This window comes from Typopeltis vanoorti, chromosome 21 (genome assembly GCF_054136105.1).
Source record: "Typopeltis vanoorti isolate ZY-2024b chromosome 21, IOZ_Tvanoo_1.0, whole genome shotgun sequence".
Classification (NCBI taxonomy): domain Eukaryota; kingdom Metazoa; phylum Arthropoda; class Arachnida; order Uropygi; family Thelyphonidae; genus Typopeltis; species Typopeltis vanoorti.
Genome location: NC_143569.1, coordinates 75,043,986 through 75,116,074, shown reverse-complemented (window position 1 = coordinate 75,116,074; position 72,089 = coordinate 75,043,986). Strand labels below are relative to the sequence as shown.

Below are 72,089 nucleotides of genomic sequence, written 5' to 3'. Positions count from 1 at the left end.
TGATAATCATCGCAATTATTTTTAAAGTATTAATAATCTTGTTGGACATTCTCTACACTAATATTTTGGCATATAATATAGTTACACTCGATGCAGTAAACTGAAAACTTATCCAATATTACACGTTTTTATATTATTGCATAAGCGTGTTTATTTTAGGATTAGAATTGCTTGATATTTATTGCCTCAGACATTCAGGTGCCAGTAACATAAATAGGTTTACATACGCAAATGTATGATGAAAACCACTCGAAAATTTGGGACATTTTTAAATAAAAAATTGCAGGGGCCACTAATTAAGTGACTGTAAATATCTAATTATCACTTTCACGACTGTCATGGCTATTTCTTCGTAAAAACTGCCTCGTCGTCATTCGGATATTATATAATAAACAGTTTCTATTTCCTTATACTCATTTATTTATTGTTATATTGTATTATATAATACAGAATTCCTAGCAAAATCCTTATGGTCATTTATTATTATACAATAAGATTTTCACTAATACTTCCTTGTAGTCTGCAATACGGGAGTTATATTACACCATACATTTTCATGAACCACTTCCTTATAAGCATTACATTAGGAGACGCAGAAAGGTATGGGCGTACGTTTTAACCTTGTAGAAAGTAGTTGTAACGTTTTAAACTTTTCAGAAATAGATAAAGAGGAGAACTGGGTTACAATCAATTAGGAAATTATTTGAGGAGAGACAGGAGATTTAAGTGATAGAACAACTAGGTTACAACCGACTAAAGTTCCCCTTCTAACACATCTCTCATCTTTCAGTTGCTGAGTTGTTTTCATTTTGGATAGTCAGTATATCAGAAAGTTGAAGAAGCTTGGCGTTACAGCCAATACAATCAAGAACAATAGAGTAATGAATGTTGAGCGCTGTAGGACTGGATTTTGTTCTTTTCAGTGTTTTTTATTTTTATTTTTATTTTTATTTTTTTTTAATATGTGTTCCACAAACGAAATGCCACAAGAGCTATAACGCATTAATGTTGCGTGTGGGCAAGAGGAATAGAAGAAAAATGGAAACCGTTTTTGCTTGTTTTTGTAATATAAATAAAGCAAATCCTTTAAAATCTTATATCCTCATTAAATATTAATCGATATAAGTCTTTTATATGACTATTAAAGGTATTGAATGAATTCTGAATTCTGATATTAGCATGAAAATGTAAATTACAAAATAAACTACAAAATAAATACAAACATAATAAAAATAATACAGTGAAAACAATAAATCACATCCTAAAAGTGAAGTTTACTATATGATATTGTAAATGAGAAGCGTGATTTATTGTATTCTTTATCAGTGTTTTAAATTGATAAACATTGCAAAATTTGTCGAAACACGAATACAAGAATACATAATATAATGTAGAAGTATAATAAATCATCTATTAATAATAATAAACAAAGAACTTGTAACAAATACCGTCATCATGTGACCACTACGAGTACAAAAGGGAAATAAAGAAAGTCGATAATATTTATTAAAGGGAAGTGATAATATCTTTCTACTTGAATTTATTTGAATTTTGTTTCACTTTCATGGAAAAAATCGGAATTCTAGTTATCTATTTAATTAAAAAAAAATAAAAGAAAAATTTTTAAAAATGCATATTTAACCCAATTATCTCTTTATCATCAAATGACGCGCTATGAAAAACTATAAATGTCATAGCAATTAGTGATTTTTAAATTTCTTTCACCTATTTTCATGCCTATTAAATTTTTTAATGTATATTCTTCGAGCCTATATTTCATTGGGCTAATTGGTAGCTTATTTATCTGTCTCTTTGCTTCTTAGACAACGTACATGTCCTTGCTTCTACTGCGATCGACAGATAAAAACCTTGCACGTAAAAGCAATAAACCTTGATTCATAAAAATGAAAAAAAAGTCAGGAAATTAAAAAAAAAAGAATGATAATACGATCTAACAGCATTTTATCTTGATTATAGCAAGGCAACGTACCGACTCAGATAACTCGGTATGCTAAACATCACTGAACAGCAAAAATTGCCGTATTATATCGATTTATTTGGGTTGTTTTCGCTCTAAGATTAAAGTAGGTTTATTACTTATTTTCTTCGAAGGAAAAGAAACCCTCTCAGACTCAAATTATCGCTGTCTGGAAAGTGAAATAAATACTTGAATTCACTCATTCATCGCCTAAGAAAAACGCACTTCGATTAACGAAGCTTTTATAATTTTTATAACAATTCCCCTTTAAATAACTTTGGCAATATGAAAGTGACTTGACTCAGAGATAAAAAAAATTAATTTCATTATAGTATTCGTCTGCTGTGACGTTGTTCATTATAACAACAATTAAACTCAGAATAAACTTTGGCTAATATATAAAATATAGCTTATGTTTATCGTTTATAGCAGAAAATGTTTTTTTCGATTCACTCTGAACAGTTTTGTTTAATTTCATCACTACAAGTTGTCTGAATAAAATAAAATTAAAAAATTAAAAAATCATTTAAATAAATTGCTTGATAAATTTAAGAAAATATACTTTTGAATAGAAAAATAAAATAAAAAAAAATAAAAAATAACACTCCGTCTCCAACACTGCACCAAACGTAACTACATGCATCATCTACACCAACGCCACCTACCACCGCCCACCACAACTAATATTTTCACGCTCACAAACATCCATGCCCCTGGCCGGATTTGAAACCGCAGCCAAAAGGCTGCGGGTTCGGATCCGGATACGCTAACCACTCGGCAAACCAGGCCAACCAGGCCCTTTTTTCAGACAGAAACAAAGAGAGAGAGAGAGAGAGAGAAAGATTTTCTTCATAAGAAAACGTATTTTTGACAGATCGATACAACCGAATTCAATATTTAGTAAAACCTTCGTTAAACAATTTAGAAGCAAGATACTAAAACCATAAAACGTTGTTATGTAAATAACTCTCCTACCTCCATAGATTTTTTTTTTTCATGCCCCAAATTGCGTTTCTGAATAGAGCTCTGTTTCATGTACATTAAGTAGGATATAAATATCATAATACAATTGAAATTAAATTAACATTTATTCAACGAATTTTGTTTATGAGCATTTCTTCATCATAGGGTAATAAGAAAAAAAAATATAGGTGTGAATGAATTTTAGAAAACTATTTCAGTATACTATCCAAGCAAAATCATTTTATTTTAATTAAATAAACTAGTGATAATATTTAATTAAAATATTTGAGTAAAATTTGAGTAAGACATATTTGCGCTCTACACTCGGACCCTTCATCATAAATTCTCCTTATCATACCAAGGAATGAATTAATTTAGAAATAAACTGAAAGAATAGTCGTTCACCTAAAAATTATTAAAGAGAAGGCTAATTTTGTACCATGGAATTAAATTAAACTTGCTTATATTATGAATCATCATAATTAACAATAATAGCTTTTTTTATTCCACTGCTAGACCTCTCTTCCATTTTGTCCGATCTTATGCAACTCTCCACCATAAATACCCGTAACATCTTATCTCATCATTACTGCTAGCCTACCTGATTTACGATAACCCATTCTTGGTGTTCCATTCTGTTGCTCATTTATCATATATTCTGTTGTTCATGAGGTATCGTAATTTGTTTGAGAATACTTAGAATTATTGAGCGAGATCACGAATAATTAACTGAAGGGTTCATTATTGGCTCTATATTTATACATAAATACGTTCCGTTATAATTGTTTCACAGACAGCTAATTTTAAAGTGAACAGTTATAATTTCTTTTACATAAGAACTCTGGTCGTTAGAATTTCTCTTACATGCATACTTCATATAATAGTTACTCGTCTAACAGGTAAAAATTATATATAGAAACATTTGAGAATGATTAAACTTATTTGTAAAATAAGACGTACGTTGTTATTTTATTTTATGAACCCTTATTTAAGAAAGAAGTAAACTAAACCTCAATAAATAATTTTATTACAATATTTCTAACGTGACTGTAATTCCTGTTTATTACCATTTTAGTTATCAGGAACATGTCTGCATAAAATGGCTTCTAGTGCTGCCCTCTTCTGTTTATATATGCGGATCAGATGATTCTTTTAGGTTTTTGATTTACTGCTAATCCTGCAATATTTTCAAGGTGTGCAAAGGGAACTTCTACTAGCATATAACAGATAAATGCGAAAAACATTGTGCTTGTGAAATGAATGAATAAAATTTCCTTCTTAACAACTATATAAATAATAATATTTCGCCTTTAAAATCTGTTATTGATTACCTAACATTTTAAAAGATACTCATTTATCCTATCTGGCAAATAAAATAACACGGTAACAATAATAATAATAATAATAATAATTAATAATAATAATAATAATAGGTCTGTCGGCAATTATAAACCTTTCTATTTCAATAAAGAAACATATGAATTGGACATTTGGCTATACTTAACATTTCTCCGACCGGACAGTTAAAATCATTGCTGAGATCGTATAGAAAATTTACTTCAATAAATAGACATTTAAGTTAACATTCCAGACTGTTCGTAAATTATTAATGACTATCTGCAAGCCCCTAGTTTCTTATTTCGACAAATGAACTGAGCATTTCAACCCAATTGGACAACAGATTAATGATTGTAATGGGACTAGATACTACCTGATACCTTCAAAGATGACAATGCCTAACTATATTTCTAATATTAGCTTGCGACATTGCTAAACTTTAGGTCCTATGATATATGTAGCGTAATTACACCAATACGAATATGGGGTGTAGATGGATTGCTTCCTCAAGAAAATCTGCAATTCATATTGTTTCTTATATTGTTTGGTATCCTCGTTTTGCACAAGTGGTTCGCGGTATATAAGTAGGATATCAAAGGAGGGGCGAATTATACCATAAATAGCAGTATGAATAATATTTATGAATCGATTTCAATTAGTTATTCCTCGAATTTTAAAACCACTTCAACTTAAATAAAATAAGCATCTCGTTAGAGTTTCTTAGCGGAAGTAGGCTGCAATTTGGAAGTGGTATGTGGAAATTATTGTTGCTTTAATTATCGAGGATCATACCCTTTGAAAAAGCTATGCCTCAACAAAATACTCTTATTGCCTATTAAAAATGATGTCAGTAAAGCAAATGCCGTTGAAATGCCGTTGACCCTCCATTTGATCAGGACTTTTTTATTTTTTATTTGAGATGCGTTTTGTGACATCAATATTTACTGATTTTATTATCGACCCATTCAATTTAATTTTTTTTTATTTGTTTGTGTGTGTATCCATAGTTATATTTTTTCATTCATACATCTGGAGTCAATTTGCTTCAGATATTTCATATTTACTATTCCGACGAATACTATCTTTCCTCAGTATAGCATAAAAGAAAATAATATTTTTTTTAATATTCGAACATCATTTATATTTCTATTGGATACGTTGTCATGGAGACCTAATTAGCGAGATGATTTCTTTAGTATATAGAAGAAATAAAAGAAGTTAAATGTGAGAAAATCTTGTAGACATAGTTGCCCCCTAGCGGAAGTTCTGAATGGTAGAAAGCAAGATGGGTACTACAAGTAAAATATTTATAATAGGTGCTGTTGTAAAATAAATTCAACTTGAAATAAATGTTATGCTGTTTCCGAAATTTGCTGCACCGATCTCAGAGATCACCAAAATCATCCAAAGCGTCTTTGTAACGTTTTAAAATACACTTCGACCGTTAACCTTTAGAGCTTTAGTTTACATCCATGCTATAGGTGGTAGGATCACATTCCAGTGAGTACTTGACGCTTGAAGAGACGAAGAAATAAAAACTAAGCCCGTATTTAGTAAGGTATAGTATAAGTTACCAATCGTTAGTGCTTATGAGTAGGAAATGATCATAAAAAAAGGAATCCTCCCTTGAGTATTAGGCTTATACTGTTAAGCCTAATTCTTTCGTGATTTTTCTAGACATCATTTAGGTGTGGAACCTTCTGCCTGTACGAAATATGAAATTGAAATTTTATCCATAAAATTAACCACGTTGCGCTTCTCGAACGATTGAAACCACTTTTTAACTGCATTATGTTTGTCAATTAACCAGTTTACTGATTTTTTGAAATGCATATTACCGTTTTCATATGGTGGACACAGTCGTCAGAATAAATATATTTCCTTAATACATAAAAACGGACAAATCTGACTACCAGTGGCTCAAAATCAGACTATAATGATGGTAAATTGTAAAATCTTTTTAATTAAACAGAAACAAATTTCTCAAGTTTTCCATCAGGTGGCGACACTGCCTTAAGTATGGCTTCATTTAAAATATCACCCTTAGAGTTGTGTAAATGTTTGTGCGAACTTGTAACAACTTGTAACGTAGACTGTCGTGTTAAATATACACAGAAATTTGAAGACCATAAGATTATTTTGTTTTATTTTTATGCCCCTATTGTGTTGATTCACTGCTTTCAAGGTTTCAGTGTTGTTCTTGGCTTATCCCATCTACAAGAATTGTTAAAATCGTCCTTCCAAGTAGAACTATTTGTGCAACCAATTTATCTTCTAGACATGACAATCTTGTCTACTCCGTACTACAGGGAAGATCAATTGATAAATGATATTGGGTATTTTTCTATTTACGGCTACAATGCCACCTTATGGAAGCCTGTAAATATTTTTGTTTTATTTTAAACAGTGCATAAATTTCGCTTTAAAATTCTTGCGTACATTTAATTTGACCTAATATCACACACACACGCGCGCGCGCGCACAGATTGGATAGAAATGAAAACTGGAGTTTCTTAGTTTCTTATTCTGCAAAACTAATGATCTGACCAAAAGATGAATGCACTCAGTTTACAAACAAACAATACGCTGTTTTCAGAAACTTACTTTTCATCTAATTCAAAACAGTCCAATTTGAATATATACAAATATAATGAAATAAAAATAAAAATAAATGAAAAGTTGTCTGAAAAACAATCTATAAACCAAGGAGTGAGACAAGGATGCCCTCTGTCTCCAACACTTTTCAATATTGACATTAATGAAATATTAATACGGTGGAACACCTTAAACAATCAAGGTATAGAAATTTCCTGGAATAACAAAATAAATACGCTATTATTTGCAGATGATCAGGTAATAATATCAGATAAGGAAGAAGACAATTTACAAAGAGCAATAAATAATTTAAACATTATAGTAGAACAGTTTGGAATGAAAATTTCCATAGATAAAACTAAAACATGGCATTTTGTGGACAAACTCCAGTTAGAAGCAAAATAATTATTAATAATAAAATAATAGAACAGATAAATACTTTCAGTTATCTTGGATGTGTAATATCATATGAAGGAAAAAAAGACATAAAATTAAAAACTTCAAAATATTTACAGATTATAAGCCTGATAAATAGAACATTCAACCCAAATATAGTACAAAAAGAAACACGCTTGAAAATATACAATTCTTTAGCAGTGCTCACATTATTATATCGCAGTGAAATTTGGGCAATAAATAAACAAGATAAACAAAGAATAAAAACAAGTGAAATGAGATTTATGAGAAGAACTGCAAAATACACATTATTAGACCAAAAAAGGAACGAAGACATTTTAAAGGAACTAAAAACAAAATCAATAGAAGAAAAACTAAACAATTATAAACAAAAATGGATTGAACATGTAAACCGAATGGCCAACACTCGACATCCTAAACAAATACTAAAATATAAGCCAATTGGAAAGAGAAGGCAGGGTAGAGCTCAAAAGAGGATATTGGATGGATAATGATACTGGAACAGACCAGCATGGTCTATACCCGTAATTAGTGTTTGATGATGAAATCCTACCCCCATGGGAACTAAGAGTATTTACGATTGTATTTATTTAATTTATTTATGTTTATGCAATATCCAAACTGTCCTTGCTGTTATCCTGCTGATTTGATAAATCTTTTCAGATTTATACCCATCGGCGTTTTGTTTACATGTGTGATTAAAGACAAAATAAACTGTAATCTGTCGTCAATATTCAACGGAGTTTGGGAAATACAGTTCGCATCATGTCATGTTTCTTCGTATGACCACGAGATGGAGCCACATGGAAATTCACATTAGCAGCAATGATCTGCTTATCTACTGTTATTGTAATTAAAGAATATAATTGTCATGATTATCTTACCTACATTCTTTTATTCACTAAGTAATCAAACCTCGAATATTACTATAGTTTATGTAAACTTTGATTTCTCACTGTAATAAATCAAACTTTGCCTTTTCCAATAATTCATCATCATCATCATCATGCGTATCAAGGATTTAGGCCTAGAATAGCCCTGTTCCGGCCTTGAAGTCATCGTTGAATCGTTTAAGAAGACGTCCTGGTTTTCTTTTTCCTAATGGCTTGTACTTTAAGGCTTGTTTTGGTAATCTTTCTGTTTTCATTCTTTGAACGTGCTCCATCCATTTATGTTTATATTTTTTATTTTTTTCTATTACTGGTTCTTGGTTTAATTCTTTCATAATTTCTTCATTTCTTTTGTGATCAAATAGGGTATACTTTGTAGTTTTTCTCATAAACTTCATTTCTGCTGTTGTAAATCTTTGTTTGTCTTTTTGTTTTATTGTCCAGATTTCCATACATTAAGACTGGTAGGGCTAATGTATTGTATACTTTTAGTCTGGTTTGTTTTTGAACTAGGTTTGGTTTAAATATAGAGTTAATTACACCTTTTATTTTTAAATATTTTGCAATTTTCACGTTTATATCTTTTTCATTTTCATATGTGATCGTACATCCTAAGTAGTTAAATGAATTCACCTGCTTTAAGATCTTGTTATCTATTACTATCTCAGTTCTTGCTGGATCTTGTCCTTTAAAGGCCATAGTTTTTGATTTTTCCGTTGATATTATCATACCATAATCTTTGGATATCTCATTTAGATCTAAAATAGCTTTCTGTAGTTTATCTTCAGAATTTGTAATTATTATTTGGTCGTCGGCAAAAAGAAGAGTGTTTAAGTTCACCGTAGGAGAAAGTTTAATACCTTGATGGAAATTTTTATTCCATTTTATTATTATTTCATTTAAGTAGATATTAAAACGAGTTGCTGAGAAGGGACATCCCTGTTTCCCTTGGTTTATCTCTCTCATATATGATAGCTCATAATTTAATCTTATTTGTATTTTATTATTTTCATATATACTAATGATAGCTTTTAGGATATTATTTAGTATCTGTTTTTCATTTAATATGTTAAATAAAATGCTTCTTTTAATTTTGTGAAATGCTTTTTCAAAGTCAATAAATGCAATATGCGTTTCTAAATTGTATTCTCTTCTTTACTCTATTATTAATTTTAGGCTAAAGGCTAAGGCTAAAGATGATCATCCTTTTCTAAACCCATTCTGTACTTCTAAAATAAAGTTTTCGGAATATTTCATTAGTTTGCTATTTAAAATTCTGCTATATATTTTGTAACAGGAATTTAGTATACTGATACCTCTATAGTTTTTAGGTCATCTCTATTACCTTTTTTAAAGATAGGAATCGCAATTGCTTTTTTCCATTCTATTGGGGGATTACCAGTTGTATAAAGTTTATTTAAAAATAATAGGAGTCTTTCTTTGAATCTTGTCCCTGCATATTTATACAGTTCTGAACCTAGTTTATCTTCTCCAGGTGATTTTCCGTTTCGTGTTTCTTTCAGGCTGATTTGTAATTCTTCTTCAGTTATTTCCTTTTCATTTTCGTTAATTGTTTGCCAGTTGTCTTTTTTTAAATATTTGTCTGTCCACAGTTCTGTGTAGTAATTTAGAAATTCTTCTAATTTCAATTCAGTGTTTAATTTTATGTTTTCTTTGGTATCTGCATTTAGGTGTTTCAAAATCTTATATACATTGGGTCTTATTTTATATAAATCATGTTCTAAATTAGAAACAAATTTGTTCCATGATTCTCTGTCTTTTTCTGACTTCTCTTTTATCTATGGCTTTTATTCTTTTATATTCTATTTCATCTTCTAATCTTTTACTGCTTAACCATTTGTGATTGGTTTCTTATTTCGTTTGCTTATTTCTTTGATTGTATCATCCCAGATCTTCAGTGTTTTTCTTTTATTGGATTTTTTGGTCTTTCCTAAGCTTTCATTTGATGCTGCATTTAGTATCGTTTTTATATTCAGCCATTCTATTTCTTCATTTTATTTTATTTTATCTAGATATTGGTTAATTCTTTGTTCATATAGCCATTGTGCATTTGTGTCATTCAATAGTCTAGTTTTATAAACAAATGTTTCAATTTTTCTTTCTGTTTTTGTTTCTGTTCTGAGCTCTGCTCGCATAATATCACCAAGTACGTCAACTTCTGTTTAGCGATCATCGTCTCCAAGGAGCATTCTCTCGTTATACTCTCTAAAATCTTCTTTGTCGTTCATTCTTGCAACCGTGCCGCACTCTTTTTTCCACCCTAACACTGTCTGTTTCCCAAAAGACTGTTTTTTTCTGCAGCTTCTTGGTTGTCTTATACAGCTCTCTCATCAATAGAATTAGACGTTCAGATATTTCCACTGATCAAATTACAAACCAGATTCTGTTGTGATCCACGCAATCAAATCCTTTATTATAATCAATACAACAGATGGATTCTGAAATTCTTTTGTTCTTTCCATAATCAATTCACGTTTGGCATCTGATCTCTAGTTCCTCTACCTCTCCTAAAGCATTGCTGTTCTTGTGGCATTTCCCTATTCACATATGGCTCTAACTTGTGTTGGATCACTTTCAGTATAACTTTACTGGCATGTGAAATTAAAACGATGTTTCTATAATTCTCACAATCCCTGGTAGTTGATGTTTTTAGAATTGGAATGAATACTGATGTTCTGCAATTGTTTGACCAGTATTTTCTTCCAAACCTGTAGACAGATTTCGGTTTTGATATTCATTATTTCATTTCCAGATGCTCTCAATAATTCCACTGACCACCCATCAGCTGTAGAAGCTCTTCCAATTGGAAGCTGTTCCATTGCTGATATCACTTCACTCCACTTATCCTTATAATGGGTTCCTCAACAAATTCTCTCATTTCAAATTCTCCTTCAATATTATTATCTTTTTTCTACAAATCCTCTTTGTACTCTTTCCATCTTTTTTTCACTGCTTCTTCCTCCGTCAAATATTTCCCCGAATTATTGTTCACAACCCTTAATCTAAGGAAAACGTTCCTGTAACATCATTAAGTTTTCTAAACAGATCTCTCGTTCTACCCGTAATATTGCTTTCTTCAATTTCCGTGCACCTTTTGTTTAGATTATTTTCCTTATCTTTCTTAACCTGTCACTGGAAATTGTTCTCCTATTATTCCTTCTTAGCCTTTAATTTCAATTTCAGTTCAACTATCAATCATTCAGAAAAAACAGTTTAATGTGAATATTTATGTGAATCTGATTTATGTGAATGCCATGTGTACAACATTCTTTCTGTGGTTGAAAGCAAGTGTTCGCAATAAAGCAACTGTTCTCGACACAACACTCCAGCATCCTTTCTCCTGCTTCATTCCTCAGTCCTGAACCAAATTTTACAGGGATGTCTCGTTCTTGGTTCTCTCTCACCTTTGCATTACAATCACTTAATATCAAGATAAAATCTGTTCTATCAATACTGTAAACTACTTGTTGCAATCTACTATAAACTCCTTCGACCTCATCGTCACTTGCATCTGTAGTGTTCATACACCTGTATAACATTCACTGGATATACCTTTATTCGGATTAGAATTATTCTATCGGACACTGGATTGTAACACAAAATGTATTTTCTGTATTGTCTTCTAACTATGAATGCTACTCCATGTCTTCTAAGATTTCCTTGTCCAGAGTGATCCATCATGAAATCATGAGTACCTGTCCATTTCAGTCCACTGATTCCTAAAATCTTAACTCGAGTTCTCATTTCTTCCTTCACCAGTTCCATTTTTCCTTCATACATGTTTCTTGCATTCCATGTTCCTATTTTATGTAAATCATAGTCATGTTTTTCTGAGATTATCAGAAGATAAACTTCCAATAGGCTTTTGTCCAGCTTCATCAATCTTGTTAATTTCATTGGAAGTTCCTCTCTGCTCTTCCCCTGTGACCATTTCCATGCCTTTCCAACCGCATGTCCCACCTTCTAGCACCATTTCACACTGGTTCATAAGAATAAGTTAAGCTTCTATTCATAAGAATTTCTTGATAAAATTTTATAAAACTTTCAATAATCTACAGAAGTGGCTTGGCATAGCCTCCTGTGTTTGTTTAACCTACTAGGTAAGGCAAATAACTGGGAGATAAAGCACATTCTCACTGCAAGAGATGAAGCAAAGTAAAATAGGAAAGATTCATCCCTAGTTCAAAAATTCTAATAGCAATGGAGTATAAAGGAAAGAAAGAAAGAAAAAAAAAAGAAAGAAAGAAATAATAATAATAAAGAGAAGTAGGGACCAATCTACAGATAACATAACAGATGTATATTATATGAAATAAGGCATGGTCCGGAATCAGGTACGTCGGGTCAGTCAGCCCATACTCACTCATGTAAGCCATACAGGGAGGAAAACCCGTTGTTGGTATCAAATGAATATTTTAGTATAGCTGCGTAGTGACATAAGTGTTTTCCTGTTAGTATATTTTGTTCTGACATTGTAGTGTATAAAGCTAGTATCGTGTCTTTGTTACCAAAGCATCAGCTTTATCAATAATGTTGGATTCAATATTCACTTAATTTGAATAATTTTGCATTCCCGAAGTGAAAACCTTTTGGCTCTCGTTTTCAGTAGTTTATCATTTTGTACTGTAATTGTATTAATCTATTTTGTAATTGTATTAATCTGTTTAGAATGTTGTGTGTACAAATCTCGAGCGTTGTTATTACGTATCTTAGTACATGTTCGCATCATGTATATCAGGGATTTTATGGTGTAGGAACTATATCCGTTAACCTGAAGCGTTTGTTTTGTAGATGGTTTATCTGGCTCTTCCAGTTCATATCTACATCGAAGTAAATCCCAAAGTATCGTATTGTTTCAGCAGGAGAGGTGGTAGTGATTGTACTGTTCTGTGTTTTTTTTTATGTTGGAGAGTAAATGTTGAATGGTTATATATATATATATATATATATATATATATATATATATATATATATATATATATATATATATATATATATATATATATATATATATATATATATATAGAGAGAGAGAGAGAGAGAGAGAGAGAGAGAGAGAGAGAGAGAGAGAGAGAGATCAGGTGTTATATATATATATATATATATATATATATATATATATATATATATATATATATAGATATAGATGAGCAGATTTGCAGATTTATATCATGCTGTATATTTGTTTGGGCCATGCTTGCATTATTATGAATGGTTATTATAGCTGTGTCTTCTGCATATTGGAAGATCTTGCCTTTGAGAGGTAGCTGGTTCATATCGTGCATATTGATATTATTATTATTATTATTATTATTATTATATTTCGGGTGACTCCAGGAGTCCTTAGACTCATCGAGGGAGGCCCTAAACATCATGTTCACACAACTATGCGATTACATTCTCACAGTATCTATCATACCTTGCCTTGAACTCGTTCACCGTAATAGCACCCACAACAGACTCTGGCAGCTTATTCCACTCATTTACCACTCTAAAAGTAAAGAACCCAGCTCTAACACCCCTGCTAACCACACTCTTGCCTAGCTTCCATAGATGTCCCCTAGTTCTCCCACTACCAGTCCTGATCTCAAAAATAGCCTCTGAATTAATCCTATAGAATCCCTTCAGCAATTTGAATGTCTCAATCATATCTCCCCTTTTCCGCCTATCAACTAGTTTCTGCAACCCACAAATCTTCAACCTGTTCTCATATAGTTCATTCCATAGACCTGTTATCATCTTAGTCACTCGTCTCTGGATCCTCTCCACCTCCTCCCCATCACGAAGGAACCTAGGTGACCAAATATGGGCACAGTAGTCGAGATGAGGTCTTATCAAGGCTCGGTACAGAGGTACAATAACTTGCTTGTCTCTGCTCGTCAAGGTATTTTTCAACAACCAAGTGAGTTAATGAGCTGATTTAGCTACTTTTGCAATGTGTCCCCTAAACTTCATCTCCCTATCCACCAACACTCCCAAGTCCCTGGCCTCATCAATCTCTTGGGGTACAGTTCCACCAATGTTGTATACTGCTGCTAATCTTTTCATCCCAAAATGCATAACCTTACATTTTGTCACATTAAATTGACATCCATTCTCCTTAGCCCAGAACTCCAATCTATCTAAGTCATCCTGCAAGACTTTTACATCTTCTGCATTCACTATTGCCCTACCCAACTTTGCATCATCAGCGAACAAATGAACTGTTCCACTTAGATCCTTCCCTATATCGTTAATGATTAAACAGCAGTGGTCCAAACAGAACCTTGCGGCACACCACTAGTCACAGGCCGTCTTTTGGACTCTACTCCTGAATCAACTACTCTTTGATATCTCTCCATCAACCAACCACCTATCCATCTCACCAACACTAATTTTAAAATATTAAATAGAGTTGGAGAAAAAACAACTCTCCCCGGCACTACTCATATTACTGGTAACTCTCTAATACAGATTGACTCCATGCGGGTGATTTGTTTTGTATTTTGAAAGTCGTTTCTAAACCACGTGTGCAGAGGCCCATCTATTCCAACATGTCTTGGCTTTTCTAATAAGGTTTGATGTTTAGTGTGTCGAATGTTTTAGTCAAATCGATAAAGACTGCCATGACCATTTTGTTTTATCTAAAGCAGAATTAATTGTAAGCAGGGACAACATCTCTCTTCCAAGAGAGAAGTTGTTCGCTAATTCTTCTAAAACCGTACTGTGCTTTGGGGACAATATGAAACTTCTTTTGTAGATGTTGACTATTTCTTTGTCTATTATTATTTTGTGTTGATTTTTCAGATGTGAAGCATCGCATAAGCCGTGAAGTAATGGTCTTCTACTTTGCATTTTATTTCTGCTGCGGTGTTACTTTTTTGGTCATGCCCAAACGTTTACATGATCTAAACAAGAAGCAGCGATAATATTTTCGATTACTTCTTCTCTTGTGTATGACGTTCTAGTTGGTATTAGGTTATATCTCGATAGAAGTTGAGTATTATTCTTGGCTTGAGAGCCAATAATTTAGTTTATGATAATTGCATCAAGTTTCGTGGCCTATAAATAGCATTTATTATTAAGAGGTGCTGTTGATAGGCAGTATTAATAATTTCGATGCGAAGGATTTAAGCATGTTCAAACTTATAAACATTTTCTTTTGCTATTAATTTATGTTTGGTAAATATTAAAATTCCACCCCTCTCTTTGTTTGTCGGCAGGATCTATGTTGTTGAAATCCTGGAATTTGAAAGATAGTTACGCCATGATTAGTAACAGATACTTCCATTAGGACCAATCCATCAATAACACCAGTATAATCCTTGAGATAAATCTGCAACATTAAACAATGTTTTCGAATGCTTCTGATGTTAATATTTAGAATGGAGAATCCCCTCGTTTGATCTATATATTGCTTCCATGTGTCCAGCTGGTCAAAAGTAAACTTACTGATATAGTCTGGTGTTAATGGTGTTAAATACCCAGATGGAAAGATTGATGTATTATCTTGCGATACATTCAAGTCATTGGCAACTGTTTTTTTTTTGTTGTTGTTGTTTTGTTTCAGTCTGCTGGCTTTTATGAGATTATCTCTTGCGAACTTGCTTATACGACGAACTAAAACAGGAGTGGCTCCTGGCAAGGCTTGACTTTTGATTTTCTGGAGAATTCTGATTTACAGCCTGAATGCTTAGGCTGCAGAGGGATATCAGTTGTATGGCCTAACTTTAAAATTACGTCCTTGAGATTTTCTGTAAGACTAGTTTCAGGGAGACCATTTATGACAAGATCTTCTTTATACTTTTGCTGATTTAAAAGCTCATCTTGTTTTTAAAGAACTTTTTGACGTAGTTCTGATGTCTCTTGATAAATTATGTTGCCTGTCAGTTAGTATATTAGCACTAATTTCGATATCCTTTACAGATTGCAAGAATTCTTCCATTGTTAAATTATTATAACTGACGAAATTATCATACTCGCTTTTTTTTTAATTGTTCATTGCCTTATCGAAGAATTATTGGAGAAAGGCTATTAGGCTGGCTTTTATATTTTCTAAACTATTTTCTATGTAGTATGGTACAGATTTCTATATAGTATACTTAAAGAATTCAAAATATAGGACTTGCCTTTTTTATTTATTTCATTTTCTGTTGAGCTCGTCTAATTCTGCCTCTGGTAAAATGGGCTGCGTTGTTTATTTATATCCTAGGGGGGGGCTGCATTTCTTTCTTCTCCTTGCAGTATAGGCACTTCCTTTTCTGGCGTTCTGCATTGGATTTATGTTGTCAAGTTGTTCCTGAAAGGCGGACACATGTAAAATAGGGATGCCTAAGGCATTTCCCACACGTTATATGATTTCTTTCGGACAATAGATCTTTCAGGCATTTTTTACACTTCATGACTCACCTTTCTTCCCTTCAGCAACTGCAGTATGACCTTGTAAAAATGGCGGCGTTCTTTGTATTTTGCTCGATAGTGACCACAGTCCCCTCTGACTACAGCTTTCATCACAGAAAATTTGGATACTACTTAGCCAATTTCGATGAATTAGACATCTTTATCTTCAGCGTGACAAGCAAAATAATCTTGCAGTACTTTTCAAATTAAAGAAAAATGAGTGCAACCCACCTTGAAACTATGAAAAGAGAGCAGTAATATCAAGGTGTGAGCACTCGTACACCTACACATCACCTTATATCCATATATAATAATAATAATAGAAGATGGGAAAAGTATTGCTGATGGGAAGATGATCTATAGCCAAACAAAATGAGCAATTAAACAGTGGGTCATTGAAATAGAAAGAAATATATCTGAGGCCACCTGGTATGAGAGAGACTAACAATAAAAAATATATAACTCCTTGATGATGTACTCGCTTGTGTTGTGTCGTCCATCTTGCTAACTGATTAATTTATGTTGGTTAGTTGGATCTATTCATATTTCTTTAAATCCCGTTTTTATTTTGATAGATGCTAATTGATACTGATCCGAATATAAGAAAATTTATACCATACTGCGCCACCCTATATTCAGATTAGTCCATATGATTCCTGTATTATATGAACTAATCTGAATATATTTTCAATCTGAATATATATATTCAATGAGATAATTCAATTCTTTTACATCAACTTAGTTCAAATACTCATAACAAACATAATGCTTTAGGCATCAAACATTCAGCTGTCAATTCTATATTCTTCCGAATAATTAAAATGGTTCACACAGTTCAATGTTCCAGAATTTTACAGTAATTATTCTTAAGGTAGAAATCTCTAATTCTCTCATAGTCAATAAACACTTAATTTAATTATGAGGCAGTTATCGTATCAGGGGGAAACACTTTAAAGCTTCATACTTCGGCTATTTTTAGTAGAACGCCACAATTAATGTTAAGATATATCAGGCGGAGCTAACTCTTATTTCTTCACGCTGAAATATAAAAAAATGGACTGCTCTTACCGGGTTACACCTTTTACACACTGGATTTACTATAGGCACACTTAAACTGTACTTAACTATTACTTTGAAGTAACACTATTCAAAAGAAATCATCAGTAAAATAACTGAAATATTAAACATAGAGTTTCAACAAGTCTTGACGCACTCGTTTTAGGTAATCTACTTATTCCTTGTTTTCTTCTATGTATTTAATTCAGCTTTGCACCATCTTCCTCAAAACAATTAAAATTCGTCGTAATTTTAGAATTCCGTAGAAATATTCCAAACTGCCTATTAATTCCCAGTCCATTCTTAATCGATTTACGGCATTTCCCAAATCCCTTTACTGCCACCCGTTACTTCACTTCTTTCTATCCTGAACGCTTCTCCTCTCTTTACTTTCGTTTTCCAATTAAAATCGCTCATTCTTCCCGCCAAAATCCGGTTCTAGCCAGTCCAGCTCATATCCACTCCTTCTCCCTTCGAATACCTTAGCTCACGCTCCACACGCGCCATCTAAAAATAACTTCATTTCATTGACAACAGCCAATCAAATCTCAATGAGAAGAATTACATAAAATCATATCAGCAGTAGTCTATATATTTACATTCTCTTTCAGAAATACAAATAAGGAAATAATTCGTAGTTCACATAAGGTACATTAAATTTACATATATACAGTTTCTTACAATATAATCATAGGAATAAATTAAATAAAATGAATGACATTTTTATACAGAGTCCTTTTTGTAACTAATACATATTCTAGATTAAATAATTAAATAATAATAAACAAACGTAAAGTAATTATATGAATATTAATTCATAAGCAAGAGACTAACATCAAATAATATACACAAGTGTTGTTTATGACATGGTGGATTATGTTGGATTCTGAAAGAAGTATTAACAATTTTAATTTCTCTTCATTCAGAATCCAATAATATATAATCAAAAAATATAGAACTGCTTGACGATATCCTTGCTTTTAAGGAAGTCAATGGACATCCACATGGAAAAGCTATATCATGGAAAAGCTATATAGCTGTACTGTGTGCTTTGTTTTAGATGTATTGTTTGAGCGAAGAGGTTAACGATTTCCTTTCACGAAAATTACTTCTGTTTGTCTTCTTCTGTGAAAAGGGAGTAAGAAATATGTCTCTTTGCTGATTTTCATTTTGCAGCGCTGTTTAATACTGCGTTAATTTTCTTCACGTGGCTGAGTTAATCGCCTCTGTCACAATCAATTCTCATTAGAAGCGGGACAGATTTTTTTTTTTTTTTTTTTTTTTTTTGACTCTGGTGATGTTTGATTTATACATATTGTTTATATAAAGGAATTAAGATTACGTTTCTCTAACATTGGCTTATTTTTTTTTGTTTCCACCTAAAGGATGTGTTGATTAAGTCCAGTAATATACAGAGCAAAATATTTCAGATATGGAAGATGTCATCAATACATTGATGACATTTTCATGGTCAATATGTTCAATATGGTGTAAAGGAGCTACAAACCTTCCTAGATCATTCAAATAATCAACACCAGAGTATCAAATTCACGTCCGACCGAGATGAATGGCGTCCTCGCATGGTTGGACTTAGAGATCACTAGAATGCTTGAGTGTCTTAAATTTTCGATTTTTCGAAAAACTACTCACACAGATAGATACTTGCATGCATCTTCTCATCATTTCCCTCCACAGAGGTTTGGCATTATTTTCACTCTGACACATCGAACAAGATCTCTTATTTGAGTAAAAGAAGACCTTCAAACAGAACTCAGTCATTTGAAAAGCACATTCTTAAACAACGGCTATTCTTCTCGAAGCATCACTAAACATCTACATCCACGTATCCAACCTCGACAAGATGATAACTCCAATCCTATTACTCACATCCAATTGCCATTCATAAGCTCTCTATCTCCAAAACTGGCCAAAATAATGAAGAAATTCAACATTAAACCTTCTTCACCACCCTACCAAAGCTTCGTTCTTTTCTAAGTCGCCCCAAACCAAAACACAACCAGCTTCAGTTTCCAGGAGTTTATAAAGTCGTCTGCAACTGCGGTAAACCTTATTGTGGACAGACTGATAAGTCTATTTCACTACATCTTGAGGAACACCAGCGTGACATCTCTCACAAAAGAACCCGTGCAAGCGCACTCTCCAGTCATGTTCTTTTCTCCGCTAACTCTAATCTAGAAGAGCTTCAACACCAAATAGACTGGAATCTTACGACCAATATCTATAAATGCGATGACGAACTTGAGAGACGCATCGTAGAATCAAAAAGGATAGTTCTGGATCCATCACATGAACAACAATTTAAGCTACAGTTTGCTTTGCCTGACGCCCACAGCGCAGTGATTGAGTGGCGCTCTCGAATCAGTTGCCACTCACTTACAACTCACGCTAGTCCTGCCACGCGGACACCAGTTCAAATATGACTGTTGCTATTCCTATTTTGTTAATTTGAGAAGTCCATGTTTTTTACCTTATTATTTTTCCAGTTTTTTGTTATTATTTACACACCTGAAGAAGTCTGCGTTCCAACGAAACTAGTCGTGTTATATTAAAGGTTTTCTTACCTTTCTCGGTGTTCTTAGTCAGTATAATTATTAACTTAAAAAATAAAAAATAAAAAAAATAAATAAATAAAAAAAAAATATATATATATCGTATATTGGTCTAGAATTGTCCCTTGAGGAATGATTAATCTCAGATCCGTCGCCGTAGGTGCGATTTATTTTTGTAATCTGGGTTCTGCTTTTCAGACAGACTTCCAATCAGTTGTAGAATTCCTCAGGCCTACAGTTTGGAGGTTTTTTTAAGAATTGTGTGGTCTATGGTGTCAAAAGCTTTAGAGTATTCAAGAAGTGGTTTTTGTTCAGAGATAAGTTGTTTATGTAGCAAATATCTTCTAATAAGATACTGTTCCTTTAATTTTACGAAATTTTACAAACTTCAGCAAGCTACCGAAGACAAGATTTTAAAAATCAAATAGAAGGAAACACCTCGTAGAAATAGTTCTAGGTAAAGCTCCAGATTACATTGAATAACTAACCAATTAAATGTTTTTTCTCCCATGTGGAGGAATCCTATGCATGCCTTCCAGAAAACATTCTCCGGTTGAAGAAGCATTCTAACTTCATATTTCTCAAGCAATCCAAGAATGTCTCGATTGCTGTTTTCTTTCTCCTATCCTTTTCTACGTATTCATAAACGATAGTTCATTCATCGTCCACAAGCTGTATTCATTGATTACTGACAATACTGCTTAAGAACACCTCATTGCTTAATCAACCAAAGCAACTGAGATTTCATACTCAGTCGGATTCGACGATGCTTTTGAATAGAAAGGCTTTCCCTTCGAATACGTAAGTGAAGGTGACTTAGTGTCATACGGAGATGGAAGGATTTTGCTCAAAGAAATTCATGTTTTTCGCTTCGTATCAAAGCAAATCGGTCAAGAGAACACAACCAACTTATGGACCAAAATAGGTTATGACCAATTGCTTTATATTGATTTCATACATTGGTGCTATGCTTGCCTGGATAGATCTCATTGCCCTTGTATCATCATATGTCAACTAGCTAACCTAGCGCAATGGGACTTTCACTAAAAATAAGTAAAATACTATTATTCGTGCTATTTTTCAGTGGTAAATGCACGATCTATTCATCATCGCCAAAAACATAATATTCTATTTTCTGTCCAATAGATCTCACTTCCTCATTCTATTTTTCAACTACAATGCCAGCGTCTTAACCTTGATGGATATTAATACCTAGACTTGTTTTCCTAACACTGGACTATCGTATTAGTATTATCCTCAGCTTCCGAAATCTTGATGTTCTTTTTTCGAACAACGAAATCCTGCTTCTCTTTGCACTGGCATTTCTTGTACTATTCCTCAGTCCGCAGTATCTTAGAATACTACTGACATATTTTGGGAGGTGCACATAAAAGTATCCTAAAACTTGTAAAGTTTTAGGAAACTTTTGTGTGATACTCATGCGATAACTGAGCTTGCAATTTCTTATATGTACGGCTGCTAAAATTGCCTTGGCATATATCACATGGCTAACATTTTCCCGCTAATACGTACTCCATCATAGATTGCGAACACGTTATTATGTTAGTTCAAATTACTGATTAAAACATCCAGAAAGATACATTTTTATTCAGAATGAAACAAATACGTTAAGGGAATTAAAAGATACCTTCCTCTGTATTTAAATGCATCACGAATACATTTAAAATAGTGAGAGAATGAAGACCTCTACAGCACTGTATCTCCATTATCTCCTTAACTATAATGCTTGATACAGAGATATGCTGATGTCAATCATTTTCCATCAATTCCAACAGCCGACCTTAATTACTATAAATATTTTTTAAAGTTGGATTGAGAAATCAGAGTTATGTGGGACAATGACTTTTGTCTGATAATTGAATAAGGATAAAATTAAGTGGAATTATATCTTAAGACATCCTTCGAATATTTTGTTTTGTCAACCAGCCGCCAGCTTTCAATGCAATCAATCTTATTAATATCCTAATCCTGTGGCTTCCTCTCTTTGAGAGGGTTGCAGCTGATTACTAGGGAGACAGTGATGCAAGGTGATTTTTCGTTGCCTTCCTTGACGTAAGTATTTATGACTGTAGCCTGTGTGTTCACGGGGACGGTTTGCCTGCTTAAGGGATGAAAAACCACAGATAAACTGGCAGAGAAAACCCTGCTCTCTACGCCCAAGACCGGCTTACTTGGCAATGGCTGAGGAAGATCCTTAAGCCCCTCACGTCGTCGACGGGAATCGAACCTAGGACACTCTCCTTCCCCAAGCATATGGTTGCGAAGCGCAAAGCAACTAGGCTAATCGCGCGGCTTATTAATACACCAGTTTCAAAAATTTCAAAGGAAGGAAGAATTTCAAACATATCGGAACTAGGAATTGTCGTAGACTAGAAGAATGAGCAAATAGTTAAACGTAAATTATGCTGTGTGACATTTGCTCAAATGTTTTTTAAAATGTCAAGGAATTTAAGTAATATTTTGTAGACACGAAATTGAGCTTTATTGGTAACAATCAGCCAGTTTTCGAATCCACCAGCATGGTGTCATTCTTCGTATATTACAACTACTGTTATATCTACAGGCAATAACAACAGCTTTGCCCTGCATCCCCCTCTAGCTGCAGGGAAAACTGTCCATCCTCTCTTATTTTAGCCAATGTGCACAAGTTTCTTATACTGAATGTGTGAGCAGCTGGTACTCACAATAGCGAATATCACAACCCACAAAACTCTTAACTTGATACGAGAAGATAAGATGTTCGTGTATCAAATAGAAATGTTTTGAGCCATTCGAAATGGCGTTGTTCATGTTGAAATTGTTCGTGTCCAAGTAAATAAACAAATATGCCTCTTTTCATATTAATATTACCATTAAGTTGTTCATTTGGATGTATCGTACTTATAAATAAATTTAGGAAAGTGAGTGGATGTCTCTCGCCTAAATTTTAGGCATTTGTATCAGGAGGTACACTGTCATTTTATTTTGTAGTCATTTATATTTGTAAAATGAGGTATATGTCGTTTTGTTTTTATACAATCGTATTTATAAAAAGAAGTAAAGTACAATAAATAATTTTATTAGAATATTTTCAATGTTGGCGTAATCTCTGTTTATTTATTACAAATGTTATTAGTAATATGTATTATGCGAACACCATTTTCTTTTGTTTTTATCTGTGCGTTGGTGAGTCTTTTAATTTTTCGGTTTGCAGCTAAGCTTGCAATCTTTTCAAGATTTGCGAAGGGAGCTTCAACAAGTAGATAACAAACAAATGCTGCAAAGATTGTGATTGCAGTGTGTCCGAGGAATTCGTAAAACTGCAAAGGAAAAATAAATCAAATAAGAATATTAGATCATGATGTGCTTCTAAATATTTTTATAAACGTTTATTTGCATAAATTGTATACTGTTTCTTTAAATATCGTGTTGAATTATTCAACAACAACATATCTTCAAGAAAAGTAAAAGTTTCAAAAAATGACGTAATCTCGATTTTTTTTTTTTTTTTTTTTTTTAAGATTGGAACATAGACTACTGAGATGTTCGGTATTGCTGTTCCTAAATGAAAGTTGATGACGCTTTTTCAATAAATTCAGATTAAATCAACGTTGTTAATTGTAAACAAGTTTAATGGCTATTCAAATGTTACCAAAACTGTTCAGATAACTTTCAAAAGAAAATTCTTTTTTAAAATTATGTTTCTTCAAGTTGACAAATCTCTGTGTAGAGGGAAATATGTTAACAACTAGTGGCTTCTAACAGAAGAGATAATTATTGTTATCATTTATCAATTAATGTTCATGTCTGGTAGTTGGTAGTCCGCCACCTAGTGGTGTAAAATCTTCATATACATGTCAGTTACCAAGGGTAACATCGATAATTGTTCAGCCAAAAAATGTAGTGAATTGTTAACTATTTTTATTACAAGAATCATTAAGACCAAAATTCAACCTGCTTTAAACTGTAGTCTACGTTGAATATTTTAGTACACGAGGTTAATTCGTAGTATTAAACAGAAATTTATTTATGAAATTTTAAGCGCCCTAAACCTAAAGAAATAAAAAAAAAAATAGAAAAAATTGAGTCACTTTGTAAGGTGACAAATTTGAATATAATGATTTTTTTTTTTTTTTTTTAACTTTAATAATTATAGCCTTGGAATTCCACCGGAAGTATGCAGGAAGCTACAAAAAAATCTCTGCAACTCACAACGAATAATCTCTTTTATGAAAAATACGGATCACAGCTGTTTCTTATTAGGTAAGATAACCTGAAAATTTTCGCAGTTGGACTAGAATAGAGGATTTGGTTAAATGAGAGAGAGAGAAAGAGAGAGAAGAAAATGCAGCAAAGATATCTGTTTGTTACACTATTCGAGTGATTTTGACCAGCAATTCTCTTACTGCATCATCTAAAACAGTGGTTCCCAACCTTTTTTCACTTGTGTCATCGTATGTTACGCTTTCGCGCAGGCCTACACATTTTACTGCATAAGCTTCCGTAACTGATAATCCCGATAATCCACTTGTGAACCCCTTTTAAACCTATTTCTATAAATTGTACCGCTTGTTATTAAAATAGCTGTTTTTAAATGCTGATACTTATATTGATAATGATGAGCAAGCATTTAACAAACTTTTGATTTATTATTATTATTAATATTTATTGTATAAATGCATAACTAACGTTTTGCATTTTGTTTACTTTACTTGTTTTTCCACCATTACTGATTATTTTTCGTGTACCCCTGAACGGCCCAGCACGTATCCCCGGTGGTACGCGTACCATCGGTTGGGAACTGATGATCTAAAACAAATCTTACAAAAGAAAACATCTCATAGGTAAAAAGCAAGCAAAACAGTGGGAAAGAAAGAGTTTGGTAGCATTTTAAAACAGCTACCTTGTTTTTCTAATTACTCTTCCTCTGAAATTCGCGTTATAGTAAACGAACAATGCCATAAAGTATTAAAAATATCAGTAATGTTTAGCTATTTTTCAGCTGCACAGATAACATCCTACTTTCTCAGTACTTGGCTCTCTTTTTATATTGAGTTATGTTATATAAACATTTGTCATATATTTTGCCCTTCCTAGTTTTTGACCGGAGTTTTCTTCCTTCGGTAGTGACAGGTATCATAATTTGAGCTTCCTGGCATGAAATATTTGCAAACATCATTCGATCAGAATATCAACGCGTAGCTGATGAATTTGAAAGACGTATAATGGGTTAATAAAGTATATTTATGAATCATGTAACGAAAATTCGAAAAATTTTAATCGCTTATTTTAATGTATTCTATAGTCATTTATATATGTTATTTCATTGAAGGTATTGATATTACAGGATCTTATAAGCAGAAATACTTGAATTAGTTTAAGAAAACGGCAAGTAAGTGTGGAAAGCACTTTTATTTGTATGTATGTTAGCAGTCTAACAAGAGATAAAAGGAAGGTATGATCTTTTGTGAAAAAAAAAGTTTTAGTCCTCTGAAAGAGAATATGAGCTGCATATACTGCATAATACGAACAAAATTATATATGCCTTTCATAAATCAAAAATATTCTGAATTGGGAAATTATGAAGTATTTTTGTAATGCTAATCCAATAATCTACTGAATTTTCAAACTATATTGCATCACTATTAAGTTTGGGAGAAAGTGATCGGATTTCAAGACCAGTGGACTGTGCTTTAGTTCTAGTAGATTGTGTGCAAAGCTTTTAATACCTTAGGACTGTTTCTTCTTATTTGGAGTTGGACTCACAGAAGGAGAATTGGATAAATGCGAAAAGTTTTAAAAGGTCATGAGGAAAGTAGGGGAACTGTTGATGACTCAACTATATTTATGATCGTTTAAAACCAGTAGATTGACTTGATCTAATTATTGATATAATTAGTGAAACTGAGATCACTAATTATCAATCTGATTACTCTCTTTACAGAGCGAAGATTTCTTTAAGAGAACTCAGATACAACACTCCGATACTAGAATAGTATTCAATAGTTGGACGCATTTATGACTTGTATGGGTTGTTACATGTTTAGTGGGGAAGTTATGTCTTCAAAGAAAGAGAAAAAGCTAATTTTTCAGATACCAAACAGGCAATAATGCAAATTTTCTTATGCCAAGAGAAAGTTAGCAGATCAGCGTTTTCTGAAGACCAGAAATCTTATATGTTGTAAAGATTTAGGTATTGTCAGAAGTACGAGTGTCAGAAAATGTCTTGAAAGTTTTTTTCCCACTTGGTTAAACTATAATAAATTAAGTTTAATCCTTTATCCAAGTGTAAGCAAACAAAGTTTGTGCCTGAAGTATCTTCAGGACTTTTGCTTTGTATCACAACCTCTGAGTCTGGCTCCCCCTGACAAGACCTCAATAAAGGTCAAAACAGGTCTGGTTAGTGGCCCTTCTCTTAATGCATAGCATTATACATGTTCGCAAGGAGATGTGCTTTGTATTATGGGAGATACTAAGACAAGAACTGATGAGAGCTTGGGCCACCTTTACCATGAGTTGCCTCAGTCCTGAAGATACTTCAGGCGCAAACTTTGTTTGCTTACACTTGGATAAAGGATTAAACTTAATTTATTAGTCTAACCAAGTGGAAAAAACTTTCAACATCTTTTTCTAAATCCAGAGTAATTTAATAAAAAGGTGAGACACCTTTTGGCAACTCGTATAGGTAAATATGACTTCTTCATTGCTTCCACCTTAGTAGCACTACCTCTGGGTCTGGCTCCCACTGGCGAGACCTCAATAAAAGTCGAAACCGGTTATGGGTAGTTGCCCTTCCCTTAATGCATAGCATTATACATGTTCGAAAGGAGATGTGCTTTGCATTATGGGAGATCTAAGACAAGGAGTGATGAGAGCTTGGTCCACCTTTACCACGAGTTGCCTCAGTCCTGAAGATACTGAAAGTTTGATTTGATTGCGCCTGAAAGTTTGATTGAGTTTTATTACCAATGAAATTGGCATGGTGATTAGAGTCCCACTGAAGTATGTTGGGGCTGATATCCTGGAAGTTTTGGGGTGTCTTTTGTAGTGCATGTTTATCGAATGAGAAAAAGGAGTGAGCGTATGTCATCCGCAAAATACTATATATTGGATTCGCAGTAAACTGGATAAGGTGGTCGATGTATAGAACGAAAACAGCAGCTGAAGAAACGTAGGCTTATGAGTCTTTACCATAAACTAAACAGGTGATACTGGAAACAGTAAGACTCTTTTGATAAGTGTCCTCTATTACTACCCCAATATTGTGCGTGTGTGGAATAGAAATTATCTGCAGATTTCGGAAGGCTGACCGTCTGGTGGTAGTTGTCTTAAAAACCTTTTGTGCAAAAGCGAGTTCAAAGCTTTAAAGATATTAAGAGAACACACTTAACAATGCAAGCAGCAAAACTGCATACATATTTGTCATGGAGCGAGCAGAAAATTTGTGAGAATGAGTCAGTAATGAATTTAATTGCTATCATCCGTAAAGAGACCCAGTTTTAAAAGAATTCCTAAGATCAACATCCGAAACGTGAAAACCTATACATTCGGTCAAAGGATTTCCCTTTTATATATTGTTTATAATATTCGGAGATTTTGCCTTATTCAGAGAAACGTGTGTTGGCAAAATTTAGAATCAAAGTTGTTTTGCACACAAATAAAATAGAATTGTGTTTACTAGCATTAAAATTAACAACTTATCAGAATTGAGAAACGGTTCAGAATCATTAGTTTCGGTTGTAGAAGTGGAGATTCTTGCATGGAGACATTCACAATGAAATAGTGCATACAATAAAAAAGTAATAAGCTTTTGCTAACTTTTATTGCTATTGATTTCATTAAGCATTAGTAAGCCTTACCGCATTATATTTAGTGAGCACAAACTTTTCCTTTATGAGACCATATCGAATCCAAATAATGGGACCGTGCAGAAGGTAACTGAAGAAAGTCAGGCGGCTTAGCACAGTTAGGTATCTCATGGACAACAGCTTTTGAACTATGCCTAATAGAAAAAGAAAATATTTGGGAAGCACTGCTCTAATCATTACTTATCAGTAGGATAGTTTCAATGTAAATGTAAATTTTCAATGTGTAAATGTAAATTTGCTGTTTTAAGATTACTTGTGACATAAGACTGAATGATATATGCACGAAAAAACAAGAAATACGTCGAGTGCCCATTCCTTATATCTCCGGTATTTCAGAACCTATCGCAAGAATTTTAAAGAAATATGATTTAGCAACTACGTATTCACCTATTAACAAATTGTCTTCTCATTTTCCTTCTCCTAAAGACAAACGCTCAACTTTATCTCTTCCAGGAGTTTATCAAATTCCTTGTAACTGTGATATCTCCTATTTTGGACAGACTGGACGTTCTCTTGAAAAACGAATCCAAGAACATCAATCCTCCATTCTTCACAACAAACCTGAAAAGTCTGGATTGGCTCAACACAGGATTGAAACTGACCACAGCATCTTTTGGCCCAGGACTCGCCTCTTGCATAGATCCCGTTATAGGTTTGAACGTTTGTTCAAGGAAAGCGTGGAGGCCTTGCTCCATGCCATCGTTCCAACCTGAATCGTAATGACTGTATATCTATATCAAAAATCTGGGAAAGTCTAATCAAGATTACTCATTAATTTGTTTTTTCAATCATGTCTCAATTCAAAATATTCCGTTTTACACTTAATACTTAGTGATATAACATCACGCGGAGTGTTCTATTTTTAACGATCTATTGTTAGTATTCTAGCTTGTATTTTTTAAAACTTTTCTTGTAATGCCATTGAAGATGGTCTGCTATTTCCAGACCGAAATATTTGGTTAATTAAATATCTTTCTTGTGTTTACGTGCATATATCATTCGAAAATGTAAATTTTCAATGTAAATTCAATGTAAAATTTTAATTTCTTATTTCTTTTTATTTTTATTTGATGCATTACAACGACAAATATTTCAGAAAATACAAAACACAAATCCTTAATGAGTTTCACAATTTTTGCACCAGGTGGAGACACTGCATCATTACATGTATCTGCACTAGAGAAACAACTTCGAATAAGCATTTGATTGGATAATGGTATCGCAATCAATTATGTACGAATTATAAAGTTCATCAGCAAATAGATGTTTATTTATTGCAAATGTTTTTTCTACGATTCAGTGTAATTGATTCGGAAAAACGCTTTGATTTTTATTTTATTTTATTTATAAAAATAAAAATGATTTGATGAGATAAAAATATGAAGGGAGGTTTCGATTTGGATGTGCACGTCAATTGGACTAACTTACCTCCTTGATTTGTGACGCAAATGAGTGTCAACCAAGCGAGTGCAGCAGCCCAGAGGACGCGATGGGTAGAAGCATAGAGGGCGCTCACAACAGGAGGTGGGAAATTTCCTCTCTGCCCTTCGAATGGTCCGTATATCACACACATACCCAATGCGATGGCGATGCAAGAACCGATGACTCGGGAAACCTGCGTAACAACATTTCGATACAATTAAAATAATTTGCGGTTATCTGAACTCGTTTTATGAGAACTAAAGAGAAAAAATGATTTACGAAACTTCATAAATTATTTTAAAGAAATCAAACTGATTGTAAATCTCTTTACAATCAGTTTGATTTTAATTGGATTGACTAACAGAGAAACCAGCTAAATTCTATTCTCCTTGGATTGTAAATGAAGGCAAATAAATAAAAAAATTAAGTCTTTGTGTAATCGATTTTGATTCAGTAGATGGAAAGATATTTGCTCATTCTGTCTGTTAGTTGAGATGCTATCAGGAATTAAGTAATAACTACATCATCCTCCCTTAAGCATAACTATGATATACACTGGTGTCCAAAGGCTAAGTGCGACCTAACTAAACTTTAATCTGTATATGAAAAGATTTTCAAGACTACAGCCTGATGTAGACATACATTTATTGCCAGCATACTAATAAATTATATTATTCAAAAAATGTGTTATAAAGTTTGTACAAATTAAATTGCAATACGCTTCTGGCAAAAGTTACAAATTTCCTAAGGATGTAGTTAAGGAATTAATATACATTGCTTACAGGAAACTATGCAGATAGACATTTCAGAATGGAATATGTCCATCTCTAAATGCGATGCAACTTACACAGCGTATTATATAACACCAACTGATTCAGGATGTCTTGAGGCACACTGGTCTACTCCTCCTTTAGAGCGAGGATAAGGCCTTGTTTGTTTGCTGGAGGGGAATTTCGAGCAACAATGCAACTCAATATTGCGTCCCAGTTGGGATTTGGAGTTAAGATCTGGGGAGCGTGCTGGTCACTTTAATAGAGTTGCCAAGGTGCTGTAGGCGAAGAATTGTCATTCTTCGCCTACGGCACAGACCACAGAACAATAGAACATGAGTTTGAAGAACTCGTTGCAAAATCGTTCATCAGCCAGAGTCCCTTTTTTCCAGCGCTGGGAGCGCGGTGCCTCCATTAAGCATAATGCCTCCCCACACCATGACCATAGTACTGTCGTATCTGTCCCTTCGAAGAACATTATCGCGGTGGTAAGCAGTATCGCTTTCCCGACAGATCAAGTATCGTCTAGAATCATAGGAAAGACCAAAACGACATTAATCTGTAAAGAGTACATTAGTCCACTCGTTTCTAGTCATTTTATGGATTGAAACATGCTTTACGATGGATAAAGGGAAGCAGACCAAAGCCTTCGTGCATACAGGCGTACTTGTCTTAGATGGTTGCCACAGTTTGTCGAGATATCTGCGTACCTGTGCTTGTTATGGAGCTGACTTGCATGCTGACCTGCCGTGGTGCGTCGATTACGTTTTGCTTATAACCAAAATCTATCTTTATGCTGCGCGGTAGAGTCAGGGGGACTTCTCAAACGTCTTGGACACATTACAATGCCATGTAAGATTCCAAATTCTCTTTCAATATCAGTAATTCTGCGGCCTTCAAACTTTCCAAGAACTCTTTCCCGAGTAAAATCATCTCGTGATGTCTTTGAGACATTATTGGACATCAAAATTTAATTTTATTCACGAAAAGAGCTTCCTTCGAACAAAATTCATTAAGCGCAGCGTTTTGCCTTTTATCCTGTCGAGTGCTACCACGGGATCCCTTTCAACGCGATTCGAAACTTTCAATGTGTACCCGCTTTCTTCTCGAAATCTTCAGTTATACAGATCTCCACAAGCTCAATTTGAGGTTGCAATCTTTAGAAATACTGTAGTGGTTGGTCGTCCTAAGGTTTTGTACACCAGTGTATAATCAGTTTTGGATTATTTAATACTTATTGAGATCAGTATGGAAATTGGACCTCAATCATACAACCTTAATATGAAGAAATTTAAAAAAAAAAAGAAAAAGAAACTGAAAACCGCAATAAAATATAAAATGTGCAGAATATTATTAAAAAAAATAATTTCAAGACAGCTAAATACATACTTCTTTCTAAAATGGTATATGTATTGCATTCGTGTTTGTCATTATCTAGGTTAATTTTTTTTTCACTTTTAGTTTTGTGAAATGTGCGCAATTTATAATACACAACAGAGTAGTTTATTGTCCTTTTCCTGAAGAGCATAATTAAATATTTGGTGAATAATGAATAAAGGTCAAGCATATAATCGATGCAGAGTATATTTCTGCTAGTGAGGTGAGAAAGCAAAATCTGAAGGTCATCGTTAACACTGAGATTTTTCCAGTAGCATAACACAACGAGAGATTACTGCGCACTGAGTTTCAAAAATCATTACGAAACCTGTTTCACAAACTCTTTGCCTTCATAAACCTTTTTAAGGTGGTCACCGTTGAAGACAAAGACTTCCCACTTCTTGAATGCTTCCCTTTATTCTTTTTTTTTTTTTTTTTACTGTCAAACTCACTCATGAAAGGCTTTACACGTATCATGCATTATAAGATTATAAGCATGGGAAGGCTAAAGTTTAAATAATTGTTCCTGCTCTAGAGAACAAATATTGACAGTTTTAAAGTTTCTTCTGCCTACAATCAAATTCATCATCATCATCATCATCATGAGTGGTTCTTCATTCATTTCGTATGGTGATTCAACGGCGTAAGGAGATGAGGTGCCGTACCTCTCCGTAACTTTTACGGAGAGGTACGGCACCACCCCAATCCCCACCCTATTTTTATCGGGACTCGGGGCCATCATAGCTGACAATTCAGACCTATGGCTGGAGGGATTGTCTTAAGTATTCCTGACTGTATCAGTATGTGTTCACAGGGCCTGTTTGCCTGCTTGCGGGATGAAAACCCCCAGAAAAACTGGGGAAAAAACCCTGCTGTCCACGTCCAAGACCGGCTAACTTGGCTATAGCCGAGGAAAATCATTAAGCTCCTCACGTCGTCGACGGAAATTGAACCTAGGACACTCCTTTCCAGGCATATGGTTGCGAAGCGCAAAGCCACTAGGCTAACCGCGTGGACATGAAGCGTGGACCATTAAGAGTTCTAAGAAGCTCTTAATGGCACTGAACGATCTTCTGAGTATCCAGGGATTCGTGACCATAATCCTAGGAAAAAGTCGTTATTCTTATGCCTATAAGTATACTTTGCATATTTATGACTTTTACCAATGCTTTGTTCAGTCCGGTTTATCAGACCGTTGGATGGAAAACCTGAATTTATGGAAGAAAAAACCCCTGCCACTTCAGTATGAAAACAACCAAATCGCCTTCAATTGAACAATCCTGTCAAATTTTCTTCGCGTCTAAAATAGGATTCGGGTCTGAATGCTTAGAATGAAGGGCATCATCGAAATGGACTGATCTTGTATGGCATTTTCGTTCAATAAATTCACACCCAACTGGAAAAAAGACATCCTCAGATGTTCCGTACCAGCATGAGAGATGGACATACTTACCATTTTACTGCTGAGAAATCACACACACACACACACACACACACACACACCACCACCACCACCCCTCGCCCGTTTGCCGGTTCGGTTAGCCTACCTGCTTTCCGACCAAGAGGTTGCCGGTTCAAATCCAGCTTGGGCGTGGATACTTGTGATTGTCTTTAGGTGAGAGATGAATTTATTTGCGCGGTGGGAGACCGCTTCCCCCCCCCCCCCTTATTGGAGGTCTAAGGTGGCTTGAAAAAGCTCCGTATTTGTTCTCTTGAGCAGGGTCCGGACATGCAAATATAAATAATGCATAAAAAATAAATTTTGAAAAATAAAAAAATATATAAAATTGATAAAAATTGAAAACAAAAATCCTTAGTTCACCAGCGGTGCAAAATGTATTATGTGTTTGCATCTAGTCTTCGTGGGTTATATGTAAACTCTCGTTGCTCTTCTCTGGAAAATTAAGGCTTGATGCTCAGTTGGTAAGGTTTTGGCACAAATTTCATCAGCTGTGGATTACCATAAATCCTGATTGAGAAACTTGACGGAAACAAAGTTTTCTCCAATCCCTTTTGGCCATTCCCCTTATCTAGAAAAGCGGGACATGCTCTTCAGGGAAGATAATTATATCCTCATTGTACATAGAATTTCCTGCCTTAAGGAATATGTATTCTTTGGCCAATTTTCTGATTTAAGACTTAAAAGCTTATTTACCCTTGAAGAATACCCTCCCACCCTCGATTGAGATATTTAAGTCATATTGAGTTGAAATAGATCTTGTAAATCCTTCGTCAAGATTAGAATCCATGTTTTTCGTACCAAAGAGTTTCGTTAGTCTTGTACATATTTATGCACCATGAAGAGAAAAATTACTAATTATCATCATTATGATAATCTGTGACTTAATTAAATGAAATGATAATATTTAAACGATTCTGTTAATCAGTGTATTATTAATTGCTGCGCTATGTACATAGGCATACGTCACATAACTTGTTATGTAAGACATACTTCATAACGTGTTGCACGTCATGCATCATTTGAGAGAAATTAATATCGAATTGCTGGTTTCTATTTCCAATTACATGTTGCAATATTTAACTACCTTATTTCTACAATACGCATTTCGTATTTAAGTCTTCGTGTTTTGTGGCAGCGTATTCTGAGTCTATGAGTTTCTGTCTTACTTGTTTAGCTACCGTTCATGGTATAAGAAAATGGCGATCTAGTCATATTCAGAATTCAAAATAAACACTTTACTTACCACTCCTAATTTAATGTCATCCTTTTTGATGATTAAATATCCTAAGAGCAATCCCACAAAATAGGGTCCCACATGAACATAAGTCCTGAAGTAGACATCTTTCAGCATTTGGATCATAAACCTGCAAGAATATCAAACAGGTGACGTTTGGAGATGACGTCATACTCAGAGATGTGTTCAGAACTTCAATTTAGCGATGGGTTGGTTAAAATTAGTACCGAAACAACCGGGTTAAAAGTGATGTATTTATGCCTTTTGAGTGTGTTTCATGCATGTTTGTTTCAAACTGACAGAAACTTGGATGAAAATCTCAATCAAAGCATATATGTTTTGCTATTAATTAATGTAACCGTAAGGCACATCTGAAATAATGTTTAGGGAGTACACAGAAATATACATCGAAACTAACGGCATTACAATTATTCCAATAAAAACTAGTTATATTTGGTAACCGGGTTTCACTTAATACGGCAGTTTCAATCCACAAACTTATATAATGGTAGCTAATATTTTTGCGTCATGTTTGTTTAACAGAGCGTAACTTTTCCACTACCTCTCTCTTGCCTATCCGAATCTACCCTTCCTAAAATTGCATCAATCGTTTATAACTTCGAAGTTTTTTTTTATGCTTAAAGTAATATTATTGCATCGATACACTGTTGTTTATTTGATATACGTACTTTTTTAAAGTGCTTCAGAGTTGAGTGTTGATTCACCAAAACAGAGATCGATCTGCTTCTGGCTTTAATGAAGTTGCCTAAAAATTTATTCATATTTGTCTAAATTGCTCATTAGATGATTTCAAATATGGTTGAATTGTGAATTTTTAAGGAATTGGCTTTCGATAAATTGTGTTTTCGGTGAATTGCCTTTCGATAAATGGTATTTTTGGTGAATTGCCATTCGTCAATTTGTTCTTCAAGCCATCAACAGCATGATGATTGTTTTTCAGTTTTGGAGGTCCATTACCAAACATCTTGGTGCGGAATTTTTTTCATGATGATCTGAGAAAACTCAAAGGTTTTCGAAGCAATTTTAAATAGAAGATCACAAAATTTAATGCGAACACTTGAATTGAAGAATTATAAGCGAATTTCATATTTTTTGTTGGTACTGTATGCATATAGGATTCGTATCAAATATATTTAATCAATGAAATTATTTATCGTTTTCGTAATTTATTATAACACAAATATTAAAATAATAATAATAATAATAATAATAATAATAATAATGCATTTATAATTATCCCTGTTTCATTCAAATATTATAATAATTTCTTGCCAGCTTCCTTGCCTGAGAGAATATACGCTATTTTTAATATCATGAACATGGAATGTATGGGAAACACCGATCTAAAGTAGCTTAAAATAATTAATTCGGAAGCATTTTCAGTTTTATGATAAGTGAATACTTACTCCATGCTAGGAATTGCAGCTGTCGGAATTGGTGGATATTGATTCAAGTAGGTGATCGCTCCAACAGTTATACATCCTCCTAGAGTCAATAGGATCGCGATTAATATTCCCAATTTTGGTTTTCTGAAATAAAATTATATTTAAATTAGAAGATGCTTTGAGAGAAAGGAGAGAAGTGAAAGTGACGACATATTGAGTTCACACATCCATCGATAATGAAATGTTGAAATAAACCATATTGTAAAATTCTTGTTATGCATTCTCATTGATATATGGTGCTAATTTAATTTTTGTTCTGAATCCTTACTCAAAAAAGGTTGTAAATCTGTCCTCACAATCCTTAGTACAGCATATATACTGATGGAGACCTTACAGAATCTTTTCAAGCTAGTTCAGATGCAAGAGGTAAGGAGGTGATCTCAAAAAGGACAATGAAATTCAACTACCAATTGCAGATATTGAGAATCATCCACGCGAAAGAGAGAATTCTAACCTGCCTGTGGTTGGAGAGCAGGAGCTTTATTCGATTGGCCAACCATGCCAGTGAAACATACCCCCCCCCCCCCTTATTATTCAATAGTAGAGGTTCAGTAAAGTTTGTTTACAAGTTTGAATGTATATTCTCGACAATGTCTCCAATCTTCATCAGTTTACAAAATGGACACCTAAAGGATAATATTCTAATTTATTTTTGGTGAAAAAAAAAACCCCGCTAAATAACACCATCTTCTCTTGATAAGTCATTTAGAGATTAACATCAGAGAATCACTAAAACAGGACAGTCAGATATATCATCAAAAATAAAAATTACTAATGACGCACACGTTTGATGTTTGGAATTTGTTAGTTCATTCCCTTTGATGGCTACGCAGTTTCTCAATTTTCTTCCATGTTTTTATGGCTGACGAGTAAAAGATTTGTTTACACTTTAGATTGCTGTTCACTTCTTAATTATTGAATAAAGAAAGACAAGCCTCTTAATTCCGAATTTATCTGCAAAAATACTTTATTTATTATCAAAAGGAATTTCAATCTTTGAAATGATTTTTGAAATATGAAATATGAGTCAATATTTAGCATATATAAAATTAAACAAAAAATGAGTTTCAAGTAAAAAACAACACCTGTGTGATCAGCCCATTGTTCTATTTTAAAAGTTCTTGCAAATGTTTCTAGCATAGTAGACAGCATTCGAATGTAGGGCTTTAAATTAAAAGAATACTCACATTTTCTTCCGTGCAATAAGGAATGCGGCATTTCTCCGCATTCCTTATAATATAGTCTGTTGATTCTGAAGTGACCGATATCGGTAGTCATTTCTAGGAAATATAATATAAATAATCAAGAAACTATGAAGGTAAGGCCTTCAACAAAGTAAAAAAGAAAAAACGAACATTGTTCCCAAAAGTGTGTAAAATGATCAATGGTGTGACTTCAAAACTTTAAAGCATATACTTGCTGATTGCGCTAGTATACGTATATTATATAGTGATCTCACTTTTCTCTCTTACGTACTGGGATTTACTTGATTAAAAGAAATCTTGCCTACCTGTAGAGAGGGATGAGAACCAACAGGGACAGAATGTGAAGTTGGAAGTCTGCACTGAGATACCAGGTATGGTGCACACACTGAAAGGAAAACAAATTCACTGCATTCTAAACTCAGTACTTGTGACAATAAGAATTGCTAATGCAACAGTAGAACAAAAGACAATACGTATTCGAAGCCAAACTTACAATATCGGTCATCTTTAACCAGTTACTGTAGAAAAAAAAGTTGACCCACCAGTTTCTGTAACAGGCTTGCAAATCCCTTTCTTTTATGAAATGCCAATGAGGTCCACTCGATACCCAAGGAATGAAGAACATTATCCCGGTGGTGAACATTAATGATGGCATCAACCTGCTTGGCAGAAAATGAATTTTCAAATTGGCCAAGTGATAACACGAAACAAGATTTAAACAAATTAAGAAAAATAAAACCCTACCTGAAATATCGCCGGCTAATAAACGATATTATATTTAGTCGACCATTCTTCAGTGGCATGGCTTGGAAGGTAAGTGCTGCTCTAAGAAATCCACTGAAGCAATAGAGAGAATTATAAAAAAAACAGGTCTTATTTTTGAGATTCACTCTCTACACCAATATTGTCAAATCTTACAAATGAGGAATCAATTCTTTTAATGAGAAACATTTGAAAAACTAATATAGGAAATATGAAAGAAAGAAAAAAAAACAGATTACTAAATGACATTAAGCAAGCGTTTGTTTCTACCCGAAAGTCGGGTTTTTCGTCCAGGAAATTGAAGCAAATCGACTACAGAACCCATACGATTTCAGACAGTAACATATCTGTTGGTACCAAGACATGGCATCGTTTGGTTGCTGGTGTCTTCATCTGTGGCCGCCTGTAATTAGTGATAGACCAGCTATACATGATTGGCTATCAGTGGAAGCTGAACTGTCCACTCAGTCTCCAAAAGCTAGATAGGGTTTAAAGGCCTCGCCTACTTCCTGGAAGGAAATAAAAGGCGTTAGCTGATTTTGATATGTACTGGAAGACAACTAGGTTTTCAGTATTTTGTATCAACATTGGTGCCACGGCTTCCTAGTCACACTTCTTGTTAGGCAGTCATAAGACATTACATGTTTGTTCTGTGTTTGTAATATTATTCTGGAGGATGTATACGTTCTGCTTTATGTAAGTATCTGGATTCATCCTTCGTAATGGATGTAGTTCAGTTTATCTTGACAATTACTGTTGTCATGGAGATCTGGAGGGTATATATGTAGACTCATCATCATCATGATCTCATCTCATACACTTGATAATGGGTTGAGTCCACTAAGAAGATAGGTTCTCCATTTATCGCGATCTTTAGCCATCTCACTCATGACTCTATAGCTGGGTAGATGGGAATCTTCTTTCAGCAACTTTATCCAAGTACTTCTTGGTCTGCCTCTAGGTATTTTTCTTCCTATATATCCATTCAGAGCTAAATATGGGAGTCTATGAGGGGCCATTCTCTGAATATGACCAAACCATCTCAGTTGATGCTTAATGATTGTATTTATTATATTATCTGGGAAGTTTAAATCTGTTCTGACTTGATCATTAGTCTTATGTTCCATCCAGTGGGTGTTATTAATTTTTCTGAGGTATTTCATTTCAAATGCTTGAAGTTTCTTGATTGGTTGTTGAGTTAATCTCCAAGTTTCTGAAGCATAAGTAGCCGTTGGAATAATAATTGTTTTATATAATTTTAATTTTAGACTCGTTGGGATTTTTTTATTTTTCCACATTTTGTTTAGTTTATTCATGATGGCCCAACCTAGGTTTAACCTGTGTTTTACTGTTTCCATATTGTTGAGGTTACTAGATATAAGATTGCCAAGATAAACATATTTATTAACTTCTGTCAGCAGATGATTTTCGAGATTTATAGAAATATTTTCTTCTTCTCTACCTATCTTCATTATTTTTGTTTTATGACGATTTATTTTCATACCATAAGTTTTACAAGAATCATTTAAAATATTAATAGTTTTTTCTAGCTGTGGTTTAGAATCTGCTAATGTAGACTCAGGTATGTCAAATTAGCAATCCTTATTTAATATAATCCCATTTCTTTAACGTAGTTGGATAATTTAAAAAAAACGCTCCATTACCAAAAATACCTTTGATTAATTTGCATGATTATATAATATTTCTGTATATACGCATTTTTCTGATTTCTAACTATCATTTTATTAATCAAGGTATGAACTATTTGATTTCTTATTTGCGTTTTAAGAACTAACTCATTTTTTAAAGTGCGCCCTTATTCCCGATTTGTAATCCTGCGCTCTCAATTGAGCTCACAAATAATACACATTAATTGAGCGAACTCAATTTATGTGTATTATTTTTGCAAACGATTTCTAAGGTTTTACTACAGAAATATTTATCAAGTTTCTCGATAATTAGAAATGTTTGGTATTTCTTTTAGACTAGGGGGCGCTGTGAAATATTTGTAATACAGTAAAAAACTGTCAACCGAGAAAGTTTGGAAACTTCTGCGTAAGTTGAATCTACGTCTCATTTTCGTGATTTTGGTTTATACATGTAGTTGAATATGTATGCTTAACATCATCTTGATTGAGCCTTTTGTACATAAAAAGGTACGAAATCATCCAAAAATAGTTGAAAATTGTTGGTTTTGAAGGCGACATTGCATTTTGTTATTTTTCATAGAAACCTTTTGAAATTGAAAAAACGAAACGTCTATTTATTATTTTAAGTGCATCCACTTATCAAGATGTATTTTGTTTTTAAATCAAGATCAGGTACGTGGCTCTTGTCTATTTTTAAAAGTTATTATGGTAATTATTGAAAAGTGGAAAGAGTAGTGTTTAAATGCGAATTAAAATCAACAAGATCATATATACTGTTTGAAAAAAAATATAATAAATTACCTTTCAATAGTGAGTACTAGTTATTTTTATTACCTATCTAAGTAAAACGAGGTTAAATTGGAATAAAATTTTATGAAAACTTCAACGTGCAAAGCACTTTGTTTTTAAATTTAATATTAATAAATGAATCATTAAAATATTAAAAATAATGAACCGAACTTGAAATGAGCACATCGAGAATTTCAATGTGAACAAGCTGATATTAAAAACAACATCACAGAAACAAATTAGTTCATTTGTAAATTTTCCAGTTCTTCTGCAATACCAAATTCTTCAAGAACATTAAAAGAAAAAAAAACTAAAATTATTTAGAGATTATTTACTTACGTTATAAAGAAGAAAGAATCTACTATCACAAACAGGCTCCACTCGTTGGCATTTAAGAGGTTGTTCATTCCTCGGTTGAGTTCAATTAAATTTTCTGCCAAAGAACAAAATACACAGATTTAAATCAACCATTCATTTGTGAGGAATAATTGAATAGTTTAAATAATATCATTATATTCATCCATATCTAAGGATGGAGATCGTCTATTACGACTTCGCCCACCTCCTTTGGAAAATGAAAGGCGTTTAGAAAGGCTAGAAAAGATATCTTTTTGACAGGATGGAAGGACAATCGGAGAATTAAGTCCACCTTCCGTATTTCTGGCTTTACTGAATTACACATCCAGAAGATCATTATAGGGTTTCCTTGTCATCTGCCTCTCATCAAAATAGTGATACAGAGGTGGTCTCTCGTGTTACCATTCGTTGTGTTAAAGGCGTCTCCGGAGGTACAGCCAAACTACTTAGATACGTTGGCCTACTATTGTCCTTCCATCCTGTCAAAAAGATATCTTTTCTAGGCTCACCTAAAGATAAACGTCTGCTTTCAGACCACCGTAGAGTGTATCATATTCCTTACCAAGGTGTATTATTGTATTTGGCCATACAAGTAGACCAACTGCCGTACATCGTGCTGAACAGTAAGACTACGTTAAGTTCTGTGAGCCAAAGCAATTGGAACTTCCAGAGCACGCTGTCATCACCGGACACTGAGTACTTCGAAAGAAAATTAAAGTTTTCCATACAAGTAGTAATATCTTGGAATAATTATACTAAGAGAATTGTGAGACCTGATACGTCAACCGAATCTGAATTGAAACAATGGTTTAAAATTATCCCTCTTTTGGGAAATAGTTCTTTTCAAAAGAGGGATTCAGTGCGTTTAGTAAAACGTTGTTTTTACTAAACACACTGACCACTGAATTAGACTCTTTTATGCAGATGTACGTAAACGACATTTACTAGCGTATTATGCAAAATATTTGGTCATGTGTTCTAGACAACTATTTAAGAATATTGCTGGTCAGTAATCTTCAGTAGTATTGATCACAATGGTAAAAACAAAGGATCTTTCGGATTTCGATAAACAACTTATTGAAGGTGCCCGTCTGGTTGGAGCCGATTTTGAAAACAGCAGGTCTGACTGGTTTCTCAAAAGATGAGATATCCCTGGTGTTTATTCAGTGGAAAAATTACCCACATTGCTTGTCTAAGAAAGTCTGACAGGAACAAGATCGTTTGTCGTCTATCAGACTTGCTGTTAGTCTGACAGAAGACGAAATTCGTCTTCTGTCAGATTTTTTTATTTTAATTTTAATATTTGCCAAATTATTATTTTAATATTTGCCAAATATTTCAGTCTGAAACTAACAGACTATCTTCAGTGGCTTGACAGGAACAGTTTTTAAGGTGGAATAACAATTAATCATTCAAAAGTAGAACGAGCCGCATGATGTTATATTACTAAGCACTAAACAAAGGTAAATTTCATCAGAGTGATGAATAAATTATAGATTTTAATTCCTAATTTCATATAATAATCTTAATTTATAGATTCAATTAAAGATAACATTAGATTAATGTAGGAATTAGAAGATCTCAATTAAACAAAATCTATGTGTTATCCGGAGTAAACTTTCCCATACTTCTGACAAGGATATACAGTCATTTCGATTCAAGTTAAGGCGTTGAAGTAAGGCCTCAGCACTCTCTTTGAATAAGCGTTCGAATTTATAGCGACATCTGTGTAGAAGGCGAGTCCTGGACCAGCGACTGTTGTGGCTTGTCTCTATTCCATGCTGCGCCAATCCACACTTATCGGATTTGTTGTGCTGAAAGTATGATTGATGTATTTGTATTCTTTTTTCTATACAGCCTCCGGTTTTTCCAAAGTACGACAGATTGCAAGGAACTTGATATACACCAGGCAGCGATATAGTTGAGCGTTTATCTTTAGGCGATGGGAAATATGCGGATATTTTGTTAATAGGGATATAACTGGCTGTTCAATCATTTTTCTTCAGAATTCTTGAAATTGGTTTTGAGATTTTGAAATATTTGGCAAATATTAAAATACTCTTGTGCTCACGTGTTTATATTTCTTAATTTAATTTGGTCATACTGAAGATGCTCTTGTTACTAGGATGAAAATTTATACTATTGAAATATATAGCGAGATTATCCTTGTGGCTTTGCAACCATACGCGTGGGGAAGGAGTGTCCTAGGTTCGATTCTCGTCGACGACATGAGGAACTTAAGGATGTTCCTCAGCCAGAGCCAAGTTACCCGGTCTTGGGCGTGGACAGCATGGTTTTTCCGCCAGTTTATCTGGGGTTTTTCATCCAGTAAGCAGGCAAACCGGACCCGTGAGCACACAGGCTGCAGTCATAGAAATACGGCAATGAAGGCAATGGGAAACCACCTTGCGTCATAATTTATTATTGACTAAATAATAAATTATATTTATTATTTCGTCAATAGAATTAGAAATAATAAATTATTTATAATTATTTATTATAAATAATTTCTTATTTATTATAATTTATTAATTTCACACAATTATTAACATTAAATTTCATTTTCAATTAAATTTCAATTAATTTTATAATTTAAGGCATAAGAACGTCAATTATACGTATGCCAGGGGCGGGAAAACTGCGGCTCGCGAGCCGCATGCGGCTACCAAGGCTACTGTGTGCGGCTCCCGAGACAATACTGGTTTTCATTGCCATTTTTCTTAAACTTTTATATTAACAATCTATAGTAGTATAGTATGTAACGATATTAGAATATTTTATTTCGTAAATGCTTTAAAGATAAGTAAAAAAAACATATTTTGAAACTTGAACATTTTAGCTTTTAAATAGTTGCGGTCAAAAGAGTTGTTAATGTGGATTTTATTATCGTATTTGGTTGGTAAAACGTGTTTCGACATTTTATGGTCTGTGTTGCTCCATCCAAAATTAGTTCCAAAAGCCACTATGATCGCTGCATTACCCACCGCCTCTGTTGCCTTGACTCTGCGTCATCACTCTTCATGCAGTGCACACAAGTTAGTTTTGGTAGAGGAACATAACTAGTGAATTTTAGTGTAGATAAGTACTTTTCTGATTAATAAATGATTAATGATTTTAGCGAAAGTTATAAAACTCTTGTTTAAAATGACTGAGCAACAGAAGAGTATAAAACGGAAATACAACAAAAATGAGAGTGTTTAACCAACAATGCGAGTTCGATATTAACTGAAACAATACGAAGAAAACCTAGAAACACTTTATAATAATTTTGAGAATAAGTTTGAGAAACTGAAAAAGATAAAGCCATGTTTTGAATTTCTTGTGAATCCCTTGGTGATTGATATCATCAACGATGGATGTCCCGTTGTTGCACCATTTACCGCGGATGTTGCTTCAATAGAGACAGAGCTTATTGAGCTGCAGGAAGATGTGGGTTTGAACTAGAACATAAAAGCTCATCTGTAACTGACTTTTGGAAACAATTCCCAGAGGTAAAGTATCCCAATCTTAAGAAAACTGGCTTCCGACTACTCTCTGTTTTGGGGGACAACTTACTGCTGTGAATCTCTCTTCTCTGTAATGAAATTTGTCAAGTTAAAACATCGTGCTATCCTCACTAATAGCCACCTTACCAAGCTTCTTAGAACAGCTTTGACATCCTACCAGTCAGATTTTAAACGATTAACTTTTAATCGTTTAACGATTAAATTTTTTATTATTTATAAACACAATTTTAAAATAATATTTTCTGCGGCTCTTGAACATTCAAAAATGTATTATATGCGACTCTTATTAATGAAGAACTTGCCCAACCCTGGTATATGCAATGTTGTATTCAGGTCATAAAATTCAGAAAATAAGGAAAGAGATTTAAGCTTAGATCTAAGTCTCCCTAGGCGATGTAGCAGGGCTTCTCATCTTACTTTAAACAGACGCTCGTATACATGGGACAACATGCGCAATAATCCCATCCAAAATACACCAGTATGTTAAATCAATTATACACAACATCAAAAACGAATAACTTACTTAATGGTTGATATCCTAGCCATACATAGGTGTGTCCAAAAATGATCCAACACATACTGACGAACTTTATACCAGCTAGGAAAGAATATTTATCAGCTGGCCCAGTTAGTTTTTCGAAGTTTTTGGAGATGGAGAATGCAATGAAAACCACACTTAGAGTTCCTAACAATTAAAAGAAATAATAATTAGTTTCAGCATGCTGTAGAAACGTTAGTCGCATTTAGGTAACTATAACAACTAATATCATTCAGCAGTATATCATTGGTAGAAACACAAAATGAAGAATATAAAACTATCGTTCATTTATTAGCATGGTAATAATCCTGCTCTTGACACCAAAGTGTGTTAGGCCCACAAGGAACTGTGATAGTATATTTTTTCCACAAAATACATTATCCATGGTTCCCTTCACAGTGAATTTTTGTTGTCACAAATTTAATAGAACACTATTTGTAATATTAAAATGCGCTACTCAGAATAAAAATGTTAAACAACTCGAGTACTATCGTACATTTCGATACATGATTGGCCCCAAAAATGACATCTGTTACTGGAGTCATTCTTCTATCTACACCTTCTGTCCAAGAAGAAACCGAACGTTTCGAAAATAGAAGAAACTAGTGGCCTCACCTGTTTCATATTTTTGTTGTCAAAAGCGGCACCTTCGTTAGCTTGTTGTGTCAACTGTTTATGACATTTGTTTCATTAGAAGTATTGCGCCAAGAGTGACAGAGTGTTTTGACGAACGGTCGGTCGTCACGATATTCATGCCGTATGCGACGAATTCTCGCTATCAATTGCTTCAACACCTGACCATTTGGCCAGGCGGAACGAATTCTGTGGATAATCCCATTGGATTCGTAGAAAGAAATCAGCATTGTTTTTGCTTTTGACTTCTCCAAGCGACATTTTTTCGGATGCCCTTCTTCTGGTGGTCTCCACTCAGCACTCTGTTTCGGCTTCATACTCAAAACACCACGTTTCGTCACCAGTAACGATCGTTTGAAGGATGTTTGAGTCCTTACGAGCAGTTTTAATGAGGTCCTTGCAGTGTTCAATTCGATACAATTTTTGGTGGTCGGTCAACTTATGGGGAAGAAATCGCAAATTCAATTTACGCCAAACTCTCGGTCAAAATGTTGTACACAGTTGACTTTGGAATCCCCAATTCATCTTCAATCAATGTCTCGGACGATTTCGGTTATTTTTTAATGAAATCACGCACCTTTTGGATGTTAACTTTGCTCAGTCCTGTTTTTTGCTCCGGCCCGGCTTTGCGTCGTCCTCAAGCGTCTCACGACCACTTTGAAATCGCCTAAAGCACTCGTAAACTTCATTACGGGATACGCATTCATCACCGTATGCTTTGTGAAGCATTTGATGGGTTTCGGTAAAACGTTTATCAAGTTTAACACAAATGTCAATCGCAGCTCTCTGTTTGAAACTCTTTTTCCGACCGTTCGTTAAAACACACTGTTACTCTTGGAACTATAACTCGTCTTCTAATGTCATAAACAGTTGCCACAACACTAATGAAGATTGCCACTTTCGACATCAAAAAGATACAATAGGTGACGCCACTAGTTTCTTCTATTTTCGAAAAGTTCGGTTTCTTTTTTTGACAGATGGTGTAGAATTTCTGCTGAAAATGGGAGACAGTTATTTTGCTTTATGTTTCCAGAACGTCGCGCAGTTCTTAAAGTGAATGTAAACGTGGTGACCTCTTCCAAACGTCGCTATAAGATTCTGATTTTGACTCCATGCAACATGCTTTCAAATGGGTTGTTTCTCAAGAACAGCCGAACTTCCGTGCAACAAATGGACACGGTACACTCTGGTAAAATAACGTTCTCCTGCAGTTTTACCCCAACAGGTCTTTCTGGGTACAAAATCAAGATTCGCATCTTCATCTGGCTGTTTCTCGGTTCATTTGCGAACGGACACCACGCTTCAAATTCCAGAATAGTCCGTCATGATATTTGGCATCTACATATTAGTCTTAACAGCAATTATATGGAATTCAGGATCTAGTATTCTTCCAAAAACATTCATTTTGGCACTATGAGAGCAGGATAACTCTTTTCAATCAGTTATGTGATCTTAAACATACCTGGAGTTTTTTCACTACCCCTTTCGTCTTTTTTTTTAATAAAGTGGGCCATAGGTCATCTTAAATAACCAATCTATGTTAAAATACCACAAATGTATCAATATCTAATTTTACACAAAATGAATATGCACTGCACTGTGATGTACAACACTGCCTCATTGTCCATTTCCTCCAGTTATACTTTGTTGTCATGAGCATTCGCAGCAAATTCCGAGACGAATGTGGGTGTCAGAGTAATTTTTTTTTCATGTAGTAGTAATGTTCGGGAATTTAGCTCTAAATAAACTCACCTTGATCATGTGATTTGTTTTTCTTGTGTCGTTGATCTATCACTGTTCCTATAACAACCAACAAAACGAGTGTGCTTGCTACTGACCTAAAATAGAAAACGATCAATCAATGTGTTGTATCATCACCATTACGGTAACATATGAAATAATGAGTCCATTTACATTAAGAAAGGTAATATTATTAAAATGAAATCGTAACTTTACACTATATGCAGTGAAAGTTTACTGTAAAATATTTGCAGTGAACCTGTAAGCCTCGTCTAGAGCTTATGGGTGTAGTTGTATAATATAAACTCCAATTCATTCTTGATCTTTGTATTTTTGCAGTGCATTTATAATGATTTATTGTTCGCTAATATCTCAATTCAAAGATGTTTCAAAAAAAAGTAAATAATCGCTGGTTTTATGAAGGATTTTACACTGTCTACGATAAGTAAACCACTATATCTTCGTATTAGACCAGCTAACTCACTTGCACCTGAGAACTAATTTTATGTTTACATTCCTCTCTTTTCTTTCTTTTGTTTATTTATTTGTTTTATTATTTTTTTTATATAATTGAGATAACACTAACATTCGTGAACCCTTGTGCTGCATGATGAAGGCCAGGTGAGCGTAATGGAAAATGCGTTCATTCTGGAACACAACTTTAGAGCTAATCCGGTAAAATAAAATACAAGTTAGGACCAGAAGATATGTTAGTAATTTATCCAAACTCTTATTTCTGTTTCTTCTTGCGGCGAAATATTCGAGGAGAGATGCAGTTCTTGAAGGAGGACGATAATAATAGAAAGGTACTTGTTTGCAGAAAGATGGGTATTTAGTATGACAGACATTTGTAATTGTACAAGGATTAAATTTCTATTTTCGGTTCATTTAAAATAGATTTCGATCTGTTAAGGTTTTTTTTTCCTTTTTTTCAGAATTTCTTGGCACACATAAAATGTTGGAGTTTCATCCATGAGTCGGGGATGTGGATTGAAATTAGGTAATACCCTTCTTTCCAACAAGACGTATATTAGTTATTCCTCCATAGCATCGTTTTCGATTTGGAAAACAATACAGAACTGATTACAGCACATAAAATATAACAAATCACTCAGGTCATTCGTTTCCATTTCTATTATTTTAATGATAAGTGACATGAGACACATTGAGTAGGTGCGGATTTCCTTTTCTGCGTTGCATAGTAAAGCCAACTCTGATAAGATCATTGTCTGGCTTACCAATAAGCAAGCAAACTTCCATAGTATATTCTGAAAGAGAATTCATTAGAAATAGTCTGTAGTATGGCAGAATAATAAGAATTAGTACCCTGGTTTGGAAATGATTTTGTGGATGATTAGTGGTGTAGCATTACTAATTGAAATGTTTCTGCTTCTCTCAGCTCCTAACAGAGATATCCTTTTTGGAAGGGTGTCAGAGTTGGGAACATTAACGTCCGATCACTATTTTGGAATTCTTCTTCTTTCTATCCATTGCTATATATCGGCCTTGTAAGTAATTTCTGTTTGTTTTTGTAATTAGATAATCCACTATTTCATGCTAAGCTTTGTAGATCATCTTTTTGCCTTGTTCTTTGGAGTCTTTTTCTTTTGTTTCCTTCTCTCGTTTATACATTCAGTGTTTATCTTTGTCAATCTTTCATCCGAATCCTAAAATGTCCAACTTATTCTTATATACATGCTTTACAGTATTTCACGACTTCTTTGTTCTAGACATCTCTCATCTGATAAAAATGGTCTCTACTGAGGTCTAATATGGTCTGATGGGAACATTCGGTTCAATACAGCTATCAGACCAGTGAAACCTAAGAGCACTAATAAAAGGCAAATATACAGGTTTCTGGACAAAGCTCATGTCTTTCAAGTAGTCCACATCAATGAACGCTACTAGGATGCTGAAGGCTATATTCTTATAAGCCCTCGGGTAAATTTCAAAACTTTGTTTCTTTCTACATTTTGCTCTAGAATATGAAGGTGACCCTTCATAATATCTTAAGAAATGTTCCATTTCTTTATCGTAGTGTTTCCTACGTAAGGTAAGGAAACACTACGATAAAGAAATTAGGTAAGGATACACCATCTGGACTTGAATGACTTCCAGCATTAGTCTGAGAAGCAGATATTGATGCTATCATGCCAATATTGTACTTTGCTGGGATGTAGTTAATCATCCTAAATTGACAAAACATCTTAGGATATCAGCCCGTAGATAAGAAAAAATATCTTGGAGAGAATACAAAAATACCCTCGTAGTACTTTCGTATAGATATATTATCCGTAGTGGCAGTCATTCCTATTTTAATAAAAATTTGTCCTTTCCTCAGCCGCTCAATACTTAAGAGCATTAGGAGGGAAGTAGCAGGAAGAATTAGGCAAAAAGAAAGAAAGAAAGAAAAAGGAGGAGTAGAGACTGATATATTATCTATAGATAATATATTAGATGTATAATACATGAAGTCCAGCATTGGTACCTATGATTCGCCTCTCGTTTACACAGTAATGTGTGCCTTTGATGCAGTTTCGTAATTCCAATACAAGAGAAATCAAACTTTAAAAATATATTAAAGAGATCATTTGCAGTTACAGCAAATAGAACAGAGGTGAAGGCGGCAACAGAATAAGATGCAGAAATTTTGCACCAGAGAAAATTGAAAACAGAAGAGCGGGGGGGGGGGGAATCGAATTTTAGCTTGTCTTGTATCAGATGGGAGATATTACGAATGTTCGAAATACCTTCCAGACTGAAGGAATCTTACACAGAATCTTGGATAGCAAAGACGAACAGTGGTTGTTGAACCTGTTAGCTGAGGTTCTGTGATAAACAAACAGGGTAGATTACAGGAAGTGAAAACGAACATTATTTGTATTAATTCCATAAATGTTATGGCAGAGAATATTGGAGATTTTTTTTGTAGGACGTTTTATTTTTTATTTTTTTCGCGATTTATTATGTTTTAAAAAAAGTATTTATCATTTTTATGAGAAAAAAATTAATTTAATAATTTATGAAACATCAGAGGGATGCATGTTTCATGTAAATGAAAAAAAAAGCAAACTTGTCTCACACAAATAGCACCTGGCACAAGGCTATACTTTCTTCCCTCCAGTCATAGTGGGCTGGAATGGCAGGGGATGATTTACGAGGCAATGGGAAAGCCTATGATTAGTTATAATGAAGGTCGATGCCAGCGTAATTGCAAATTCTCCTTTGAGAAAGTAACCTAAAATGGGCGAAAATCCGACTCTCCTACGTTGCGTTGCTTGTTCCTTTCCGAAGGGAGGGTCACACACATGATACTTTGAATAGTGAAAGGAGCAACAGCTCTGGCGACCTAACATACACGCAGCCACTTGAGCAACCCTTTCTCCAGAAGCACTTCCAGTTGTGTAAGAGTTTAAAATAGCCGACCTATTCGTGACCCTTATTTTTTTTAATATATTTTTTCTTTTTTTCGCGATTTTTTTCAGTTATCAATTTTACGTGTTTTTTTTTTTTTTTGTTGTCCAAAATGGAAAATAAGAAGTCTCCTAATTATAGGTGATATTTTAATAGATATATTTAATATTTTGGCCACAAAGCTTTTCGAAATTTATTTTGTTCGTTTTGCTCAGTGAAGGAAGTTTGAAAAATTCATGGCATATATTTATTTTTATTTAAGATTGTCCAGTTATTCTGTAATAGATACAATAAGCATTTACTAATTATAATCACAATGGATTTTTAAATAAATTAATAAAACCTGGTTGGAATATAAAAATGGTCACCAATTCTCAAAAGTGCAATCGATAAAAATTTGTTTAAAAAAAGTAGTTTCTTACAGTAAGATAATGTGTACAGTTTTTACTCTGACTGGTTCATCCACAACACAGTGAGGCACAGATGCCGAAAGGGATCCATTGGAGATCTTGACCACTGCAGAAGAACCAAAACACTCGTTAGGATTGAGCCATCTATTATTTAAATGACAGTTTCACCTCTAATATTATTAAATTTTCAGAAATATTAATCATATTTTAAGTGAAACTTTGAAGAAAGCAGAGACATAACTCATATGCAAATTTATAATTACATACTTACTAGAATTGGCCTATCTCTAATAGAATAATTGTTGTTTGTATCACCAGAAATAACTTTCTCTGTGTAGGTTGAAAAGTATTACTGTAAATATAGAGAGAAACGACGCATATAAATATTTTCATTACGACCACTTATCTATTCTTAGCGATAGCTAGTCATCGTTGTACTGAGCGAAATTATAACTAAAACTGGATTAATAAGACCGCTGTGTATGACAATAAAATAGCATTCAACTGTTAACTTCCTATGTCCTTATTGCGCTGAATGTATCACTGATCCTTTCATTACAAAACTATCGTAAGAAATATCCGGAAGTTAGATTTTCCGAAGTCAAAATACCAAAAAGAAACTGCCACTCCATCTCTGATATCGGAGATCAAGCTGTAAGACATACAGTGCTTGTTTTTAGCAATGCACTAACATCATCTGTCTATCTATAAAATACCTGATAACTCACTTCATACAAACTAACAACCTTCACCCTGTAACTATTTCAATACATAAACGAGAACACAGCCTCGTCCCAATTTCATTCTTCCCATGAAAGGTCCTTCATATGTCTATTCCCAGTCTTGAAAAAGGAAATGCACAGCAGGGATGCTGTGCATTTTTTTCCTTTCGTCCTTCGCATGGTGAGACACTTTATCAATTGCGTACATTACAATCATTTGTTTTTTATTCGTTCTTAAAGTATAAGAACAGACATCTTATCAGGTTATTAAAATAACTTGGTCTTGTAACCATCAGATATTATGTAAATCTTTGAACAATATATAATAATCAAACGATAAGAGCACTAGTCATAAAGATTCAAAAGACTATCTATCTACAATTAAGGAAAAATACGCCGAAAAATTCGTTTTCAGACAGTAAAGAAAGTTGAGTTTAGTTATTTTGAAATATCGCAGAGATACTCGTGGTATGAGGTATTATGACATTTGTTTATTCCTTATGGTCGTTTTATCAGTTTTTAAGCATTAAAAAACCAAGTATTTCGGGATGAAAATACTGACGCCTTCCTATGAGACTAGATAATTTACTTTCAGATGAAAAAAAAAAACCTGTCACCTACTTATGCCCTATTAGTTATTAGCTAGTTTTAAAAAAGCTAATTCTACGTCACCAACGAAACAATCACAGACCAAAAGTTGATTGAAGCTTCTTTAATGTAATGATAGGTTCGAAGCACAGGTACTGATTTAAATCCAAATAGAAGAAATGTCTAATACTATGGACCAACCAGAATACAAAGTATAATCCAGCAATCCAGTTCCATTTCTTGATGCAGATCACCGTACTTCTTCTTTACAACTTGCAATTACTTGCCTATAACGAGGCATCCCCGCTTTCATAAACCAAAGAAAGTACTTTATTTACGTTGACAATACAAGCTGAGTAAATTGGTCTATATAAGTGATGGGGTTTTCTTCTGGTCTCTGCATCCTGCAAAACAGGCCACCAACCGAAGAACACAAGTATTTACTGCACATAATCGATTTATCTCTTAGCCTCAGTTGCTACATTAGACACAATGAAATTAAACCAGCTGGTTTAGTGGATATCACAAGTAACAATATGACTTATAATAACCAGCAGTAGTAAGAAGGTAAATGCTTACCTCCATCTGCCAACTTCTCAGTATCTTCTCTGGAACAAGCAGATGGGAGACATAATCCTTGTTGTGCTTTAAGTCCATAAAAAACGGGTGTCAACTTTTGAATAGTTTTTAGCAACTGCAATTAAAAAAATCAAATTGTTTTAAACCCACATTTGAGCAACTTCGACAAAAAATGAATTTGATTCAAGGTAGAGAACTTTGAACATTTTTCATTTGTAAAACATTTTAGTAAAGCGTTTAGAAATTTTGTAAAAGGACCCAGTCCAACTTGTACATTGAATAAAGATTAGTAACGATATCAGAATAAACTACATGTTGTCGAAATAAAGATTGCTTGATTAAACAAGAGTGGAATAACCTCTAAAATCTAGCAATCCTTTTGATCATGTTGAAAATATAATGTTGATTTTAACCACATTTTAAAGTTTTCTTCAATAAATAAATAAAGCATCTATTAAGTTATCCTTGATATTCATTAGAATTCGTTTCATGTTTGTACTGATTTTTTTAGCTGTAATCGGGTTCTTAAGTACCAGGTTGAAAATAAAAAAAAGAGTGATTGAAAAATCGAAAGATCTTACCGGATCATGAGGATTTAACTTCACCAATTTCCCCATAGTAACATTCGAAGTAAAAGGCGGAAGGGGAAAGTTAATGACCACGATGCAATACTGACCACGGAAGTCCTCTTCACCATTACGTTTGGGAACTTTGATGCTTATGCATTGGTCATATGATCCGTATTCATTCATAGATCCATCGAACATTCCTGATGGAATTTTTCCCGAAGCATCTATCACTGTAACAAAAAAGGAAAATTAATTTTCGGTTCAGATACATCTAAATTTATGTATTTTATTTTATTTAAGATTTACTTAAATTAAATAAAATATATAATAATTTTAATGAAATGTGTTGGAAATTCATTGGTTGGATAGGATAACCACCATTGAAAATATATAATGCATGCAAAAGTAGATGTATGGCTACTTTATCCTCTGATTTATCCTCTGATTCAATAACAGATATTGTTCATAATTTACCACTAATGGCTCTGTATTTATGATACTTGAAATATTAGAGACATTTTTAAAATCCAATAAATTTATGAATAGCTATATTTTCAAATGAAATATTATTTTCATTTCTTTCCTCTTATATACGGTTTTTTAAGTTACTTATATCTGATATGCAAAATTGCTAAAAGATAGGTGAGCTATAAGATGGTCAAGTTTATCTTCTGAAACATAATCCTCATACGTCGAACTCGAAACAGGTATAAGTCCATTTTTAACCACTTCAAGATGTCTTCTGGCGTTTGAATCCATGACACTATTCCCTGTATGCAATTTATATACCTAAATGCAAGTTTAAGTATTTTTGAATAACCGATTTAATTTAAATTCGAAATAGACTGTGTAACGTTTATAGATTTTTGCAAGCATTATTCTGTAAATAATATTTATTATTATTATATTTTGGTCAAAGTTAGCAAATTATTTCCCTTCATGAAAGACATAGCATAATTTAAGCAAAGGAATCAAATTAAATCGCTGATTTTAAAAGCTAGAAAATCGTCAGTTCTAATGTAGTTAGTTGAAATATTGTGTTAGTTAAAAAGAAACATAAGAAGGAAAGTAAAATTAGGTTTCAAATAAAAGTACGCCATGACAACGAGAATGAGGAAAAGAATGATTTTTTTCGATCTTTTCATGGTCAAAAGTAGTGCATATAGAATGGATAACAACTTAATGATATGTTGTTGGATGAGATCAGTTTTACTAAGTATAACAAGAGGAACAAATAAAGGAGGAAAATTAACTTTTGTTTTCTAGCCATTCGATATATTTAGAAGACTAATCTTTTCAAATAACCGGCATTAGAAAAAGGGAGGCAAAAAGCAAGAATAAGTTCTGCTCATTCCAACTAATGTTCGAGTGATTACGACTATCATTTATTATCCTTTTTTCCAGTCCCAGGAATAGCCTAAGATGGTAGCTTTGTAAGAAGGCCGTGGTGCTAGATTAACTCGATCGAATGGCTTGGAAATGTAAAGAGCGGCTGCATGAGTTTCCACGAAATTATCCACGGCATGTGTTCAAATGAGATTGAGATGGGCAAGGATATTTCCTCAAGAAAGAGAACGATAGAGTCCGTATTATTCATCGCTGAGTAATTGACGAGTCTCTTAAGTAGTGAAGCAGTAAGATCTTTCTGACCTTTTTGTAATTACGCTTACAGCATGGATGTGAAAGCTATTAAGGAGATGATTGGTTGGTTGACCTTTATTCCTTCTTTGAGTACAGGCTGGATACATTCTTGCTTCCCAGTACTTAAAGAGCTACAAGATGAGTATAACAGATTGAGCAGATCACACAGAATGGATGTGATTCTGGAGAACGAACCTTTATACAATTGATGGAATACCAACGGGGCAGAAGGCAGAAGACTTGTTGATATCAAGGTTATTGAGTATTTTTCTGCTATCCTACTGACGAAATTTCAGAGGTAGATTTGTGGAATAGTAGGAGGAGATCTGCCTTGTTCGTCTATAGAGGAGAGTTGGAGCAAAAAAAAATTGCTAACATGTCTTATCGTTGAGACATGTTTCCATTATTATACCACTAGGTTTGTGTGTGTGTGTGTGTGTGTGTGTGTGTGTGTGTGTGTGTGTGTGTGTGTGTGTGTGTGTGTGTGTGTGTGTGTGTGTGTGTGTGTGTGTGTGCGTGCGTGCGTGCGTGCGTGCGTGCTAATATCCGTGGCAGAAAACGTTCAAGCGGAAGACAAACTAAGTGACTCACAGTGAATAAGGCTCTTACAAAGTCAGCTTTTAATTTCTGGATTTTTTTTTTTTTTTCAGTTGTTTCGAAGTGAAGGGTAAGCTAAGTGACAGGAGGTGGAATTTTGTCTTGGGCCTTTGGTTATATGCTGAATTTTTGGCTTGGACTGCTTTAGGACAATTGTCGTTGAACCAGGATTTAAACAAGGGTAGGGCATTAAACAAAAGAGCACCTTGGATACCACAATACATAAAAGAATAAAACGGAAATAGTTTGAAGAGATCATCAAGAAGGCGTTTTTGAAAACTGTATAAAAAGAACAAGAAAGTACCTTACGCTGGAGATAAAAATGTAAAAAAAGCATGGAAAGCAATCTAAAGTCTGGGAAAAATTAAATAAAGAACCTTGTATAGGACATCGGAGCAATTTCGTGGATGGATTGAAATCCCTCCACGAAACTATACTCCTCAAAAACAAAAAATGAAAAAGAAACGAAAAAAGAGGTAGAAAATCATATCACTACTTGATATCACCATAAACAAAAATAACTAATTCTAATATGTATGTTTATCGATTTTCTTGGTGGCATTCAATACATTCTTATATACAAAATGCTAATAAAAGTAACACGCATTAGGATGCCTGGACCTCAAGCTCAAGTTTGTGGATTAACAATTACTTACGCAGCCCTTACCCAAATCACTGGTATAGTTCAGTCCGAAACAAAGAGTCATATTTTTATTTTTATTTTTAATTCTTCGTGTTCGTGTTACACACACGAACACGAAGAATCCTGATCTAGCTCTCGGTTTGATCCACCTACTTGGATAACCAGGAGGACAAAATTCTATTTCTTGATGCCAACAGATCAGGCTTTCTTATGCCTACTGTGGTCCTGATATTTGACTCCTTTCTCACTACCTAGCCTTTCTGTTCTAGTCAGTTCTTTATGATGTACAGTACATATCGCATCCTATCTTTTAACTCTAAAGTTGAAGGTTCCAAATCAGCATTGAGATATATGATCATAGTCTCCCTGAATCAACATCCAGCCCTAAAATTATGTATATTATGACTACTGCGATCTAACTCCCATCCAGGTGACTCTTGTTTCTTGACTTACCGAAAGATGTTGAGAAGGAACCCCTGCGAGCCACTGAAGGGCTGGGGCTTCCCGTCGACTGCGAGATATACAGTAGAAGTCTTTCCCATCTCTTCCTTAGGCCTCTAGTCCATGTATAATGATACAAAAACTCTGTACTGTGAAACTTCTAGCAACTAAGATCACAGGAAACTAGAAACTAACAGAACGTTTCGATAATATCCAGTTATTAAAACAAACATTCCCCTTCTTGGGCTAACCAAAACCTCCAGCCTTTTCTAAAAGGAAAAAAAAACACCTCGGCCACAGCTTCTCCGTCTTTCAAAAGAGCCTTCTTTACTTCTCCAGTCAATACCATCCCCCCCCCCGCCCCCGTGAAACCTGATAATACTGCATAAATATCAAAGCAGCTCAACCAGCGAAACTGCTCAGGCATTTGAGATGGTTTTGAATTATTCTCTAAGGTGACATGAGACTATTTAGAAAAGGACACTCTAGTTAAATGATGATATCTCCCTCACAGATCCCTCTCTTACAAAATATTATCTTTCATTTGTTACCTTATGGCTGCTCTACAAGTACTTATAAGGATCTGCTTAACTGGCCACTTTCGTGCTTTTGCAGCTTCCAAACCTATACAGGGTTTTCCATAAATTATGAAGGGGTTAAAATGTGTAATAAACGTTTTATTAATTATTTTAATTATTTTTGTTATAATGAAACACAGAAACTGGCGATTTTTAGTAGTTATGAAAAATCATTTATTTTAAACCCCTTTGTGACGTATGAGCAGCCCTGTCTAAACTAGAGCATTTTGTTAATATCACTACTCTAGAGTGGTTATATCTATTAAACAAAAAAGTGTGCAGTATCTGTTCATATTTATCTTACAACTGTTTCATAAATAAATAAATATTTAACTTTTAATATAACATAAACGCTAGCGGGAGAAATTTCCAATAAAATAATAATAATAAAGACCTTACTTTGTACAACCCAGGTTTTCAGATGTCGAAAGCCATTGGCAAATTTTATCAACGCCTGCATGCACGAAGATGACACTTCTGCTTCATAGACTATTCTCATGAGCATAGGAAATAATATCTTAGATGCACTTTGACCTACTTGTTTGATGAGTCCCGTCAAGATGTGGGCGCTTAGATCCCCTTCAGGGGTCTTCATGATCGATGAAATACTCGAAGTATTTTGCTCAACATGTGGTGGATTATTTGTAAACGTTTCGGTGTTTACACCTGTAGTTAAAACATTACAGCAAATCAAGCAGGTAACAAATAAAATCCACGCATTCATATTTGTTCGTGGTGTGGATATAACTGCCACAGTTCCTAAATAGCCAAGTAGTGTATTTGTGTCCGTCAGTAGCAACTGTCAGCGCGTGATTATGTAAACAGTTTTATATTTACATGCTTAATCATAACCTTTATTTCATATACGTTATTATCACTGTGCGTTTTCCTGACCAATCAGGTTGTATGAAAAAAAAAATGCATTTTCTAAAGTTGTAAAACAACTAATCAGTGGATCAGGCAGTTACTTAGAACTAGCACACATTCTGCGAAATTTTAATGTACACCTACTTCACAATTTGACTGTGTTTAGCATGTTAATAAAAGACGGTGAAAGAATACAAACATCCCCGTGTTGTGGGCGGGATAAGAATAGCCTCACTATAGCCTGCACATGTCGTACGAGGCGACTAAATTGGGTACCCAGGGAGGGTAATGGATGGCAATTCTGTAGCCAATGAACTTTAACTGAGGCTCAATTTTAACTTTTGCTTCACCCATCTAGCCAAAAAAAAAGAAAAAAGAATACAAACATTTCTAATTTATATATTAAGATATCAAACGTTGTACTTCGCTTGTATACTTATTTCGAGAAGTATCGCCTCCAGTTTAAGTTTCGTTAAATGAAGTACGTAACACATCATTAAAAATTATCATTTTGTCTTGCTATTAAGTTTATAAATGTCAATTCTAGAATTATTAGAAAACAAACACATAGCTGTATTTTGTATTCAACAACCACTAATTGAATTTGGAAGAGAACGATTAATATTTTTTTCTGACATATAGGGTGAAGCAAAATGCTTTTCATACTCCTCGCTATCTAACTGTGAGTGGAAAAATTGATGAGCCGATTGCTCGCTCTGAGCGGGCTTGAAGATCCGAATTAGACATCAGAATTGGAGTTTAAGATGGCTTTTGGTCTTTTATGTTTGAAGTAATCCGTTGCTTCGTAATTTGCAGCTAGTTGAATTTGAAGCTAATTTGTTGTGTGTGTGTGGGGGGGGGGGGGTGTACAGATGATTTTGAAAAAAAACTTTGTTGCTATAGTTTTCAGGAAGTGTAAATATAGGGGACATCTGTGGCCCGATGGAGTTGCACATTTCTGACGAACCATGGAGCGTTTAGGATCATTCGTAGCCATTTATTTTGCACTCGTTGTAATTTGAGAATATTAGTATCAGCGGTATGGCTCCAAGCCGGAGAAGCGTAAGTGAGTATAGCACGAACCATCAGTTTGTAGATAAGTAGTTTGATTCTGGTGTTTAGTTTACTGTTCCTCTTGATTAGAGGATAGAGTTGAGCAATGGCTTTTGATGCCTTTACACAGAGAACCTTGGTATGGCAGCTGAAAGTTAGCCTTCTCTCCAGTAGTACACCTAGGTATTTGACTTCTGTTTGACATGGGATTTTTGTGTTAAACAGGAAGCATCCCTTTTACAGGAATGTTAAACAGGAATGTCCCCTTTAGGAAGCATCGGTCTTCTGGTGAATATACCCAGAAGAGTATGCTCTTCTGGGTATTCACTTGCAATCTCCATTTGAAGAAAGATTTTACAATCAGTAGTAGGTTTTCGTGCAGTTTTTTGATGGCAAGATGTGACTGTAGAGATCTGGCTAATATTGCTGTATCATCCTTTGGAAGAGGAACACGGAACAGAACATTACTGATTTCATGGGTAAAGCATAGATGTTTTTCATATTCCCCTTTTTCTGAGAGGGAAGTTCTTTGAGTGGAGAGTTATTGAGCTTTAAGCTCGCCCTAGAAGGGCAGTGAGATTAGCTGTGTTCAGCTGAGTGTAGAACGTATGTGGGTCTTTTGCATTTGTAGAATTCTGTTTCATTGTAATCTGAAGCTTGCTTGATCAGCAGGTTTGGATGAAAAACCAAATTGATGAAAAATATTTCTGCTAGACCATAAAGGAGGGATGTGATGTAGGGAATGTTGACTTCTCTGTGAATCTGGGAGTTTCTAATGAACCATGGGACGTCCAGAATCATTCTCAGGCATTTTTTCTGTATCCTCTGCAGTTTTTGAATGTTTGTATTCGAGGTATGGCTCCATGCAGGAGATGCGTAAGTGATAATTGGGCGTATTACCATCCTGTATACGAGTAGTTTGTTTCGAGTATCCAGTTTTCTTCTTCTGTTGATCATGGGGTGTCGGAACAGAAATCGATTACAGTTTGAATTTATTTCTTAGCTCCTTAAGAAAAGAAAAGGTGTGAGAATATTATATTAAATGCAATCCCTAAAACAGTTAAAATGAATAGAAACAAGTTAATTTTCTTAAAATTTTACATTTTACATTTTATTATAAATAATTAAAGAAATGATTAAAATATTTCAAAAACTGTGATTTCACATTATAGTAAAGGACAATCAGTGAGATGTAGTATAAACTCCCAATGTGTACATATACGATGATGATCTCTGTGTCCCAGGCAACTAGCACATGCTGGAAGACATTGTAACAAACACAGTTATAAATCTTTATAAAGGCGGATCATATAAATCTTTCTTATCTTTCCGTATCTTTGATAAAGATACGGATAGATAATCGCATTTCCAGATCCTCAGACAAAGTCTACTATTTCTTCACAAAATAATATTCATCTTCATCCTTCGCTCGCCTAATAACATCTGCAGCTGGTTCTAATTTCTAAACATTTTTTCCGTCTTCTATATGTGTTAACGCTAAGTGACCTCAAGAGTAATTTTCTCGCATTTGTGATGGGGACATAAAAACCGTCCTAATCCTTGATGTCTAATGATTAGGTTCTATTTCTGACATTCGTTAGCGTCCTTGAGAGATATTCCATCGAAGTTTTCTCCCTAATTTCAACATTTTATCTAATCTAAACAACAACAAAAAAACATGAGACAAAATTTATGATATCCTGTCACGCTCCCAACTTGTTTTTCTTCTTTCTGTGCTTTCCTTGAACCCAGTGAAATTCATTGAAATTCCACTTAAGTTGCGTGTAAGCTAGTTTGCGATTATAGATATCTTTCCGCGTGCGATAATCATTAGCAAACCAAAGAGTTCCCTTTTCTTTTAAAAGACAGAATGGACAACATCTTTCTCAGAGACTCATATTGGTGAGTACGGTCATGGCGAACCCGAGATACCCAAGTTAGACCTGATCTTACTTCTTACAATATAAACTTGATATATCATATCTGGAGACTGGTCTTCTACTCTTCTTTCCCTCTACTGTCTTATTTCTTACTCCAACCCCCCCCCCCCCCCCAGTGCTATTTGAGCAACTCGAGGACGATGGGTGACTCTTTCCTCTCAAATTGTAGTTTCCACTATCTACTAAAAAAAGGCAAGCCTAGTTGTCTTAAGGTGGCAGCCCCACCATTGGGATACATGTCGTCATACTAGTCACTTGACATAGGGAAACACATATTACTTTCAAGTCCGAACGAAATCCAAACCTTACACAAAACATGGAAACGACAGCAAACTGGAAAAAAGGTTAAGAAACTTTGGAAAAGGAAAAACGTGGTGAAATATGCTGCATGGAACATTAGAAGCATAGTACATAAAGAAGGAGAATTAAATAGAATTTTAAATGACGAAAATATAGAAACTGTAGTTCTTACAGAAGCAAAAAAGAAACTTAAAGGGAAAAAAAGAAACAGTGGAGTGGACAAACAAATACATGCAAAAGCTGGTGTAATGATTTGAATCCATAAAGTAAAATAACTCATTATACATAACGGAATGAAAGAATATTAGAAGTGCGATTAAAATTAAATAAAGAAAATTTAACACTTGTTGGAGTGTATATCCTTGAAGAAGGAAAAGAAGAAGAAAATGATTACTTTTACAAAGCGTTACAAGGAATATATGAAAGATTAAATAAAACAGAACATATAATTATAGTCGGAGATCTTAATGCCAGAATAGGAATGAAAAAAATTAAATAATATACAAAAATTTGGAGAACCAACAGTTAAGAAAAATGGAAAGCGACTCATTGATTATACGATATATAATAATTTAAAAATAATGAATACATTTTACAGACATAAAAATATACATAAATATACGTCGTGCGTAAGAAGACAAAAATCAATACTAGACTACTTTTTAACAAATGAAAAAGCAGCAAACCTCTTCCTAGACATTCAAGTTAGAACAGGGCTAGTAACACAGATCACTATTAGTAGAGGCAAAACTAAGATTTCCACCAAACCGGCAACAAAAAATACAAAAAAATAAACAAACTGAAGAAACAAAATCTAATTACAAAGTAAAAAGGATTCAAGTATAAGAAATTTATACCAACAGCGGATTAATAACTATTTAGAAAAATACAAGAGAATGAAAATATTGAGAAAGAATGGAATAATATAAAAGAAATTATCGCATCGGCAGCATATAAAAGTCTACACACAAAAAAATCATAAAAATAAAACAAAATACATATGGGACAATCAAATAAAAACAATAATTGAAAATAAAAAGCTGAGTTTTAAAAGATGGTTAAGTAGCAAAACACAAGACGATGAAATTGAATATAAAAAAGATGAGCAATAGCCAAAAGAGAAATCAGAAAGAGACAGAAAAATCTGGGAAAAATTTGCATCGTATCTAGAAAATGACATATAAAATAAGACCCAGTGCATACAAAATACTAAACATATGAATGCAGATATAAAAGAAACTGCAAATATAAATTGTGAAATAGATGTAAAAGAATTCTTGGATTATTTTACAGATCTTTCGACGGATAATATTGGCATCAAAAATAATTACACCGGAAACTTACAAAATACCTTAAATGATATGATAACAATGAAATAATTAAAGGGCAACCTAAATAAAATAAAAAATGGCAAATCAGCAGGAGAAAATGAGATAAGCTCCGAACTGTATAAATTTGCTGGAAAAAAAATTTCATCAAATATTACTACAATTTTTAAATAAAATATGCAAATGGACAAATACCAATAGAATGGAATACAAGCACATCTTCTTCCGGTGCAGCAACATCGTTAACATCTAAAGGAAAAGCGTTAAAAGTGTGGGGAACAGTTCCCTATTGACTTCTAAAAAGAATACTGGTGGGTAAAATCAAATACAGGTAACTCTCGTATAACGCGGTACTTATACAACGCGGTCTACAAATTGTAGTAACCCTTTATCTTTTCATATATTTTTCACCGCGCGACTTAAAAATCAAATTTCATCTTCGTTAAAATTGCGTCTGCCCGAATCGCGCATGTAGTTATAAGTAGCGAATTTATATTAGGGGAAATACCCTTTAACACGCATGTACGTCAATTGTTTACCTTATAAAGTGTTTATTGTTGAAAAGTGTCTTCGTTTTCTGGCAGGAAAGCGCACTAAAATCATAAGTGTGTTAATCTCAAGCTGATTACTTTATTTTCTGGTGAGTTACATACATAATTAATATGTAATGCTTTTTTATGTAAAAAATGTATTTTTATACTAATGGCCACATAAAGGGCTTTTGCGATATCGTTGAAAACGAAATTAATGAGTAAATTAATGGGGAAATAGATTTAAATGAGGAGGAACTGGTACAATTAATAGATGACATCGAACCAAATGGTGGGGAAAGTTCTGCCGGAGATTCTGATTGTGATGAATCCGTTAAAGAATTCAGTTCCTCCTATTTTAAATCTATTTCCCCATTAATTTACTCATTAATTTCGTTTAAAGAAATTAGCAGACGGACTGAACTTGGCGAGAAAGTTAGGAAGTTATTTTACGCATAATAATCCCTCAATGAAACGCTCCGAGAAATTCACGAGACAATTGGATATTTGTTTAGCTCCATATTATGAACTTAATAAAAAAAATGCAACGTAGTGGTAAGCAGGGTCTTATTAGGAACTTCTTGATAACTAAACCAGCCGAAGTATGCACTGAGAATTATACAAATGATGTCCAAGAGATTTCAAGTGCTGACGACGTCCGGCCACTCCTAAATAAAGAACATCTACGAAATGGTAGTTTTGAAGACATTGATGACGATTAAATTATGCACTTTATTTTATTTTGCCTAAATATTTCTGCATTATGGGCAATGAAGTTTACGTAAAATTTATAATTTTTATAATTTTATACTATGTACTTGTTTCATAGTTTATGTTTTCTTAACTTACATGAATTACCTTAATTAAATAAAAATATTTTTTGTTGGATATGTCATTATTCTTTATATAATAATAAAAAAACAATTTAGGAACATAACCCTACTTTTTCTGTGTGATTTGAGTCTCGCATAATCCGATTTATATAACGCGGGATTCCTGTGGAACCTAACATCCGCGTTATACGAGGGCTACCTGTACAAGTATTTTATGAAACGAATAAATTTTAAAATTGATATTTATAATATTTGTCTTCTTAAATGAAGAACAAGACCTATATAGATGCATGATCCCAAAGCGAAGTGTGTAGTGTGAGCAATTCCTAGTTTCCTAGAGAAAGATCCACTTGCCGGTGCAAGAGATCGACTAATAAAGGAACCGTTTCTAAGGCTTAGAAAAAGTTCCTGTAATCAGCGAGCAGAATCGAACCTAGATCTTCCTTAAAGCAGTCTAGCAATGCGAAGTGCAAAGGTTACTTCCACTGAGCTACACAGCAAATTCAGTTAAATAAATAACACAATCATACCCTAAAGAAACTATGTTTTCTAAAATATTTCTCGTTTTGCATTTATTTTTCATATATGTGTATCATACTTGAAATCATGTCGTATTATAATATTAATTAAATTTGCTCAAGAAGCATTTTTTCTCGAGCATCCATGAAGAATTTCTTGGGTGTATGTGGTAGTTCTACTCCTTTTCTTAGTCCATTGTTTGTTTGCACAGTGTAACATCACTCATATCCGACGAAAGGTTCATTGATTGTTTTGCGTTGTTTTTTCTCCATCCGAACAGATTAGTATGGTTGAAGACTTAAACTGGAACAGTAATCACAGTTCCCAAGCAGATTTATTTTGTAGCTCCATTTCATTAAAAAATATATATGTTTATTTTATAGCGTCACTCATTCCTGTTTCCTGTTTCTTTTTCCATAACACCGAAGGAGGTCGTGCACTTTTTTTGTGTCCCTAGTTTGAAATACTTAAACATAATTCCTCCATTTGGAGTGGAACATATCCTTTCATTCTACAATCTTCTGCTATTAGACGTTATTGCTAATTTGTTCAGCACATTTAGCGCACTTTAAGCTGCAGATGTCTATTTGTATCATTCGATTATTTATGTATTTATTTTTCCTGCTGGTTAGCGTTCTCAACTACACACTACTACTACTACTCAAATGACATCGTGTAAATGTGCTAGCCTTTCTCAGACGTAATTCGACGATTCCCGTGTGGTGGCCGGGATAAGAATAGTTCCACTGCAGCCCGTGCATGTCGTACTAGGCGACTGAAATGGGTACCCAGGGAGGGTACCCATTTAATGGATGGCAATCCTGTAGCAAATGAAATTTCACTGAGGCTCGGCTATTGCTGTTACCATCCTGCCATGATCAGAGCTTTATATAGCTCAATAACCCCTTATCCTTACACTGTCCTCGACAGATAATGGGGAATATGAAAGCATTCTTGCTTCGCCCCTTTAAGCCAGTCCTTTTTAGTTTATATATATATATATATATATATATATATATATATATATATATATATATATATATATATATATATATATATATATATATATATATATATATATATATATATATATAATATTAAATTTAATGATAATGATACAACTAGTTTCAGCCTTTTACGGCCTTCTTCAGGTATCCACTAAAGGTAGAACACAGTAATAAAAATTGAAGGAAAAAAACCTGAGAATTACAGGCAAAAAATGCAATACATAATTGACACAAAAACGTTGTACTTTTGAAGTCGTTCTATTTAACGCGCTATTGTTTGTTGCATGCGTCCTTGCAGGTTCTCGTGAACGCCAGTATTGAACAACTGCAGTATGACTATCAGGGATGTTATAACTCAAATTGCTGTTCAAATGCTTAGGATTAAGGAGGATTTCCCTGGACTCCACGATTTTCCTTTCAAATTCATCACTACAGCGAAAAATGTTTTCGGATTTATCCCAGCACACTGAGTGATTCTGTAGATTATCATGCGGATTGTTAGAGAAAAGAACATGACTGGAAAGCGCAGATGCATGTGACCTTTTATAGGAGTTGTCTCTCTTATGCTCCTCAATACGCAGTTCAACAGATTTGTTAGTCTGTCCAAAAAAAAGGAATATTAGTCGCACCATAACTTGTAAACTCCTGGATATTTCAGGTTATGATGAATCTCCAGAATAGAGGCAGATGTTCATTTAATAGCGTATTAATTCTATTAAATATATATATATATATATATATATATATATATATATATATATATATATATATATATATATATATATATATATATATTTTTTTTTTTTTTTTTTAAATTTAACCAACTCTCTGAAGAGGGACGAATCTATTTCATGTTCTGCAACCTCTTTGAAGAATTAAGATCTGGATGCAGGTAGCATTTCTTGCATTGCAATGAAAAGCACATTATAAATAAATGACTATCCAAAAGATCAAATATAAAATTTTGTCTTTTTTATTTTTATTATTATTATTATTGTTGTTGTTGTTATTATTGTTATGGTTATTGTTATTATTATTGAATCACATGAAAGAAAATGTAGTATCATTGCTTACATTTTACATTATATGTACGAGTAAATGATGTTATATCATAGACATTACAGTGAAGGATGTGTGCTATCTGCTAACGTCTTCTATTCTCCAACGTTAGTAGGCGAGGAAGCTTAGCTGTAATTAACTTATGTAATCTGGAGTGGGGGGGGGGGAGGATAGAAGTTCAACGCTTTTCCATTCACTGACAGCTTGCCCAAGATAAAAAAAAAATTAATCGGTAACTAGAGAAGAAAGCAAGGCAGACAGCTGTCGCCATCTCGTATTCACTGCTGTTAACACTATATATATATATACAGGTGGTTCAAAATTCCATGTACAAACTTTGACGGGAGATAGACAACATCAAAATCAACCACATTCATATAGGAAAGCATGACCAGAAACGCTACCGGAAGGTACTAACAGGGACACAAAGATAGAGAAATAACACAATGCACAAAGTAGAGTAAAAAACTTTATTAGGCGTAACTGAACAGTTCAATAGTAGTTGGATACATAATATGGTAAACGAGGTGCATGTCTATTATCTTAGCATTCGTAGAACGACGCACGTTCTTCGTACGATGTCGAAAGCTTGAATGAGGACGTCCCCAATTGCTCATCTGGAGTGTTGGCAAACAGCGCCACCTATCATTTTCGGGTGCCGTTTCCGGTCATGCTTTCCTACGTGAACATGATTGATTTTGTTGTTTTATGCCTGCCCTCAAAGTTTGTAATGGAATTTTGAACAACCCTATATATCAGTGGTGTCCATAACACCAATCGCAATCAATCAGCCGATTGAGTAAAGCGTTTTAGTCAATTACCAAGAATATATTCACATACGAAGTACAGCAGAAATTATTGAACAAAATCAGTATAAAATTAATCTTCTAATACATGGTGGTTATCTTCAAAATAACCCCTTCCCAGCATCAAAGGCATCGGCGGGATGCCTTTCGATGCCTGACGGAAACAGCGGGGGATCCTAGTATACCACGTCATCATTAACTGGAGAGTACGACAAATTGCTCCAATAAAAATCTTATTACTTTTCTGCCAGAATTCGTATTCTTCTAAAGAGTGCATTGATCAAGAATGTACTTTGTTAAAAAGGCCAACTTCTACAGTGATAGCAGAAGGGTAGGCACTTCTGACAAGATCAAGATAACATAAGGAATCGTGACGTGATTGGTTGATAAGACGATGACGTCATGGGTTTGCAATGTTTGGAATTTCCCTGGAGGCATATGTGTCAATGGCTTCAGTTCTTGTATTTTGTTCGCGTATGGAATTATGGGTGATGATTACAGATAAGGATTCGTGTAGTGATTGGTGGGACACTTCTGACAAGATCAAGATTAAGATAGGATAAGGAATCGTGTTGTGGGTGTGTGTTATTATCAGATGTAGATAAGTGACATCATTTGTTAGTTGTAAATAAGTAGCGTCATTTGTTAATTGTAAATAAGTGACGCTATTGGTTTGAATGGAAAGGGGATATATTAGTGGATAAGGTTTTGTGGGTGATATTTAGAGATAACCAATCGCGACGTTATGTGTTTGGAAATTTCTGGGGAACATATGTCTCTCTGTAACATCACATGGTCTTTTGGGTTTGCCTATGGAATTGTGGGCGATGTTTTTGAGATAATATATCTTGGAATTTTCCCAGGGTGACAAATATCCGTCATTGTCGTCAGGTTTTGTGTTTGGTTGTCTATAGATGACTGTATTAATTTTTCAAAACATTTTGGGTATTTCTTTCCTGTTAAAGGGTGGGAATTCTTAGCGTAGAGTCGTGATGGCGGCAGTGATTCGGCTTTTCTGAATAATTTAGTTATATGCTGGTGTCCCTCAAACACACACATTAGACATTAAAAGTCGCTAATGTATCCATGTTGATACTCTAATATGTACCCTATGATTATTCTTTTGAAAAAAAAATTCAGTATTAGAATTATGCTTGCCAAAACATATAAGCTGTGATTATTGAAATTACAATTATCAATTGTTATGTTTAATTTAAAAAAATTCGTTTTTTTCCTCCAAAGTAATCAGTATCAGTTGGAGGTGACATCACTAAAAGATATCTGCAAATAAGGAGCTCACTCATCTCCATTAGGCTGAGCAGACATTTTCAGGAGGAGAAAGGAATGAGGGGTTAGAATATGGGGTGGGGGAGCATTGTAGGGAAACATTTCTTTCTTTTTTTTTGCTCTGCATTTATCAGTATTAGTTGGAGGTTTTTTCCTCCAAAGTTATCAGTATCAGTTGGAGGTGACATCACTAAAAGATATCTGCAAATGATGAGCTTGCTCATCTCCACTAGCCTGAACAGACACCTTCTGGAGGAGAGGGGAAGAATAGGGGTATGATGGGGTTAGGGGTGGGGCTGGGGAGCATTGCAGGGAATACCTCTGTCACCCTCTTGACTACCTTTTCACTTCCACCACCCAAATGTTATTTTTTTCCCATCCCAACAAATTTGGACATATGAATGAGAGAACTAGTTACGTGGTCTAACATCAAAAACACTTTTTGAGGATAAAATACTTAACATAATAAGGACAAATAATATAGAATACTAACCCTTCGAGCCACAGAGATAGGATTTGCCCTATGATCTCTCAAAGTAAGATAATCTCACATCAACATCATATCCAACAGCATGTAGAAACATGTCCGTGATTCACATGCATGAAAGTTTCATTTTGGAAGGAACGGTCAGGGTTAAGGGTCAGGTAAACAGTACTATAAGGAAAAACAAATGAGTCAAGTGTCTTGCAGTTACGGCAATTCGTTCATCCAGTGCAGCTATCATATTGGGTTGTGGTGTTTTGTGTCCAGGGTGAGCCACAAGAGTCATTGAAATTATCTTTCTCCAGGAAAATAGCATGAGAAAAAATAAACTCTCAACCTGGTGTTGCACTACCTTACCCCAGTCCTGAAGATACTTTCAGGTGCAAACTTTGTTTGCTCACACTCGGATAAAGGATTAAACTAAACTTATTATAGTCTAACCAAGTGAAAAATAAACTCTCAAAATCTTTAATTATGTTTCCAAAAGCATTTAAAAGTGCAGGTTATGTTTCATGTTTTGGGCATCCAATTTCATTTAAATCAAGAACAGACCTCCTATTAACCTCGTTAGCGAATCAATTTCTCACTTAAGCTGATGGTTATATTTTTAACCAAGAATTCTGTTTTTTAACTCTTTCAGGTAATTTTTTCCAACTACAAAGTGATTTTGTCAATGCATATCTTACAATAATTCCATCAGAAATACAAATTTCTTTAGGAAATAAATTTGAAGTCTTATTTAAAAGAAATTGTACATCAATTTTGCATATTCGTTTTCTATCATTCGTCTTCTCACATTACTTCATTTGGCACCACAAATAAATAGTTATTTATTATAATTATTATTATTATTTCACTGATTATTAGCTCTGATCTTATATTTTATGTTAACTTTCTGTTACAAAATTCTAAACAATTGGAACTTTTCACAAAGAAACATTCAAAGAATTTTGTGGCTCACCAATTATTTTTACATTACTGAACACAAAACACCACAACACAATACAGCAGCTGCAGTGGATGAACAATTAGCTTAAGTCCAAAGTCACTCAACTCTATGGTTTTTTCTTATAGTACTGTTTACACTTACCATGCCCTACCCTGAACGTTCCTTCAAAAATGAACCTTTTGCACAGATGACTCAATGACATGTTTTCACATGCTGTTGGATAAACTGTTGATGTGTTTTTATCTTACTTTGTGTGGGAAAAAGGTAAAATTTGTATTTGTGTTATCTGGAGAGTACAAATATTTTTTCTATACCAAACTTTAAGAGTTTAAGTCATGTTTTTGGGTGAATTATCTGCTGTCTCTCTGTAAAACAACTAAATTCCAACAGTTTGGATTTTCAATTATGTGAAAGAATTGTTTTCAGATTACTCACGCAATGTCAATAGGTAGCATTAGACAATTTCTAAAATAATAAATTACATGGATATCAGTTTTCAACACTTTCCCCCCCATTCCTGGCATTAATTTCACAGTAGTGATTTGTTTTACAATAATTAAAAAGAATTGCATTAAGGTATAAAGTTGTGGATTTAAATATCAATTTCTAATCAGAATAACTGAGTAAAAAATTCACTGTGGTAAAACACAACAAAAGCACACTTTGTTCATTTAAGTTTAGAAATGCATATTTTATTTTGCTGAAATACTATTTACAAGTATATTCACAGAAAAAAATTCGAAAAAACATGTAATTATCTAAAAATATTTCACAATATTTAATTTACACTCTTAACATTTTCCAAAGAGTTCAATGAATAAAATTTTTGTTACTCACTGTTTCTTGGTTACATTACATCAAAATAGCTGGACACACAAAAGAGTTTTTAAATCCGATACCATGGTAACCATACTTCCATACATTTGATATTGTGTCAGTCTGGAAATGACACCATGCCTCACTAAACATTCTGTGTATTCTTTTGTCACCAAATATACACAAACAGTTTTCGTAAAATGTTTGTAAATGTCCAAAAAATAAAGAATCTTTATCGAATTGGATAAAATCTTGAAAGTCTAATTTTACCATTGATGAATTTAAATGATTAGCGATAATTTTCCTCATGATACGAATAGCTGGTAATTCAGTTTAAAAAATTAGTAAATGATTAGCAATGTCGTACATTTTTGGTGAAAATCGCTGAGCTTTTTCACAACTAATAGAAAAAACTTTATTTCCATCAGCTCCTGTATCATCAAGTATTAGTTCCCCATTTTGGCATTTCAGAATATAACACTCACCGAGGTCCATTTCGTAGTCAACTCTTCTTTGCAAGTAGCTAAAATAATAATTGGTTTTCATACTTTTAGAGCTATGTAAATAGTTTTTGAAATTGATTCACTAACGAGGTTAATAGGAGGTCTGTTCTTGATTTAAATGAAATTGGATGCCCAAAACATGAAACATAACCTGCACTTTTAAATGCTTTTGGAAACATAATTAAAGATTTTGAGAGTTTATTTTTCACTTGATTAGACTATAATAAGTTTAGTTTAATCCTTTATACGAGTGTGAGCAAACAAAGTTTGCGCCTGAAAGTATCTTCAGGACTGGGGTAAGGTAGTGCAACACTAGGTTGAGAGTTTATTTTTTCTCGTGCTAATTTCCTGGAGAAAGATAATTGCAATGACTCTTGTGGTTCACCCATTATTTTACTTTACTTCCCTGGACACAAAACACCACAACCCAATATGATAGCTGCACTGGATGAACGTATCTTCAGGACTGGGGTAAGGTAGTGCAACACCAGGCAACTCGTTGCAAAGGTGGAGAAAGCTCTAATTACTCCTATCTCAGTATCTCCCATAATGCAAAGCACACTCCTTGCAGATATGTGTAATGCTATGCATTAAGGCAAGGGCCACTATCCATACCGGCTTTGACCTTTATTGAGGTCTCG

At 34.0% G+C, this 72,089-nt stretch overlaps 1 protein-coding gene across 1 annotated transcript; it reads right to left on the bottom strand.

The window, feature by feature from the left end:
* Positions 1-12,022: 12,022 nt before the first annotated feature.
* On the bottom strand, positions 12,023-57,762 carry LOC150094983 (uncharacterized). Its single transcript, XM_090411165.1, has 9 exons — positions 57,567-57,762; positions 53,280-53,497; positions 52,699-52,813; positions 50,822-50,915; positions 35,768-35,890; positions 34,350-34,470; positions 29,504-29,690; positions 28,067-28,209; positions 12,023-12,181 (listed from the first exon to the last, which is right to left on the bottom strand). Exons 1-9 carry the CDS (start codon positions 57,760-57,762, stop codon positions 12,023-12,025), a joined length of 1,356 nt encoding a protein of 451 aa, XP_090267291.1.
* Between the last annotated feature and the right edge of the window lie 14,327 nt (positions 57,763-72,089).

Coding starts and splice junctions, on each gene's coding strand:
- LOC150094983 (XM_090411165.1), bottom strand. CDS start 57,762: ATGAAGACCCCTGAAGGGGATCTAAGCGCCCACATCTTGACGGGACTC. Junction 29,691..34,349: donor ATGACATTAAATTAGGAGTG/GTAAGTAAAGTG, acceptor GTTGTTACGCAG/GTTTCCCGAGTCATCGGTTC. Junction 28,210..29,503: donor TTGCGTCACAAATCAAGGAG/GTAAGTTAGTCC, acceptor TTTTTCTATTAG/GCATAGTTCAAAAGCTGTTG.